The sequence below is a fragment of the Scomber scombrus genome, chromosome 10 (assembly GCF_963691925.1).
Source record: "Scomber scombrus chromosome 10, fScoSco1.1, whole genome shotgun sequence".
Classification (NCBI taxonomy): domain Eukaryota; kingdom Metazoa; phylum Chordata; class Actinopteri; order Scombriformes; family Scombridae; genus Scomber; species Scomber scombrus.
The window spans coordinates 10659499-10723766 of NC_084979.1; the positions used below are offsets into that span (position 1 = coordinate 10659499).

A 64268-nucleotide genomic window follows, 5' to 3' on the forward strand; every position below is an offset into this window, starting at 1 on the left:
TATTACTTACTTGCTGCTTACCTCTCTTGGTGTGTCTTGTGTATATGCATCTTGCTCTGGTGTGTGTGAGCTCCGTATTTATGCAAGGTTATCTCTTATTAGTGGGGGATTCAGATCCCTCTGAAAAATGACTGAGATGACTTTATCTTTAAACACGTGCTCATCTGCACCCCCATATCCCAAAACTGCTGCCTCTGCTGTTGCTGAATTTCAATAATGTTGCATTGCAGTCTGAGTATTCCAGTTTGCAACACTGAATGATCGACTGTTTATGTCTAATTCACAAAACTCCTGAGTCAAATCTCGCCTCGCTGTAACCACAAGACTTTAGGCGTGTTGACACTTATGGAAATGAAGTGAGCTGAGGATAAGGGGATTTGTCACCAATCCCATCTGTCATCTTCCTAAGTGGTCTCAAATCCCAGTTTGCACTGTTGGATTATAGTTCTTCTGAGAGGATGATGAGCTACAGTAGGGCTGGAGCCATTTACAGGTACAGGTTTCACTTTTTACTAGCTGTAACCTACCACTGGAAGCTGGCTCCATTCTCCAAAATAAATAGTTTGGAGAAACCTAAACAGATGTTGCAATGAGTTTTGTTGCAACGCATTACCGTAGTTTGCTTTTAAAGTATAACAGCTTTTCATGGGGAAACTGTAGAGTAAATACAGAGACCTTTTCATGGCATTGTTTGCTGTGCCAGTGATATACAATATGCTCAAGTTTGTCCTAAATTAAATAAATACTTGGCAAACATATAATATTGCCACCAGCTGCACATTTGCCAAACAGTTGCAGCGTTCCTTCACTGCCTGAAAAGTGACACACAGTTTAAACATAGACAGTTGCGTATTTGTTTCTAATTCACCACACTCCTGGGTCAGATCTCACATGGTGCAACTTCTCAGAAGACGACAATATTTCAGACATGTTGTCACTTTAGGAAATGAGGATTTGTAACCAATCCCATCTGTCATCTTCTTAAGTATCTTCAAATCCAAATCTGTTGATCCCTGCTAAATAAATTACTTTTTTTTCTTTTCTTTTTTTCTGTAGTGATCTTAGCATCATCATTTGTCTCGTGTTATTTATTGCTGTTTTTACTGTATGTAGCCACGGCAAGTCACTTTTAATGTGTGCTAGCTGAAGTTTGGATCCCTGTCTGGGTTCACTCTCAAAAGGAATAATTTATTGAGAAATACACTGTCATAACATTTCTTAAAATGTGTACATACTTGGAAATACCGATTTCATGCTGAAAATGCAGATGGTGCACAGACGACCATCGGTCTTTAACAAAGTATTATGTGACAATAAACAGGACACACCGTTTCCACATGTACATTTTGTGGAAAGCTTGATTACATTTAGGAAAGGGAAATTGTGTTAGTGAGAGTGGGTTTATGCTTTTGTTATGGTTATGATATGAAAACTTGAAAACCTCACTCATATATATGCTTTTATACGTCAATTAACAAGTCATTGTTTGCACACCGAGCCAGATTTTACATTTCATCAATGGCAGAAATATGAAGGACACATGGACGGGAAATATCAAACAAATTCTTGACATGGGTGTGTTGAGTGTTAAAGGGATCAGACACATTTCACAACTGTGGTCCTATATTGAGGCACGTGTGGACACAAGTAGCTACAGTTGACTTCAGTTTGCCTACAAAGGCTTGCACTTATTGTTAGCATTCCTCATGGAGACCAAAGGGACAGTTGGGCTACATAGCTGGCCTGTGTGGTAGTAAGGAATCTTGATAATGTTTACAGGAAATGTGAGAACAAATGGAAATATTTTTATGTTTCCCTCTCAGAAGTCTGCGGCTGTGAGGGCTCAAATTGCTGACCTTCCAGTACCAAGATCACCACTTGAACCTTTTGACCCACTCTTCTACCTCTGTCCTTTACATTATCAAGACAGCTCTCTTTTATCTTTTTGCTCTCACACTTCCACAGTGAATGACAGAGAAAACATTGCACCTTGAGAATTGATGTAAGCTGCGCATTTGTACCTGAGAACATATGTGAATGTAACTGTCAGTATGTCTGTGTGTCTTTGAGGTCAGATTATGGTCATGCGTAAGCCGTCATGTTTTTTGGGCCTGTCTACATTACTTCTGGGGTATGAACAAAATAAAAATGCCATGTGAATGCGACTACAGCTTTGTAACTCCTGTAACTCACCAAAATCCTGAATTAGTCATGGAGGTACACATATATGCCCTAACCCTAAAAACAGTCTAAAATATGACTAAAATATGTAATAGACCTCCTCACAGCAGATGTTTTGACTTATTATGGCAGGAAATGTCCAAATAGAACAATTAACATTAACAATGGCTCTGTTCCATGTATTTAAGTGCCCAGTAGCCATACCATTGAACCATTATGCTCAACACCAGATCCTAGAACTGTGTTATTAGAAGTGTTATTAAGGTTATTAATCACATCTGTGTATGTATATTTCAAGATGTCTGCCATGAATACAGAGAGTATATTAAGTTCCTTCTCTGTTGTGAATATTTCAGGTTTTGCTCAACTTCTAAGATAGTGACATGATTGCACCATATCTCTCTTTTTTTATTTTCTTTTTAACTTTAACAGGCAGACAGTGCTATATTTTCCAATGTTTCCCCACCACTGTCTGATCCACCCGAAATCAGAAATATAAGCCACAGTGAGAGCGAACTGGATGACTGAAGTGGTTAATTGGCTAATTAACTCTAAGAAGCCCCAATCAAAGAGCCAATTAGCATGGGACACATGCAGTTTGACATGGCCAATTAGTGGCTGTATTCAAGCTGAACTCGTTAAGCATGAACTTGTTAAGTATGTTAATTAATTAGGCAGGGTGAATGAGGGGAGCAGTGTGGATGACGTGCCACTCCCACTGGTCTCTGATTTTCTCCACTGAGGCCTCTGTGTGTGTGTGTGTGTGTGTTTGTGTGTGTGTGTGTGTGTGTGTGTGTGTGTGTGTGTGTGTGTGTGTGTGTGTTCTTGTATTTCTATACATTACCCTATGGAATTTCTATATTTTTATACGTGCAGAGTATATTATATACTATAGGTCTCTGAGGTTAATACTGTATCCACCCAAACATGGAAAAGGAATCAGTGAGGAAATAATTATTAAGCTTTATTTAAGTTTTATTTGTGTATTCAGGAAATCTCATTGATCTTTTACCTGAGAACAGGTCATACATACACTGGGTCACAGTAAGAATCACAAACTAATCATCAGACACACTACTTAATGGGCGGTTTTTAGATCATTTTATATCTTCCCAGTATTTTTCCACACGTTTTCAATTCTGAAAATTCACGGGCATTAGTGCTCTAACCTTTGTAACCTCACGTGATTTCTTGCTAACAGCTGAGTAAGTGTTTCCATTTGAACCACTTGGAAAAAAATGTACCTGAAGTTGTCCTTTTAAACAATCACAGACATTATGAAGAATAGGTGCTAGTACAACTTTTAAGTCTGTCAGAGGAGCAAGTGTCTCTAACATCAAGCAGTGTTGCAGTTCATTCCAGTAGTGAGGTGCATAGTACCTGAAACCAGTCTTCCCCAGTTCAGAGTTTGTATGAGAAACTTTTAAAGCAAACTTTTAAAGCAAACTTCTAAAGCTGTGAGCTCAACTAAAGTAAATGTAAATAACTCGAAAACTTAGATGGCAAGGCCTTATAAATCAGGACACATGTATGCATGTGCCTTCTAGATGAATTTAGAAAACATCATCAGGGTACTATAAGCGTATCAGTTAGTGAGTCTCTGTAGTACTCAGAAATGTGTGAGTGATTCAGCTCTGATCTGTGTGTGTGTGTGTGTGTGTCTTGTCTTTAGTTCATTGGTTTAAAAATGAGATGGCCAGCTCAGTTCAGCCAGGTCATGTTTGGGGTTCTCCTCTCTGTGCTTGGTACTGAGTGTTTGGGATAAACTCTAGTGGGGTTACTATCGTCTAGGAACAAAAAAGAACGTGTGTGTGTGTGTGAGATTTTTTATTTATTTTTTATTTTTACATCTTTAAGAAATCCGTGCTGACATTTTTATTATCTATAGTGTGCCATGCTTTTTCTTCAAGTTTTCTTTTGATCAAACTTTTTTGTAATTAGTGCTTATCTCTTAATTTGTTCATGTCCATCCTTGCTCAGGTTGAACATCCTTTCAAAGCAAATGTAAAGTGCATTATTATTTTCCTTTTCGGGACATTTCTCTGAAAAGGCTAAAAGACAGTAGGACACTGTGCTCACTGCTTATCATGATACTACAATAACAGGTTTTATTTAACATGAGAGACTTGACAGGTCAATCTGTCACGGACAAGTTACATATTCAACCACTGTATTACCGTTTATGCTAGTTGTTGAGAAAGAATAGGTTTCCAGACATTTACAATATACAGTAAAATGTCACAGATCGTTACCTTAACTGATGTAATTATGTGACGTTCCAAGTGGGACTCCAGTATCTGGCAGGCAGAGAGCAGCGGGATGGCAGAGGAGTGATAAGTTCCGTCAGGAGGGATAGAGAAAGAAGAAATGAAATGATTTATGAGCAGGCAGTATTATTCTTTCCTTCGTTATTCCTCAGGGTCCTGCCTCTCTTTTCCCCTCTCTCCATACATCTCTCTCATCTCTGTCTCTTCTTCCAGCGTCTCTCTATAGCGCACATGTTGTTTGGCTAACCTCATTAACTGTGTCTGGCTTGCAGCTCCGATTCTTGTTGAGGCACACTCTCCAGTGAGTATTCCATTATATCACCCATCAGTCATTACAAAACAGGCATGAGCAATCGAATTACAGAGAAAAGCAATGAAGTATTTGTGACAAGTTGCCAAAGAGAGGAAATAATTATATTATACACTGGATTGTCCTGACCTAAGGCCGTATGGCCTTCAACTAAAAGAAGTGACACACATTCTTAGGAATTAATTGATTGCAGCAATTCAAGTGATTATCGTGCTCTTACAAGTTGTCTAAGATTTTTAGGTGCTTGACCTGGCAGTAATATTTTTGCCACAATCCTGGTTCCCAAAGATTGTCATGACCTTAATAAAACTTTGACACATAAATACATCTTTTGAGAAATAACTAATCATATGTAGCCAGAGCTCATCAAAGTCACAAAAGTCTGAGGAAGTTAAGGCAAAAAACATGGAATATTCTTATTAGCCTACTTAAAGTTATCATTTTAAAGATTTTCATTTAAATAAATGTCTGTTAAGTCAATATCGCTGAATGAGGTAACACAGTGGTTAATGAGGCTATGACCTGCCGATAGAAGCTCTTGGATTTTCAGTATCAGTGGCAACTTTCCCGCTTGCTATGCATTCAAATCATAAGCGGTGCAGTTAGCTTTTACCATCACCCAGTGGTTGATCTGCCAGAAAGGGTAGGCAGACCTAACGCAACAGACTCACTCTTCAATTTGCTTGTGCTAGGTTGACATTTCACATTGATACTTTTTGGATATCTGGAAGTGAGGTCCACTAAAACACATGTGCAATTAATGCCATATGGTGCCACCAAACAAACACCAAACAAAATGGAGATATTTGAGTTTGTCACTTTGAACCACCACATTTAGAGCAGGAAAAACCTGGATTAGTGCTGGATTGGTTCAAGCTAAATAAAGTGTTTTCAATATAAGCATAAATCAAAAGATTTTCAAAGGATTTCCAAAAGCCTTTAATATGCCTTTTTGGCAAGTTTCCACCTAATTTCTCTATTGATGAGACAGCAACTTAACAGTGTGAGGTTAGATTTAAAGACAGCAAGCAACTGAGGCCACTGGCTAGATTACAGTAACTAGATTTGGTAGTTGAAATAAAGATACGTCAGGACCCTTGACCCTGTATCACCTGTAAAGTATGAAAAACAACTACATTTATTACATCAAATTATTCTCTTGTTGACACTACCAGTGGCCATGTGTAAATGAAAATGGTTGAATGTGTTCCACCATGACAGAATACATCACCAGCCCAATTTCCAGTGTCGACACCGGTTGATCATCCATAAAAACAGCATTTATTCATTCAGAATTCACCCCTTGAGTCAAGAATCCTGGCTGATGTAGGACTTTTCACATGTTGGCATGTCCTCTTGTGTGTCTGTCTTGTGGACATCTGTGACCTATAGTCCCAAAATAATAAAGACAATAATTAAAAAGGCTAAAAAGTCATAGGTGGAGATATTTGCTTTACATGTAAGGAAAAACACTCAAAACTAAAATTCAATTCAATTCATATGATATATGTTATTTGTATTCTACAGGCTGTGTGCTATATGGCTACTGTATATGTTGGAGCACTTCCTGGCCAGATTTCTAACTCCAAACCCAAACCAAATAACTATATAAAATGATGGTCTAAAGCTCAGTGATTGTAAACGTGTGATTTGATATTTAAGAAATATTTGGACTTTGATTGGTCTTCCAGGTCAGTAAACGAGGGAAAGAGTTAAATAAAGGTTGCTTGGTTTCTCCACTGAATACTCACCCATATGGGTTTAGTTTGATGTCACATTTGAAGCACAAAACTTTTTCGGCATATGCATCCGTTCTCCATATGACTTACAGTATTGGCTTAATATGATCTAATTTGCCTATAAAACACACCATAATCTAAGTAAAGCCAGTGTGGAAGTCACAGAATCAGAGACTTATTCAACTGGATTACTTATAAGCCGTGAGATCTTTCCATCTTGTGTTGATTTCCCAGACAGATCTCAGTTGCAGGTGTGCTGTGTTTATCCAGCTTTAGACAGAGTGCAGATACAACTGGTTGTCAATGTGAGCAGGTCTTATGGTGTCTGATGTGTTTCCCATCTGAGGGATCGAGTGGATGAGCTGGCTGGAGGCTGCAATAGGGGAAATCCGTGGCAATGAGAAAGGCAAAAATAATTAACCGCAGTGGGTATGAGCTGACTTCACAGTTTAATTTAGACTTATTTTATTTCACTTTATTTAATATCTTTTTTAGTGGAAAAGAAGTGAGAAGGAGGAGATAAAGGTCATGAATATGGAAAGTTGTGCAGTCAGGGCAGAGAAGAAACACGGAGGAAAAAAGATGAAGAAGAGTGCGAAATGAAGGAAAAAATGAGATAGACAAGGAGAAAAGGAATGGAATAATTCATAAAATAAGAGGAGGCAAATGAAGATAAAACACATGAGGAGGTTTAGGGGGGAAAATAACAGAGAGGCAGGAAGAAGGGGAGGAGAAGGGAGGCAATCCCTGTCAGGACTCCTCCAAATGGCATCATGCTGTTGTGGTTGTGGATTGCTGCCAAACTCTGCACGAGTGTGTGTGTGTGTGTGTGTGTGTGTGTGTGTGTGTGTGTGTGTGTGTGTGTGTGTGTGTGTGCTTCCTTGACCAGTGCAAAACTTATTCACAACTTTGCTCTTTAATTTTTTCCTCTAAGCAGTGCTTGGTGAAGTCCCAACCACAAATTTGCAATGCTGAAAGGCACCACCTATTTTACAATCCGTCCTCAAACACATGGCAAGAGAAGCAGTTGCTTGCTGACCGACATGCCGTAGGGTTCACTGTTGTGGCCTGACAGACGTGTCCTATCATGCATCAGTCTTGCATTAGATAATCTACCAGTGTGTTGTTTTTGCTGCAGATACACTCATGAGATGCAAGCAAGAATGAGGGGAAAAACTCCATTAATACACTATCATGCTAACATACTTCATTGTTTATAGAATATTTTACCAGCCAAACCACTTGTTTCTGCTGGCAGACGAAATGTAAACCCTTGAACATCTATAAAAGTGGAAATAAAAAGCCAAATCATTGAACAGCTAATGACAAAAAAAAGAAAACAAAGACCTGAACAGGCACAATAGGCATGTAGCGTAACTTTACATTACATGAAAACTTTGTGGTAAAAGGAAAAACATGGCTTGTTTCTTCTGCATTTAACACAATTTTTCTTTCAAGTACTCTGGCCAAGCTTTGGTAAACCACAGGCAATGTTCTCTCAATATTCTAATACACTCTTAGACCAGCCCATGCTAAGGTTATATGAGGTTGCATGCAACACACACACTCACACACACGCTTACAATCACACGGGTGTAGTGTGTATGCACGCACACTGTTGGTCACTGGAAACTCTAGATTGGTTGAATGATAATGAAAGATGCTGACACACAAATGTACACACTCATTTTATGGTAGAACAACTTTTGGACATACTGTGAGTAGAAAATTGAAAATTACACTCTCCAGGCTTCCAGCAATTATTTATCAAGTGAAATAGCCTTAGACTGGGAAATTAAAAACTCATCTTGTTCATCATGTTTCATTCTCTTTGTGTTTACATACGTCAGGCGGCTTTGAGATGATATCCCACTGGTTGTTATCCAAATAATTCTTAGAAATCTGTATTAAATGTTTTATTTGGGGCAGTTCATCCTGATCACGTACGTTTGAATCTTTCCCGAGATTCATCAGAACCGATTGAGGTTTTGGACAAAAGTAAAGAGGGAAAGTTAATAAGCAAATAGAGAAAAAAAGGAACATTCAAGAAAAGAGAAAATGTTTAGACATCTCCTATAAAAGTGATTTAAATGTAGAGCACAGATGCCAAAGAAGGAAGTGAGGATGAAGAGTGAAGAATATACAGCAAACAAAGGAACAAACTGACACAGAGCTGGATGGAGCGAGAAGGTATCAGAGGGAGAATCCCACTAATGATCAACAGATGTATACGATGAGTCACACAGACTTAAGTTCAGTTTTATACTGAGAACAGTCAATTGTGCACATGCGCACGTGCACACACAGACACACACACACTGGGCAAACTTGCTTTAATAATTACTTTCCTTTGCTACTGGGTTTCCCTAAAATATATTGTTTAAGAAAACATTTAAGTAACCTAACATTTTAGAATACTTAAAGAAGAATAAGAATAAGAATGAATCTGTTTAATAAAGTGCTAATGCATGTGTGTTGTCAAAATTGCTTTTAGTAAACAAGTGTTATTGTTTTTTAATATAAGAATGTTGTTTGCATCAATTAGTGCAAGATTTACATCACCTAGAAGACTGGTTGTCTCTTGTTGTCCAAGCCATAGAAAGTAAACAGTGTGGAAAAAAATAGTAGTACTAAAAGTAGTACAGTAAGTATTAACACAATTTTACTTGTAACTAATAACTAACTAATATCACTTTACAAGCATTACTGATAATCATTATTTTTATATCAACAATGAATCAAATGACCACTAGTGTGTTAAAGTGGTCACTTGTATGAACCCGCAGAGAATTTTCAACTGTTTCCTTCAGTTTTTTAGTAAATTTCAACTCATTATTTTGGTTTTCCGGCCCACAACAATTGTTGTTCACTTCCATCACTCTCCTTGACCATATCCTTCTTGCTCAGCACCACATTGTTAATGGCTCTGTGGTGAACATATTACAGCATTAAGCAGTGTCAGCTAAAAAGTGACATGTCTCTCTGGAGTTAGTGGAGACCAAAAACAGATCTGAAAGGAGAGTAAATATTAGATTTACATTCAGCAGGTGACAAGAACTCCAAATGAATGTTAATGTTACTGTTTTAAGGACAGGTTTGCCCTGTCAACTGAAACGGTGATGATAATATGTCAGTGTTGTGTTTCTACTGCCTCCAAGAGGCCAAATAAATAAGTTAATGCAAATCCAATAACTCTAAATAGATGGCCTTTTCTGGGTTTTAAAGTAGTGCATGGATGCCAGCATTTATTTTACTCAATACACATGGAATGTCTTCAACCAAAAAGTCAGTCTTGATCTAAAATAATGGTCTTGTTGAGACCAGCTTTTTGTCTCAATAAGACATTGTGGGAGATGAGTCCCCATAATGTATATAATGTATATAATCATGTACACACACATAAACTTTGACTTGTGAGGATCCTCTTTGAGAAAAACTTCCCCTAAACCTAAACTGAATCTCACCAATCCTCAAGCTCAATTTCCAGAAATGTCCACACACTCAAAATCCAAAAAGTGAAAAGGACAGGTTGTCACACTCACAAACTTCTAACCACGTCATACTCTCTATCTCTCATGTTATTTCAGTTAAATTGTTTGCCTCATTTTGGATAAGATTTAATGTGACTCAGCCAATATGGCATTTCATACTTAAGTAATAACACATGAAGGTTTTTTTTATTGGAGCGGGTGTGCTGCGGTCGCAGGAGGGAGGCTGCAGGCTGTGTATTTAATGTGTTCGGGAGTAGTCACGTTAGCCAAGCTGGCTGGAGCACTTTGGCGTAAACTGCCTTGTGGTTTCATTTACACAGAGAGAAGGACCTTGCCTATTTATCTACCATATGAGGCATATCGGGACTGCCTGAAGGCATCTTGATTAATCACAGACTCTGGGTGAGACCAGGTGTCCATCTGAGAGTGTGATGGCTGATACATCCTTGTATTAGGGGGACATTTTGAATAAAATGGTATTAGATTGAAAGAGAATCATATATTTAAAGGCTTTAAATGGAACTTCTCTCTACAGAAGAAACAGAAATGAAATAGAAAGGAAAACTTTTGACGTGGATTATCAAGTGTAACAAGGACACTGTTGCTGCTATATAAACATGCTGCTGTTGAGTTTATGAAATGTCATTTTGAATGCTGTGAGCACCACAAACAAAACTCAGCTTTAAAAGAATTTATATTTTGAATTTATATCTAGTTTGATATATTTCTTTACCTCTGATATGGACATATTTAAAGAACAGCACTAAATCAAAGAGAAGATCTCTGGAAACAGTTTAGCTGCAGTTGCTGGGTGAAGAAAAGCTTCTGTACAAGTTCTGAGAGATGGTACAGATAATAAAAACCAGTGACCTACAAGCTCCACATGTTTACAATAGTGAAGGCACAAACCTAAAAGTCATAACAAGTGTGTGATTAATGTTTTTTAAAGGCTAAAAGCAAAGAGGGGACATTGTGTGTGTATGTGTTTGTGACTTAGATGATGTTTATGTTTGTGTGTCCTGTCCTAGTGTGGATGTCCTCTACTTATTAATAAGTACTGGCTTGTGATCAATATCTTGATTTAATTATCTATGTCCAAAAATCTTTAATTCCCATTTCCTTTTCCTTTGTAAAACAGTATATTTATGTTCAGATCCAAGAATATGCTTGTAATATGTTTGCTTTCATGTAGTATATGCCATGTGTAATATCGACATAAGCCACTTGCTGAGAGAGTTAAAAGAAAAATGGAAAAATGACCTTGCGATGCAGCTGTATTTGCAAGATCACAACATCACACTAGTATCCATCTTGTCAGACTTCAAGTTATGCGCTTGTGTCCATTGGTGGTTCAGACCAATCAGTGTCCTATGCGGATTTCTGTGCAATCTCAAGAATTCAGCTTCCTCACAAAGTAAGACTGTGATAGACAGATGGTTCATCCAATCACCTGCCAAGTATATTTTTTGAAAGTAGCTTTGCTTTTCCATGGACGACTTCCCAGATGTTTCTGTGTAACAAATCATCTGGCGCATCAGGTTAGTGACATAAAGGTCTTGTAAATCTCTTTGTCTCTCTTATGCTGCACTACTCTAATTGCCAAACTGAAGATAATGATGATAAAGTTTTTATTAGTGTGTCATACATAAATAGTGGCTTCTTCTTCATGTTTATCAGGATGATAACTCCAAGTAGTTAATCATGTCAAATGCACTTTTCACATTTGTTTAAATTTGTTTCAAATCTTGTGATGGTTTTATTGGTTGGACTTTTTGGTGACACATTTTTGTGGAGCATTATGTCACTTAATATGTTCTGCTTTCCATGAATTTCAAGTGTCCTTTTCATGGGATCAAATCCAAACCCAACAGCATTAGCCTTTCTTTTTTGTTGTTTTGTGTCTTTGTGTCTTATTTGTGTTGTTTGTCAGGTGACAGTTATACTGTTGATCACGTTAGCTCAGCTTTCATAAATGTGGTGCAGAAGTTTGTTCTTTGAAAAAAAAAAAAATTAAACCCATCACATCTTTCATGTAAGACTGCTACTTCAGCTGCTACTTAAAAAAGCATATGTTTTTTTCTTATTTTCCCTTTAACTTTCTATCTCTGAATACTTCAATGTACTCCCTCCCTTTCTTCCTTTCATGCTGCTCAGAGTTTAAACAGCTTTGTTTTTTCCCCTTGACACGTTGGCTCCAAGAGGAGGGGAGGAGTGGAAGGAGGGAGGGAAAAGAGGGGTGGAAGGAGAAGAAGAGCTGAACCAAACAGAGGGGAATGACAGTTTGTTTGGTCAGCACAGCCTATTACTTAGAGCGCTCTAATCTTCCCCCTCTTGGCCGACTACCTGTAACCTCAAACAGGATGGATGGAGGGAGCCTGGAGACAGAGGCTGTGGTGTAGAAAATGATTTCATTATATTTGTGGACTAACTTGTATATTTGACCCAATTTAGCACCAGCATAAATAGAATAAACTACCAGGTTCTGCTTGAAATAGGCATAGCACAATATTTCCATAAATGTTAGTCTTAAAATAGATAGCACGCAGCTACAAATGGGGCAGCATTTACAGCAAATGTTTGACTTTTTTATTATCAAGGATGGAGAGATTCACCAATACATATTTTATCGCTTTTAGAGAAGCTTGACATTACTGTGTGATGCCTTAATGATGCCTCATGTCAGCCAGCTCTGACTGGACATCTTGAATCTATGCACTTGTTTAAAGTAGAACAGGTTTTTCTATTTTTATTTAAAGTTGGCATCAGATGAAAATGAAAGTTTTTGCCATATTTCTTCAAGAATATAGACTCCAGATTTTATTTGAGTACTTTTAGACTGTGTGTGTGTGTGTGTGTGTGTGTGTGCGTGTGTGTGTGTGTGTGTGTGTGTGTGCGCGCGTGCGCGTGTGTGTGTGCGCGCGTGTGTGTGTGTGTGCGTGTGCGCGCGTTCACTGTGATTTTGGGGCTATGTTAATGACAGCTGTTGCCTCTGTGATAACGAGGTGATTTCCCATGTTTCCCCGGCAACCCAAAATCACACCCTGTGTCATCTACTGTTAGTTAATGTGTGTGTGTGTGTGGACATGGCTGACTGACAGGCTGCTTTGTGTCTGGAATAAATGTGGGCTCAATTGTTCCTCAATAGCTTTGCCATTCAGCTGAGTGCTGTTGTTAAAAAGTCTTTGTTCTCTGATCAGGATTTGTTTAAAGGTCTTTAAACTTTAGAGGCATTCAAATCCTTACCATGTTAAACTTTCCTATTTGGGAGCCAAATTAGTGCTGTGACTTGCAAATGTTCCATTGTTCCTATAAGAAGTAGGTTTTTGCCACTTTGCAGGTCAGCAGTGAACATTTCATAGTATACCAGTGGGTTGGTATGTGCTCGGTGAACTAAACTAAACTGAAATTGACCTGAAAGATACCCTTTGGAGTTTTTGACCACTAGAAGGTTTTCCTGCACCACCACAGAGAGCTGCAGTTTGATTCTTGGTAGCGTAACCTTCAGTTTGGTTGTGGATTTGAACAAAACATAATTGTCAGTGAGGGATCATGTTCTTTTTGGTTTTTGGTGCACCGAAAGAGTTGTGGTGGATCTGGGATTGATAGTGCCCAGGTGACAGACAGTCTACAGCAGGAATGTCCAAACTATTCCATGAAGGTTTATGTGGCTGCAGGTTTTCATTCCAACCAAGCGGGAGCTCACCAGGCTTGACTCATTGAATCAACTGATCTCAATCTTCAGGCAGTTGATTGGTGGAATTATGTGTGCTCTTGGTTGGAACAAAAACCTGCAGGCACACAGCCCTTTATGGAATAGTTTGGACATGACTGGTCTACTGTATGTGTAGTGGAGGTTGAACCTATTTGTTTGCAGCCTCCCCAAATACAACAGTAACATTAGCAGTGACGAGAATCTCTATCCAGAAGGAATCACACATTTGTGAGTGTACTACAGTAAACAGAACCAAAACTCTGCAACAAAGATGGTAGAAAACGTGTGTGTGTGTGTGTGTGTGTGTGTGTGTGTGTGTGTGTGTGTGTGTGTGGGCTCTCTGGCTTTCTTCGTATCCTGTCTTTTCCCATCTTATCATTTGAACTTTTTATGTGTGTGAGCTTTCCTCACTGTTTTGCTTCCACTTTTGGCCATAAGAGCTCCAGTTTTCCAGGTGCCTTATGGGTGGCCTCAGTAATCAAAGCTCTAACTTGGCAGTGTCTGTAACTTGTTGTAGCCAGAGCTACCAAAATAATTGAACCCCTAAAGATAATGGTATCATAACTGCTACATGTCTTCTCACCTTCTACTCATCCATCCCTCCTCCTTTCCTCTCATGGCTGTTTATTCATTCATTCATCCCCCTTCATCTTCTCCCCCTGTAACTGTCTTCAATTACTGGTTGATGGTGGGGATTTCTGGCCCGCCAGACACAGACTGCGCCCAGTACACCTAAGGGGGGGCAGGGTTGTGTGTGAGCAGCTGTTTTGACAGTTTAAATCAGTTTAAAGTGAAATTATAATTCTGCCAAAGCTGAAGGTACTTCAACCACTCATGTAATCTGCTGTAGCTGTTATGAACACAGGTTGTGTGTTTGAGCATCTGTGTGTGTGTGTATGTGTGTGTGTGTGTGTGTTACTGCTCTGTTTATCTGGCAGAGAGAAGTAAGCAGCTGCATTTTTTGCATGCCTTGCTTTGGGAAAGTGATTGTAAGTGAAGGTTTAAACAGTCTGTGAGTGTTTACTTGAAGGTTTTGCTGATAGCGTGTTGTGTACAAAGAACCCAAAAAAGGCTATAATTTCTTCTCACCATTGTGATAAATCTCTGATGCTTTCACACGGACACGTTTTGAAACTGAAAGAACTTAAAACTAAATGTTGCACTCCTGAATTTGTCTTAAGCCCGTTCTTAATGTCTAAGTGAAACATTTAAGGAGAATGCAGGATATAAAAAGCTACATGTAGACGCCTTGATTGCAGACCAGAATTATAGAAGTATGTAATGAAGGCAGAGAAGTTAGGGCACAACTAAAGAACCACTGAGAAGCAACGCAACTGTAGCATGATTTTGTAAGTTCAGGCAAACTCATTAGCTAATGTTATTCGTTATTTTTCTCCTAACTTAGTTTCAAACACTGTAACTATCTGCTTCAGTATGAAAGGATTCACAAAAGTAAGTGTAAGGCAGAATTATAAATCAATCATAATTACACAATACTGTACAAAATCAACTTTCAAGTCATTTTGATAAAACAAAATATGTCCAAAACTAGCTTTTTAAATAAAACTAATCACATGATGTGAATCTGAACTACCTGCTGTGCTCACACTGCAGCAAATGGTCAGACTGAAAGTGTGTGTTTGTGTGCATGTATGTAGGTTACATATTTCTACAAGTAAAGTCACCTGTGTGTGTCATGACCACCAATGTTCTTGTAAAAATCTGCTCACTGCTGAGCTTGTCTCAGATTTCCCCTGGGGTCGTATGTGCACACTCACTCACTAATAACTGCACATTCTAGTGTCTCACCAACCCCTTGGGAAGTGTGTACTTCACCACGTGTGTGTCTGTGTGTGTGTGCGTGCGTGTGTGTGTGTGTGTGTGTGTGTGTGTGTGTGTGTGCGTGCGTGCACGTTATTAATCCGCGATGGCGCTGAGTGCAGCCTGTCTAGTTGGATCAGTGCCCATCAGGATCAGGAATCGTTGCATTGGGTTTGCTCACTGCTATCATGTCTCAGGCCTTAGTGAGGCAGCACAGCAGCACTGCAGTGTGTGTGTGTGTGTCATCACATGCCCCCTGTGCCTTATCTGCCTGCTTTTCAGCAAAAATGTCTTTCTTAACTAATGTGTTTCCAAATCCAAAGGTTTTAATGACAGTTTGGATTTTGAGATTTTGTCTTTAAAATCATGAGAGTAAGAAAATGTCTGTCAGTTATTATTACACATTTCAGATTGATTAATCCACTATAGCCACTCTTTTTATTTTTATTCAGTACAACATAAGTCCTAATAATCATGAAAGTGAGTCAGAACATGGACATTGCTTCATTGCTAATGACTGATGTTCCTTGCTTACTTCAACAACTACTAACCTCCTACTAGACATGCTTTAGCTCAGACTGTAATACCTAACTTCCAATAACAATGATGTTTAACAATGGAAATGGCTGCTGAGATGATGTCGTTCCTCATAGTGGCCTAACTTACTCTACCAGAAAAAAAATCATTTTGTGTACAAAGATGCACATCAGTAACATTAGAGACACTAAAGGATATCAAGAAGAGGATATATGTATGTAGTTATATTTGTAAATAAAATGTTGGCGTGATATAGCCAGCCTTTAGCAGCATAGCTAGCTGCTAAGTCACATAACTATGCAATGTACTTAATGAAGTCAAGTAGTTGCAGTTCTAAAAAAGCTTGATAATATATAATACAATAATTTGATAATAGTGCACTTTCTAAGTGATGCATCATTACGCTTTATGTAAGTAAGTGGCCTCCGTGTAGCCTTGTATGTACGGTATGTACCTGGATATGCACAGCTGTGCAGGAACTGATCCATGTGTGGGCCTTTAAAAACAGTCAATTTGAGTGTGCTGCGTGTGTTCAGGCTGAGGTTGAAAGCCTTCGTCTTTTAAGAGGTGATTTCCCTGTTTTTTGTCTTTCATCCACTCTCACTGTGATCTGTACTGAATTCTCTCAGCAATAGCAGCAGTGTATCAACAACTCAGGTTTGATTAAAGTGAAGCTCAGAATTACAGGGTTCGTTGATGTACTGATGCACCTCTGGCTCGAAACCAGCCTGTGCCTGCATATTCTAAGTCTGGGCCATATTTGATAAAAAGGTGATTTTTGTAAAAGACTTTTGGCTATATTGTAAAGATAAGTTAAACAAATAGTACAATAGAGACCTACTTCCATATAACAAATTAAGTAAAACATTAAAACAAAAAATAATGTATTAACAAATATGCGCTGAAAAATTTGGGCTACAATATTAGTTGATATAGTTCTCCCTGCTTTATAGACATCATCAGTTTTCTTTTGCTTTTTGCTAACATCTAGAAACACAACTTCATTAGCCGGTAATCAGCCAACTACATTTAATAGTTGTGGGAACTGCTGCAGCAGTGTGCATTCCACTGCTTATTGCAAGTGTGTGTGTGTGTGTGTGTGTGTGTGCGTGTGTGTGTGCGTGTGTGCGTGCGTGCGTGTGTGCGTGCGTGTGTGTGTGTGTGTGTGTGTGTGTGTGTGTGTGTGTGTGTGTGTGTGCGTGTGTGTGTGTGTTGTGTGTGTGAAAATGTGTCACTAAAACCATGCTTATGTTTGAAGGTGGTCTTATCCACCCGTTGACCCTCGGAGCCAGATGGTGTGTGACCGCTTGTATGTGAGAGTGTGTGTCCCACCTCTGAGCCTCCTGGCACCATAGTCAGTCCCCCCAACCACCCCCCCTCTGACACAACGACACCCCCACCCCCCTTCAGCCTCCATCCTTTCAGTTGGGTGTGATCACATCAAAGTGAAACAGGGAGGATTACAGGTTTCTGTGCCCCAAGGGTTCCCAAGCAAGACCCCTCTCCCACCCTCTAACTGTAACTCTCTCTCTTTTCCGTTGCTGCCACTCTCCACTGGGGCCCCTATAATCCCGGTGGTGTCAGGAGGTCAGGGGACCATGTCATGAACTACCCCTCAGGACACATATAGTACAGTTGGATATGGATAGCTGGCTGAGCTTGAATAGAGACAAGACAAAACTAGAACCATAATTCATGTTTCAACATCTTTTTTATTCTTTTCCCATCCTTTGTGCGGTTTATCACTTAATTTTATGTCTTTCCTTAAGAAGTTTCTTTGTTTCACTCTGCCCTTCTTCCTTTCTGTCATTCATTCGTTCATCTTTTTCTTCTCTCTGCCTCTGTAAGCACATTTTGATTCACCTATTCATTATTCATTTGGAAGTAATGTACAAAATCAAAATGAAATAACAGAAATGAAGCACAATAAGTGGAAAAGTTGGCATATTGGCAAACAGAGGATTAGTTAAAAGCTTATAGAGACTGATTATATTAAAAAAGAAGAAGCATCACATCATTGCTGTCACCCGAAATATGTCATCATAACCACCCCCCCCCCCAAAAAAAAAAACCAAAAACCAACACAAAAAATTACTTTTTATTTAATCCAACTTCATCATACATGTGTGTTCAACTCCTGACACACTGCTGTGGTTGCTATTAAAAGACACATTTACTACATAAACACATACATGCATGCATGCATACACCAGCTGAGATTAACGTGGGCTCCACAGTTACAGTGATGCTAATGATCCACTTAGTGCTGGTATTTGTTTTACGTCAGGTCAGTGTGACACCCACAGAGCCCACACAGCACACAGTAAATGTGGTATTTCATGCTGCTAATTTTACAGGCACGGCATCTAAGCCTGGCTATTTCTGCATGTGTTGAGCAAATGTTTTATAATGCAACACTTGTAATGTTGGCAGGTGTCACAGTACCACAACATTACAGAATTTTGACTATTAGGGTTGGCCTGCTGTAAATACATGCTATTTGAAACCAGTGTCCCTCCCTCGCTTTTGAAAATCCGACTGCATGTGTCCTGCAGAATGCTTAAACCATTCCTAATCAGAGTGGAGCAACCATGTAATATGCCAGTGTAGATTTATCTCAGTTATCCAGTTAAATTGAAAAAGGTGTTACGGAGATAATGCACTGTACAGTAGCACTGAAACAGCCACGGCTAAATACAATGGAAACATGCATACTTGCTTTGCGATGCTTGAATGTCCTGAACAAAGCCAGTTTGGCTAAGAAAGCCTCCTGAATCAGTCCTTCAACCATTTCTTCATCAACTCAAGATTAATCATAATGAAGTCTTCAATAGCAATCAATCAAGGGACAGTCACACATTCACAGCTTCTTAAACTGAACACAGCAGCAGTGTGTGCTCCTTCGCCATACAGTGGAAAATCGAGCTGCAGGAGAGTGACCTTCACAGTCACATACCAGGATGTATCTTGTGATTTTGAAATTACCACTTGGATTCAATGTTTTTGCTCAGGGATTCTCTTCCAACAATAACACATTGCTTCCACAGCACTTGTATTAATAGGTGCTGTTTTTAAAGTCAATATGGTGTAATTAACCTCAATGAAGCATGGCTTTCCAACACTGAAGCACTTGTATTTTGCTTTTATTCTGAGTGCTTTGTTCAAAGTTGCCTTCACCAATGGCTCATTGCTACATTAATATTAGTTTAATATGCTCTCATAGTTGGCATTCCTAATTCTAAATGGCTGAAAAGCTTATTTTGGGGTTTGGTCTTAAGCAACCATAAGCAAATTCCCACTTTAGCACCAGCAGTAGAAGGTAGCTGCTTCTCGACAACTGCCATTGTGTAGCTACACTCAGGTTAGTGTTACTGTAGCTGCTGATTGGATTATAATAGTTTTCCTTGAACATTTTTCATATATCCTCTGGATTATATATGAAGCTCTATAGCAGCTTTTTATAAAATAAACAGTGGTGTCAATGAATGACTGACGTGTGTGTGTGTGTGTGTGTGTGTGTGTGTGTGTGTGTGTGGGTCTTTGGGGGTGCTGGGTTATGACGTTATGCATTATACATACTAAGCGTTATATAACACAGTCAGTACATAATTAAGTTAATCATCTTACAAGACCAACAGTCTTTGGTTCATTTTCTTTTCTTTTAATTACTAAAAAAAAAAAAAAGTAAATCTAAAATTGGCTCATTTTCAGGTTTGTGGATATTTCCTAAAGTCAGGTCAAGTAAACTGCATTTTGGACTTTTTTGCTGTGTCTTTATCAGACTGAAGAAATAAATATAAAGTGAAGAAATGACTTCATCACAGGTAAAAAGGGCACATTCTGCATGTACTCATAAGTAGCATTGCTTAAATAAGTCTTACAGTAATTAGTGCTGTCATGTGAGCTACATTCCTGCTCCTCTGATTACACAACGTAAAGCATGTGACAATAAACAATAGTATCCCAATCAGTTTATGAAAGTTCTTAAAATGGGAATAAACCCAGCACAGCTGACACACTTGTGCTTTATGAAACCGTCTGTTATTTAATGTTTAGGGTTAGTAATTAGTTAGTAATTCTACAGAATGTAAGTCTTATTGTATATTTCTGTATGTATTTTACAAAGTGAGGTGAATATAAAACTGGTATGTATATCTCAAGCTAATCTGCAGGATAAGGTCAATGTCCAAACCTTACTGGGATAGTTACAGACTGACACTCCCATCCACATTGATATTACACAAAACACTGTAAACCATTAAATGGAAACTGTGATTTGGGCTGTGTTCAAGTGTAAAGATCTTTTCTTTTTATGACAACATTCTGGTGAGCTGTTCACGCATAAACTTCAACATGATGAAATGAGTTTAATTTTACTGTATTCTCTGCTATTGGATAAGTGTGCACTGTGAAGCTGAATTATGTTGGAAAATGTAATGAAAATGAATATTAGTTTTTCACTTTTCTCCTTTATATATCACGCCTATTTTTGGAATACCTGAATTGAATGAAAAGTAGACCATAAGACCACAGGGGGAGATTTCAACGTGGGACAAGGCAGCTTAATTGTGGACCCACTGCAATCTAAAGATCATTTCGGTTCATTGACTTTCCATAAAACAAAGATTCACTAAGAATTACTATAAGGAAAGTGAGCCCTCATCTGTTTCAATAGCCTAGAGGCTTCAGCTGAGACAATAGCCTTTGTCAGAATCACAGTAGTCTCTATGCAGCCTGTAGAGACCTCAGACTGGTTTATGACGGACAGGTCAGCAGGGGGCGGGGAGTTGGCTGAAAACAATAGCATAAGCACACACACATACACACACAAACATGCATACACTCACTTACACCAATAGCCTTAATTGTGCACATGCCCATATGCATGACAGTGTTTTAGACACTGAGGGCAAGTGTGCATTGTGTGTTATAGCAACCAAACCTGCACACAACACACACACATATTGCAGTGAACCCCCTAATGTGAGACCCATGACCTCTCTGTATAGGGACCATACCCTGGTGTGAGTGGGTTTCACATGAGTGTGAATTTAAGGGTTGCCAGGCGCAGCACTGCATCTGCCAGTGGAATGAAGTCTAAAAGAGTGGGACGACTGGGGAAGCCACGCACACACACACACACACATGCGCGCGCACACACACACACACACACACACACACACACACACACACACACACACACACACACACACACACACACACCATAGTCCGACTGTGAGTTTAACACTGTCACTAGATGTTGGCCGCACTACAAAACTTTTTTATTTTGGAGTTTGTGACTGCACTGTTCATGGTGTCTGGCATTGAAGATTAAAGCTCTGGGTTCTGGTTACTCTGGTCCCCCCTTTGATGACTGTGCAGAAAGCCAATGTGCACAAATTGAGGATCTGAGCTTGACATTTTTCGAGCTTGTTTATTTGAGATCATTGGAGTGCAAAGTTGAGCTACGAGGACAGAGTTAATTTCACTGTTATACTCTACCCAGTCCTGGTGTTTGATACACAAAGTATATCAATGGACTGTAGAAGAGTGGATTATGCTGCAGGAATTGTTTAATAAGTTGAATGGATGCTTTGATACTTTTTTCCCTCGTGAAAACTTGTCATCAAAGGAGTACATTGTGGCTGACTGTGTTGACGCTAACCACGGCAAATGTTCTCTGTGGAAAACGAGAACAACAAAAATATCTATTCTATAAGTTGAAAAGTTGCTTAACTTTAAGATCTTCACCCCAGCACGTCTTTCAGAATCTGGTATTACACAAAATAGGAACAACCTGTCTCCCTTTATGTGGGGTTTCTTATATTTGTGTGTTCATAGCTGTTGTGAATACCTGACCCATACTTCAACTTTGATATGTGCATAGGATGATGTAAACCCCTCATATGTTACAAATGTATGCCAATTACCCTCTTACTGTACAGTAGCTTATCAGCCTACAAACTGTCCTCACCAGCATACAGCCATTCTCTTGTATCTGGAAATCTTTCTCTCTCTCTGTTTGTCTCTATCTCTCTCTCCCACCACCTCCTGTATGTGTTTGCAGGGATCTTTATCCAAAATACTGTTTTCTCTTCCACAGCTGTTTTAAGTCTTATGAGGCAAATCCAAGTCAAGTCTGATAACAGTTAAATGTTCTCAAGCCGCTTTTTGTTGCCATAATAATAATAATAATAACACTGTGCACCTCACGTGTGTTGGAGGGAGTAGCAGTCATGATATCACAGCTGAAGGTCGATTGACACACAGCAATAATTTAACCTTAGGGCAGCTGACACAGATATACATTTTTATGAACATTGGACATTGCATGTTGGAGATAAGTACTGTATCATTTCCTGTGTCCACTGCTATAAAACATGCACTAAATGTACATTATATTGGGAGAAAAGGTGAAGGAGTTAAAGGTATAATATGTAACTTTTCCGCATTGAAATGTCTAAAAACAGCTGGACCTATGCTATATATTTTGTTGAGTTGTGTACTCACATTATCACACATGTTTCCAACAATGTTAAAATCCAGAGAAATCCATCATTTTTAATCAAGTGAGCAGTCCATGTCGTCATATCCCCATCTCGCATGCGTCAGCATTGTGGTTATCTGCCTGAAGCTGTCATAAATTGATTTTTTATCCAGTTTTAAAACACCAATACACTTTAGATCTATGGCTTTTTTTAACTATAACTTTTAACCAGATGAAGGATTTTAGTAATTTCATGTCTGGATCTTAAGTTATCAGAGAAACAAACTGAGCAAACATAAACATCAGCTCGGTTTGCAGCCCCTCTAGAAATCCTGTGTCTATGAAACAGTGATGGATGAATACTGATTTTAAAGTGAAACTACTTTATTCAGTTATTTTTTAAACCAGATTTTATCACCGGGTCTGTCTGTTCTGGAGAGGAGGAGACCTCTGCTGATAATTCAGCTCCCGGTAAAAACCTTGTGAATGATTAACCCCGAAGGAATTCTTACGGGAAGAAGCTGACTGCTGTGACGGCAATGGTTGTTGTTTAATAAAGAAGACAACTCCCATGATCTCAGGCTACTTCACAACATCATCAAACTCTTTTGTTATTGTTTTAATTGAGAACCTGGTGGCAGAAAATTACATATTAAAGTGTAGGAAGCCTTAAAATTGACCTGAGTCAAAGTCTCTGCTCATGATTGACTGTGAAGAAAAAAAGTTACATCCAGGTACCAATGCAAATATACAGTAGCACACAAACACACACACACATGTACACAGACACACACACACACACACACACACACACACACACACACACACACACACACACACACACACACACACACACACACACACACACACACACACACACACAAACACACACACACACACACACACACACACACACACACACACACACACACACACTGAAAACAGTGCAGTGCATGTCCCTGCCCCTTTCCACTCCCCTCCTTTCACATCCCACCTTTCCCTCCTCTCTGCAATCCCTCCCTCTCCCTCTCTCTCTCTCTCCCCTCTCTTGAATTAAGTCCATTATTCCTGCCTGCTCTCCCTCTGAGCACTTCTACTGCGCTCAGCTCCTGTTAAAACTCTGTGTGTGTGTGAATGTATGTGTGTGCGTGTGTGTGTGTGTGTGTGTGTGTGTGAGAACTCCTCGCGTGTGTGTGTTAAGAAGAGTTTTTTATGTGTGTGTGCATAAGGTTGTGTGTTTTTCTAAGTGGAGCTGGAGTGCAGCCGTTCATCAGTGGAGCTGACTACAGACTGGGGAATACTCAGATCTCGCTGTGCTGCTTTTCAACTTGCGCACCAGCTGCTTTTTTGGAGTTTTTTTAGGATTTGCTGGACTTTTCGCACCAAAGTGGGACTCTGCCGCTGCTCTGTTTCTGCCCAGTAGGCACCATTCCCATCACTGGAATTTTAAAAATCAGCTCTCTCAAATAATTTTTACAAGAATTTCTACGTGTTTCACACATCTTTTTATTTATCCTATCAATATATGGACTGTCAAAGTTTGAAATACAGCATCAGTTGTTTCCACCTGATCCAAGTGGAACTTTTCTGTATATTCACATTGAATTCAGACATGATGGAAGATGGGCGTTTTTCAAGCACATAACAATAACTCAGTGAGTGTGTGTAGGTGTGTAAACAGCACTCTGAGTATATAATATATTATTTTTCTTTTTTATTGCAATGGCAAGACTGTGAGAGGTTAAAAGCAGTACTATAACTATGGAAACGGTCAGTGCTGTCAGAGGCACGTTGGGCTCAGGTGGACGCTGATCCCGATCCGGAATGTGCTGAACTCTTTTGGAATTTGGTTCCCCTGGTAACGGATGGACAGGTGAGTTCATTTTGACTACGGTCCAGTCAGGAGTGTTTAGGGTCACTGCTCTCATCCCTCAAAAGTTTTCATCTGTCATGTCAAGTCATACTCTGGATAATGATGTGGCACAGATTCTTTTGTAGTATTGTACTATTTTGGGTGCAAACTATATTTGACAATATTATACTTTCATCATTTTTGTGGAATGCACTTAATTTTGCATCACTTGGTATTCCAAAAATACGGATTCTGAATTTGCTGGAAAAAAATTCAGTTAGAAATATCTTCAGCTAGCATGATGACAATAAATGATGATAAAAACCATTAAGGTCATATTTCACTAAACCTGCTGTGTTTGTGGTCTGATCTCGTGCAGCAGTGGCTATTCCTGAGCCATTACAAAACCAAATATCTTTTTATAAGTCATGCTGATGACATCGGGGGTGCTGCCTTAGAGAGCTGGCTTCAAACCTGCTCTGCTGTTCCATTTAGGAGAGTAGAGTGAGTTGTCTTCCCTTAGAGAGCCGTTTGGAGTGGCTCCAGTCAGAAGACCCGAGGTAGCTCTGTAAGGTCCTGACTTACTGCTGCTTCTGGGTTTGGCTCAGCCAAATGGCCAGCCACCAGCTACCAGCAGGCTGCCCTCGCCTTTGTGGCTCCGTCATTGTCCCTCTTTTTTTCAGCTTGTTATAACAGACAAGAGGTTTAATCCTCTTATGACCAAAGCAAGGCATCCAATTGATATATTTCTTCCTTGTAATATATCAGATTATCTATGATAACATTAGTCAAATCAACACTCCCCAATCTGGCTGTGCAGCCTGAACTGATAAAAAAAGATAATCATGACTTGTATCAGCTCAAACTTGGCAAAAAGATTTTGTTAACTCCTGTTTAAATTTTCCTTTATTTCTCCCATTCAAACTTTGACTAGTGAGAATGATTTGTGAACAAATCCTAGTCATAGGTTTGCAGGCTGGGAAACTTTCCACTCATGAAACTGTGCCAGATGGCTCGATACCAGCGACCAGCAGAGCGCTGTAGCCTCCCCGGCTCCTTCATTCACTCGGTCCCTTTTAGAACAACCCAGCTCTCTGCCCCGGATCGTCTCGCCTCTTTCTCACTTTGTTTTTCTGATTAAATCCCTTAAAGACTGGTAGTCACTTTTGGCTTATAGCGGCTTTACTTTGTTTGTTGTGTGTGTGTGTGCAAAACTCTCATTTATTCCTGTAACTAGCTTTGTCTCAAGACCCTTTGCTGAAAATAACATTGTATCTCTAAGTTACATACATATATTGTCGATAGAGATTGTTTTCTGAACCAGATGTGACCTTCATATGACTGAGCAAAGAGATAAAATCAGATTCCACTGTTTTTTAAGAGAGGCTTTAAGAGAGTTACTGTAAATACTGTAAATTGCTGTAACTTTCACCGTCACTCTAACCTCTTACTCTCAAAATAACTAATCATATTAATATTGAAATAAGTGTAACAAAACAGTATGAGCATTTACCTTTCTTTTATATTGAAATGAGTCCTCTCTCTACATTGGTGGTCTGTCTTTATCAAGTTTATTTCTTTTCCCAGTTTTCAGTTGAAATGAGGCACTGTTCAGCTCTGCTCGGAAAAAGAGAAATGATCTCATGCTTTAAACCAATAACAATATCACAGCTGTAGTTATGGGGCACTAGAAATCCCACTCTTAACATGCTTGCCACTGCTCCCTCCATACATCAATTGTAAAAACTCTGTAGCGTGTTGACATGCAGCCATGCTCACCTGCATCACCTGCTCTCCCCTTTTTGCCTCTCTCTGTACATGTAAGGCTTTCTGTTGTAATTGAAGCAATCAGACCCGCAAGCCAAGCAGATTTTTATAAGGGCTGAATCAAAACATTTTAAATGTTGCAACTGCAGAAGGATGTTCTTTATGTATTCCAGTCTAGAGATCCGACTTTTCTACATGCTTGCTGCACATACACCAACAAACATGCTCTACTATATTTGTGAAGACACTGACTCATATTCAGCTTTTTATAACCGTAACCTCCATGACGCCAACACCTTTCACTTTTCTTTAAATCAACCCTAAAACCAAGTTGACATCGTGAGGATCAAACCTGTCTTAAGATGGTAGATTAGTCTCCACAATCAGGGTACATCATTCACTTTTTTGTCCACTAGCCATATGGCTGAATGTTCAAATTTTACCGGCCACTCAATAGATCAGCACTGTTTTTTGGCTGGTTGGTGATGCAAATCTACTAGCCACTTGCCTATTTTACCAGCTTTTGGCTGGTGGCTGGCGCTTTTTTGAGCCCTGTCAAAAATGAAAAAAATACTTAGTGAGCACACGCAAAACTTTCTGAGCACTTTTTCTGTTACGCATATCAGATTTTTGCCAAAGCAGTCCATGAACCCTAAATCAAAAAGCAGTTAATTACGAGAATGACAACATTTATGGCATGAAACGTGTGCCAATGCATTTCAGATGTGTTTTATTAACATCGAAATGACACAGTCCTACAAGAATGTATTAATGTAACTGTTTCTTATCTAGTTATATGGATCCAGATGCTAGATACCATTTATAGTAAACGTTATTTCTTTCATTCTGTTGACTGAATTACCAACCTCGCCTCCCCCCGTCTCTCTCTTCTCTCTGCTTGGTCCAACCTGGCTCACCTCAAGTATCCATCCTCCACTTTTTCATCTTTGCTATCTCCATGTCTCTCCCCCCTGTCGTTCCCTTCCTCTCTTCTTTTTCCACATTCAACCACTTTTTTCTCAGCTTAATGTTATTTAATACATTAAAAGTATATAAAAAATATCCCTTAAATCAGCTCAAGTAGACAAAATAAAGTTTTTTTTCCCCAGATATTTTGTGATACATCGGATTTTCCAGTTCTTGCTTTTTAAATTCTCTACGAGTTGCCCTACCCTCGCCCTTCCCAATCCCTCCCCTCCACCCCCATCCTATCCCATAAAAGACAAACTGGTGCGAAAGCCACCAGTCCTGCTGTTTCAGTCATTTTTCTCTGTAAAGCCCTCCCTATTTCTCACCCTCTGCACTTCATTCTTCCTCTTTATCCCTCCATCCATCGCTCCTTCCTTTCATTTTTTCTGTCGCAGGGAGGCTTAGACTTGTTGGTCACAGGCCAGGGGAACTCTTTTCTTCCTGCAGCGGAAACAATTGGCTCCTTTCTCTCTGTCACCTCTCGCCTCGCTCATTTTCTTCTCCATCCCTCCCTCCCTTCCTCCATTGCATTCTCTTTTTCCGTGGGACTGTATGCATATAGGCAGGCTGAAGTACACTTGGTGTTATGTCTAAATATCACTCTGTCCCTCCACTCTTTCCCCCTCCTCCTTTTATCTTTTTTTGCTAACTGTGTCAACTTCTTTATTTCTGTCCCTCCATCACTGTCTTTTCCACCCTTCTCAATTCACTCTCTTCTCTCTTCCCCTTCCTCCTTCTCAAACTTCCAATAATCCTCCTTCACTCCTAAAGTCACACTTTACTTTTGTTCATCCACATCTTTTTTTCCACTACGGTCTCATGATTTCTTTGTCTTCGCCTTTTTCTCCTCATTGCCACTCTCTTCATACTTTCTTCTCTCACTTTGTTCACACTCAATATTTTACCTTCCTTGCTTTCTTCCTGCCTTTCCTATCCCTCCTTGCCCTCCCTGCATGCCTCCTTCTCTCCTCTCTCTCTTGTCAAACTTGCAGTAGTGGAGGGCTACAGGTTAAACTGCTGATATCCATTCATTCATTATTGTGTGCTGTACTGTAGGGTGGCACTCTAACCTTGCTCTGAAAAGCTTGTCTCACCCTGGAGGCGGGCCGCTTTGTCTGCCTGTCTTTATTTAGGCTGGTTTCTGACAGGACGGCTTGCCTCCCACCCCCCCACAACCTCCCACCCCCACCCCACCCCCCAAAGAATCTCTCTCTCTGTTTCACTCTTTATTTTTAATCCATTCCCTCTTGGCATGCCGCTGCTCCGTGTCTATTGAAGCTGAACTGAATGCAAGTGTCAGCGGGCCCAGTGGCTTTTTTATTAAGATGCATTATGGAGCATGCAAGGAGTTTGTGTATTTGTGAGTGTGTGTGTGTGTTTTTGTGTTTGTGTGTTTGCAGATCTAAGTGCTGAGAAGTGGGAGTTTGTAGATGAGTACATAAGCTCCTGCACGCATGCTTAAGTGTGAGCATGTGTATGTGTGTGTGTCCACTTAGGGTTCTGGGATGAGATGAGGATGTGCGATGAACAATGATACTCTCTTCAACTCATGATGGCAGAGTTTGAAGACACACACACAGACATATACACACACACACACAGCTCGGGGAGACTAAGAGGAACAATGGGACCAGCCGTTCCTTTAATAGCAGCCGACAGGAGTGTAAGGGCTTTGCTGCTGCCCCTGTCACTCTCGGGAACTGTGACGTGAAATGTGTGTGTGTGATGTTTCTGTTTGCAAGTCGAAGAGCTGACGAGAGCACTGACGTCCTTCTCCTTGAAATACTGCAGCATCCTTGCATTTCGATGCAGAACCTTGAGCGCACACAAACATGCAGTCTCACCCTCTTTCTATCTCCTGCACTCGCAAACGCAACATTTATTAATGCATTTGGCACCTATCATCACTCCCCTGATTTTGACAAGGAGAGATCTGATGTTTTCTGCTTCACACCAGAGGTTTGACAAACTAGCGCCATAAAAAAATCCCAGACGATTCACACCTTACAACACTTCTTTGTGCGCTTCTGAAACAGTGGCAGTGGATGGCAGGTTGTGTGCTGTTCATGGCTCACATGTGTGCTTTTGTCCATTCATAAGTGTGTGCATGTGTGTGTGTGTGTGTTTACATACTGCAGGGTATATGGGAGTTTATGTTCCTATGCTGTTGTGTTGTGGCCTGGGAGCTGTGAGCTTATGAGAGCTCTCCTGTCTCCATGCTTCAATAGCTCCATTATTCATAAAACTCTGTGCCAACAGCCTGGACGGCTGTGTAGGGTTTGTGCATATATTCTCCTCTTTGTGTATTTCAGTATGCATATGTGTGCCTACTGTGCTTAAGAGTGATAGCCGGAACTTTCAGCAGTGCCTGCGCCAGAAATGTAGAAATTAATGTAAAAAGATTCATGGCGTAAAAAAAGAATGAAGTGATTATTTCAGAACTAGAAAGTCCATAACACGTTCACTCTCCATTCACTAATACAAGTGAAGAAATAATTTTCAACCCTGCAAGACTGGTGAGCAGTCGTTACATGTTGGTCTTGTTTTCATTGCAAGGCCAATAAAGGCCTTTTAACTTTTGCACCTTGACAAAACGTACAAATTCATTCCCTATATTTGTGGATATTGATCACTTACCCGTACATCACAAGCATCTGTTTTTTATTACATTGCTGTCAGATTCAAGAACTTTTCATTTAATTTCATCTCACTTTTCATTTAATAATTTTTAAATGTCACTGCCTCACATAATCTAGAGACTTCAGCTCTTCTCTATGAAGCCATTCTCGTAAGATTCATTGGCGCACTCAGCTTTGTTCTGTCACAAGAAGTCTCAAAATTGGGTCTAGCTCATGTATGTCGGCAAGATTTGGATAAATTTAAGGGCTGCAGACTAATGCACAGTTTGGCTTAGAATCAACTCCAGTTAACAATGATTTGGCTACTTTTGGGCCAGTGCAAGTGTCCCAAATTTATTCTTTTGCTGGACCAATTTTTCCATATGGATTTCCTTAAGCATTTTGAAGCTTCTTATTTGAAAAAGGCCATATAAAAAATGATAATAGGTGTTATTTTATGCCATATATTGCCCCACTTACTGAGAGGGTGAGTCTGCAGTACAGAGCAGAGTTAGCCCCATGTTGGCCATGCAGCTGGTTTTGTTCCAAGACACTAGAGAGGTATTTATGGAGAGGAACAGAAGCAGAATGATAGAGGTCACTGTGAGGAGGGGGAGAAGAAACAAAGATTGAAAGTGAAAAGGGGGTAAAGCAGGCTGTCTGCCTGTAACTGACTGAGTACCCACTGTGAGGTGTAACATAATAAAGGAGACTGTTTCTACTGAAAGACTTTATTGTTACGACAAACCGCAGAGTCCAAAGTACTCAATGAGGTGTGTGTGTGTGCATGCATGCGTGTTCTGTCCTGCACAGACTTTTTACAACATGACATTCACATACATGAAGGCTTACAAACCAGTTACCTCATTCAGGCTCCTGCCATGGCAGAGTTGTGGTTTTCAACAACACACTTACAACTGAAGTGCCAAGTTATTCTGGATTTTTCTGAAACAATAACAGAACTGTCCCTTTAAATTTGGCTCCAATTCTCAAATAACTTCTATAATCCATGAATATGCTCCTAATACTTACAATACAATAAGTCAAACAAGATTATAAATAACATAACATTTTGGAGCTTGGGAAACTTGTAATATCCTTTATCTCCTTACTGTGTAATTCAATATAGACCACAAATCTCATTAGAAAAGACAACTATTTTTTTTTCTTTGTGTAGTTGAACTCACTTACAAGTGACTGGGTGAGAAGCACCGATGCACTCAACCATTCATACATCCATTCATGTCACTGTTGGCTCATTAGGCTTCAGCAATGAAGAGATCTCATCTGGTGACACCGTCTGTCACTGTGAAAAGAGCGAGCGAGTATGAGCAAGAAAGAGAGAGAGAGAGAGAGAGAGAGAGAGAGAGAGAGAGAGAGAGAGAGAGAGAGAGAGAGAGAGAGAGAGAGAGAGAGAGAGAGAGAGGAGAGAGCGAGAGCGGGAGAGGGAGAGGGAGAGAGAGAGAGAGGGAGAGAGAGAAGCCAGTCTGAGTTGGCAGTGTCAAAGACACAGAGAGATTGTGGCTTGGCAGTGGGCATAGCAGCTTCTCTCTATCTCTATCACACACACTCGATTTTCATGTGGTCAGTGAGTGTGTGTTTCGGATAATCCCAGAGTCTTGCTGCAATGTGAAGAGATGTAATGTTGTGTCCATAATGGAGGCTGGCATTAACACAGCCTGACAGGGGCATCAATCTGGCTCTGACTAAATATACCTCAGATACCAGTGTTTGTGTGTGTGTGTGTGTGTGTGTGTGTGTGTGTGTGTGTGTGTGTGTGTGTGTGTGTGTGTGTGTTTGTGTGTGTGTGTGTGTGTGTGTGTGTGTGTGTGTGTGTGTGTGTGTGTTTGTGTGTGTGTGTGTGTGCATACAGGGGCATCCCTGGCAGAAGCACATGTATGCTAGTAGTGTCCTTTTCTAAATCCTCTCCCTGTCTGTCTCTATTTTTAGATCTCTATGCCTTTGTGTGACGTTGTTGTCCCATCTGACGTGAACTTATCGTCCTTCTCCTGAAGAGTGGTGGATCTGCCAAGAGAATCAAGGAGGACATTATAAAGATTACACTGAATATTAACAACTTGAAAGGAAGACCTGAAGAGACTGAAGCTCTGCTAAATTAAAAACAACAAGAGAATCTGTTTTAGGTTTGCAAAGCAAAGCTGATACAGAATACTTGCCAAACAGGACTAAACCCAAACCAAAGTAGTCCAACAGCAGGTGGACTACATTGTCAACACATTACAGATTATAAAAAATAAGCTCCTAATTATTGCCAGGACAGTACTGGAAACTAGGCAAAATCCAGCTCAAAGCCACAATAAATTGACTACACGGAATCACAATTTCAGAGTTGAAAGGAGGGAGTTTGTTTTAAGCGTGCCAAGATGATGACTATGATGATGATGATGGCGGCCATGATGGTGACGTGCAGCTCTCTGTTGCTGCTGGGGTTGGCCGCCGCCCATGCTTCCTCCAACACCATGACCCGCACATCCTCTTCAACTTCATCCTCTTCCTCTTCCTCCTCCTCATCATCCTCCTCACCACGCATGAAGCTTTCGTACAAAGGTAAGAACTAAAGCTTTGAAGAGCCAAGTTGTAGCATATCTGTCAAAAGAAGGCAAATTTGGCCCATGGGTGTGTGCGTCTTTGTCTCCTACAGTACACATAATGTATGTTTTGTATACTATACATTCTGTGGCAGTATTTGTACACATCCACTTTCTCTACTGCATGTGATATTCTGCCATATCCCTTTCAAAGTACACAGTCCTGAACAGTAGCCAGGCGTAATTTGTGGTTACTGTGATTCACAGCCACACTCATGCACAAACAGATGCATACACATGCACAGCTTAAACACACATTGGCAGGGTTTTGTGTTTCATCTCGAGTATTGTAAGTTAGAAGAGGGCAGCTCAATGCCCAACACAACCACATGAACCAGTGATGTGTTCCATCATTGAGAGCTGGCAATTACAGCCTGAACTAACTCACCAAGGACGTGAGGCTCACTGAAGGCCGCCTGCCCAGCTGAGATATGTGCTCCCTTTAATTTAGACTGAAGGTAAGATGTTGCATACAGGATGGAAAGACAGGGGCAGAATATTTTAGTTTTAGTAGACACATGAAGGACTTTAAGAGGTCCTGACAACCTCATGCATCACTGAAATAACTTCAAATTTTATTTAGCCAGCGGGGACGCAGAACACAGCATAAAGCAGCAGTCTGTTTCTGTATTCAGTATTGTGAATGGGTTTGCTCTTATTACTTATGTCTGTTTCAATAGTAATCAGCTAAGTAATAAGCCGGAAAATGTCCAAGTAGGTGATCATTAAAATAAGACTTGACATGGTGATTCAAATCCAAATGGTGAAGTAATGTTAATAACGGTTTTAACTAAACAAGCATACTGCTCAAGGGATAGACAAAGTAAGTCGGTCAGTGAGTCTTTATGTCTGACTGTATGCCTACATAACATGTTAGCATTTGAAATAGTCATGATAAAGGCTGGCACATTATCATTTTAATATATTACAGTCGAAATGAAATGAAAAATGCCTTTTAAACCATTTTAGATCACATCCCGGTCATATTGTGCACCTATTTAATGATACATGCCAAAAACACAACCAAAAAAATGTATTTATTTATATCCTCACATCAAAATCAATGATTTTCTTCCTGTAAAACAAAATATTACAGATTACATAGGCTTGAACCAATTTCAACCAATAATATCATAACATATACCAACCAAGTTTAGTGACACAGAGCTAAGATTTATTACGACACACCCACTTTTCAATGTTAAAATCCAAATCCTCCCAACGTTATGTCCCTCATGTCTATCCTGTTACACTCAGAACTATGTCAAAATATGGGTTAGGCTAGATACTCTCAGTATGCCGTTTAATTTGGACTTTAATTGCTACATGCTAAACGTACGCGTTATAATGCTAATATATTTAATGGCGTATACTAAACGTTAGCATGTTAACTTTTAAAAACTGTCAGTATATAAACTTGGTTCATTAACATGTTAAACGTCAGCATGTTGGCATGGCATAAAAAGTGCATGTAAAGTGTGAGCACATCAACATGCTAACATGCAATGCAGAGGTATTCATATCATAAAGGATAGATGAGAAAATTAAGACAGTTGTATGATTACAAAAATTGATATATTGAGAGTTAAAAATAGTATGCATTGTCAATATATATTACCAACATATTGAGCAGATGTGGGTTTAATCACCTTGAAAGATGCACTTTGATGTGCAGATGTATTGGAGCTTTTAGAAAATCAGTTTTCTAGTCCTTATTAGTACTTGCAAATTGATATGAATGCTATTTACGAATTGATATCTTTCAATCATTATAATATGACAGCTAAGATCATGGAAGATGAACCACATCGGATAATATAAGGCTTAACCTGACAGGCTCTGAGTCAGATGTCCTAAAAAAGGCCCTGGGCATATAAACTATCTGACAGGTTTTACATTTTTATTTATTTATTTTGCCCCATTGGGTTCTTAAAGACCTAAGAATAGTATCCGTGACATAAATCATGGTCTTCCTTAAACATGTTCTAGACAAAAGCTACTTTAAACATGTGACATTTTCAGTTCAATATATTTCTTCTTTGGTCACACATTGATTATCAGGCGTAGCAGTACAGTGGACCTGAGTTATATAACATTTGTTACAAATAGCACATCAAACTAAAACAGGAGCTGTAGACCTAAAGTCCCTGATGTCATGCAGGAAGCTGGAGGGTGGCGTCAGTGTCTTAATTAAACTTATAAAATCACATTAGAACAATGGCAGACTAATAAAGCCGTTTTAACGTCTAAACTAAGAGGGCCTCGGCCTTGTTTTCTAAAGCTCCTGGTTAAAGCCAGGCCAGCAGGGGAGGATGCAGTCCCTTTATTTCTTCAGTTTCTCAAGCCAAGAACACTGTTTTTTTTTCCACTCGCTTGGAGAACTTATTATAGTTTACGTTTACAAATACAAGTTGGATTTTCCTGGGCGCTGTTCCCCCAGAGTTTGCTGTTGCCAGCTGGGAAACAGAAAGGACACTCAATTTTTCCATTTGAGCAATATAGTGTCATTACTGTCAGATGGTTTTGCTCTGCTTGACACTTTCAAAGGAAACCTTGAGACACATCTTTCTACCATTGCTTTGTCCTGAAGAGTTTTTACCTGATGGTTATTTTATCTTGTCTTATCTTGTTGTTTTAATTTAATTTAACCCCCCCTAATTTTTTTTCTCTTATCAACCTCATGACTTGTTACAGTCTTGTGGCTTTCTAACTGATTTGGATCGGAAAGAATTCTGATGACCTGAAGTTGTTTTGGCATTGATTCGTTGATTTCAAAATCTTTCTTAGATATTTGTTTACTTTTTATTCCATTCAAGACTTCACAAAGGAATTAACAAAAATGGCTGTACGCAAAATGGTAATGACTATGGATGCAGTATTTAGTTTTATTTTGCCCAGTTGAACTGTTGACAGCCCAATATGACTTGAAAGAGTTGCATTTAACCAAAATGATTATTTGTCCCAACATGAGAACATATTGTAGAACATTCATTAAAAAGTCAGACTGACGGCCAGAGCCAAAGACATGCAATAACCAGAAGTGGTTTTATGTTGTTAAACTGTGGGATTCAATCAGTATGTAACACATGTAAGAAAACATAGAAAGGTCCCATGCCCTAAAAACCATCTTGTTTTCAGAGTTGCAGCAGTTCCATGGAGTGCGGCGGTTCGAGCTTGAGCGATCCTGCTGCTTCAGCGCTCTGCTGTTGGATGAGGAGAGGGGCCGTCTCTTCGTCGGGGCCAAGAACTTCCTGCTGTCACTCTCATTGGACAACATTGCCAAGCAGGAACACAAGGTTGGTCAGAACCACTTTCAAAGAACTGATCACTCAAATCAGCACAAACTACAGATATGGGGTGTGAGAGGTTTGTCTATCAATACTAGTGACTTTGCTGAGGTTTCAATATGCTTTTTTAGAAAAAACAAAACAAAACACATTGCAGGACATTAAAAGCACATCCAGTAAGACAAAGCAGTGTTATAATTACTGTAACTTTTATGGCAATACACTGTATTATATAACGAAGAGGTGTATCTGCCAGAACTGTGATCTAATTAGCAGCCTTATGTGTTTCTATGATTACTTCATTACTTTAGAGATTATACTGGCAAGGGATGGGAATTAAGAAGTGGTTCTAATTTACATCTACTGCCATATTAGCTCATCCCTAAAATAAATCATTAATGTTATTAAAATCAGGCCATGCACACTTTATGAGTTTATTTTCATGTGGACATGTGTGTCAGGGCCTGTCAGGAAGAGAAATATTGTGTGGACACAAAACATGCCCCTTTGAAAACAACTGAATCATATCCATGTACATATGCGAACACTCACATGTGGCCTCACATGTGTAAGAAGGGAAGAAAGAGAAATGTGGGATTAATAGAGAAAGGTAGAAAAACAAAGAGGTGCACAAGGATGAAAAGAGAACATTTGTCCAAAAAATCATTGTGATTAAAATCTAAAGGACAAAACATTAAGCTTAGCATTAAGCTTTGTGCATTTGTATTGAAACAGCTAACATTTAAAGTTGCAGAAGCACACTTACACACATTACACACTGCCAAAAAACACTGAATGCACTGAAAAACACAGTGACACACACAAAATATAGTTATACAAGCAAAATGCAACCCAGTACAAACATCTGTCCACAGCTGTTTGGAGTAAATTATGTGTTTGGTGCGTTAGATGTGAAGCCTCTGTTGGTTTTATGTACGTATGTAGACGAGTTTGATTTATTGCATGGATATGCAGATTTACCATAGCTTAAGCTCTTTTTCAATGTGGTGGGGTCTTCCTCTTCTACTTTCTAAGGGAGGGAGGGGGTGGGGGGATGAGAGGGGAGGATGAAGAGGTCATTAAGAAGAAGCAGATGGGAAAGGATAAAAGAGTGAGGAAGAGAAAGAAGGGAATGTGTTGAACAGAAGTATGGAGATGTTGAAGTGGAAGGAGGTGAAAACCTTTACCTATCTCAACCTCTTGATGTGTCATTTAAGAGTGTCTTATTCGAGGTCATGCTATTCATTTAGTGACAAACACTTTTGAGGGTTTTAAAAGGGAAATCATTTTTGAACTTATACGGCGAGCAGTAAACCAAACCAGATAATAAGTTCAGATTTCAGTGATGGGATCATCTGAACTTTGCTTACTGTGTTTCAGATCTATTGGCCTGCCCCTGTCGACTGGAGGGAAGAGTGTAACTGGGCTGGCAAAGATATCACTGTAAGTCTCTTCACATTACTTCAATTTACCTTACTCACCCCATTTTCTACAATTCAAGGGAACCTGAACATACTCATCTGAATCCATTTATGACAAATGATATGTTAAGTTAAGACGGTTCCCTAACCTTGATCAACTAAAACAGACTCTGTGTACATGAACAATGACGCAGTATGTAAAATCCTTTTTTTAAATAAGAAAGACTCCTCATCAGGCCCCAGATAGCATAAATTGTGCATGTAGTTCTGGAGGAGCTCCTTGTGGAGGAGGTAACTGTCCACTCTTACTCAACGCAACACAATGCTACCTTTTAATCCACTGGAGTCATGGGAGTCATCACAAGACAGAAACACCACGTTTAAGGAGATATAATAAAAGGTGCAACCCTCCCACTGTTCCTCTGTGCTGGATCTGCCCTGTGGTGAGATCACTTCCTCAAAATGTGTTTGTTTTCAAATTGACTGAGATCTGCTCATTTTGATACTAAGCCGAAGACCTTGCTCTTTTTTCGACAGCAACTTTTAGCAACCTGCAGTTGGCTTCATGCAGTATACTCATTTCTTAAATACCATGTTAATGAGACACTTAAACTCTGTAATAGTGTAAAGGAATTAGATAAACCCATTTACTGCGGCAGAGCTAGATGTCTGGTGGAGAAGCCTGATTTTCTTGGCTATTTATCCATGTCATTGAGTTTCAAACAAGGTTTTTACATGTGTGTCACAAAGACTTCCGACAGGGAACGTATCACATTCTTGAGGTCTAAAGTCTGTGTCTAGAAAGTCAGTTTCACAGCTGAACAGTTAACTGCAGAAACATCTTGTATCACTAATACACTTAAATGACACTACTTTCCATGCCATGGTTCCAAATTAAGGTTTAGGGGGGAAATGTAATTATTGACGTGCTGCATGTAAACATGTGTTAGGTTACATTAGGTTACAGTACATGATTAAACATTATTTGCTGTAACAAGAGAGGGCTATTTAGAGCGACCTGGCCAAGATGAGTGCACAGGGAGTGACTCAACTGACAGCATACACGGCCGCTGCATACACTACATACTGCAGGGATTGAACTCATGACCCACTGTAATGCTCACAGGACAGTTTATTCCAACATAGGCCACCCTGCATCTTTCCTTAGTCTTTTTATTGACTGCCAAAAAGTTTAAAAATCATAAATTTTCTATTTTCACCTACTGTAGAGAAACATTACGTTTCTAAGAATATGCCGTGTAAATACTCCATGTGATGATTATGTGTCTAAATGTGATGGAGTCTGGGCAGAGCAGGCTCTGCTTCACTGACCGTCATGTAGAGGCCACCAAGAGCCTATAGACCACCCAGGGTTACATTACACACAATTAGCTAACTTGACATACAGTATGCATGTGCTACATGTGTGTATAAAACACTGACTTCCCATCAATGTGTGCTGACATGCCACAAACTTTACTATATGCAGTATTTATGTTCATGTGTTTAACAGTGTGTGTACATTTGTTCATGTATGTGTAAGTATCCAATGTGTGTGTGTTCCTTTGTGTGTGTAAAACAAACCCTTCATCAGTGTGATTACACAGCTGTAGCAGACAGACAACGAGCTCCATTCATACAAAACTCAAGGCTCCAGTTTCACCTGACCAGGAGACTGTCTGAGTGTGTGCTCAGATTTCTGTGTGTTTGTATTCTGTGTGTGTTTTAAAAGAGAGAGTAACAGTGGAGACGGGGTGCGGTGGAGAGAATTATTATAATTGTTCCAGAGGAGGAGGAGGAGGAGGAAGGATAGATGGAGAGAGAAAGAGATAAGATAATACAAAAAAAAAGTTGGGGGATTTTGAAGACAAATGTTGCATTGAACTGAGTTTTCCCCTGTTAGTCCTTATTCTCTCCTCTCTGGCCTTTGAAATGTTATTTTTATCCTTTGTTAAACACTCCCCTCTCATTTCTTTAGACTTCTATTTTCTGGGTGAAAACTAACCCACACACTGAGAACTGAGATGACCTCACACCGTTGACCCTAATTACAGGGAAGCGTGTTTCTCTGAAAACAGGGGTCAACATCTCTCTCCCCTTCTGGATCTCTCCTCCCCTACTCTTTGCTCTCTCTCTCTCTCTCTCTCTCTCTCTCTCTCTCTCTCTCTCTCTCTCTCTCTTTCACAGTACTCCCTTCTTCCCGTGTTCTCTCTGTATCTCATTTTTTCTTTGGGATGGTGCCTTGGAAAACACCACAGGGATTTAATACATGGCAGCATCAATTCTAGTTTGGCCAGGCGCTCAGTCAAACATAGTCTAAAGTATTCTTCACTTAACAAATCGTAGGAGTGGACCATGTTTCAGGGGTCTGTAACCAGGCAAAGGACCATGTAATGCTAGACAAGAACTATATTAGAACTATAGTTCTACGTGTTCTACGTGCTTCTCCTGGAAGGCATTCATATTGTTGCACTCAGTTGTACACATGCAAAAATACAGAAATAGTTATGCAACAAATGAAAAACTAGAGCTGGAGAAATAAGTTCAAACCCTGGATCTTTTCTTGTTTCCACACAGCTGGACAGTCATGATGTGAAGTAGCTTCCGATGAAGCAAATGCCAACCATCACTCTGAGTGGATTCGTTATTGGTTGTTTTAGTTGCTTAACCGAAACCATACCTTAACCATAATTTATCTTACTTTAATCATGAACTAATTGCCATATACAGACACTGTAGAAATTATGTTTTTTTTAAAAAAAACATTAACATTGGATGGAACAAAGGGGGTTACTTATTTTAAATAGTTTCATTAGTCATATCAGGAATGATAACTATTGTTTTCAAGTATCTTGGTTGCCACCAGATTTTAAAAAGGAATTCTTTAAGAGAAAAAGTTGCTAAGAATTCAAGCAAAAATGATTAAAACAACGACTAAAAGACAAAACAAAACCTAAAAAAGTTTGTTTTTAAACTCAGCAAGCTTTTGCTGGGTTTCCTCAAAAAACAAGTTCTCCAGTAGAGTACACAAATCATCATTGCAACTCAACATGTAGGCATGTGACGGTCTTAACAGTTGCCCACATAAAGACAAGTAGTAAACACTTCATCGCTCACACACACACAGAGACCACAGAAAAGCCACCTAACATGCACTAACACAAACCCAGACACATGCACATAAACACAGTCAGACAGTGGCAGTAAACAGATGACAGTTCACCCAGACGCTCAGTCTGACTCAGCACTTTGACTGAGGCATTACTGTAGAGCTGAAGACACATTTGAACCTACAGATGTGATGGATGGTATGTTTACGCTGTTAGGTTAGCACCCACTTGGTAATTTTCTCTATCTTCCAAGACCCATTAACAAATCAGCAGTGATTATAAAATGTATAATTCACCTGAAATGATTGAGATGAAAAACAAATCAGCTATGCTGAAGAATAAGGGACAAATCATAAAACCATGAATTATATCTGAAAAATGAAACTATCTGAGCAGCAGAGTGAGGCCTGTAACCAGCACATCACCAGTTAAAATCCATGGACCAACTGGGAAATCATGATTGGTGACAGGAGACAGGATTAAGGTATTTTTGTGCAAATTGCTTAAAATGATCATGTTTACATTTTCTTGTATGTAATTAATCTTTTCATGATAACGTTAGGTTGTGCATATAATGACCATCTTCCTTAAAAATGCAACAGTTATACTAATTTGTTCAAACAGCTGATAAAAACCTTTATTTATGCTCGGTTACAAAGCAGGAAATAGCGTGTCATCCATGTATTTTCTCAATGCGACTGAAGCTGGAATTTTGCTTCTGCAGATTGCAGAGGTATGAGGCCTCGTTAAATCCTGATGGAGTGCCCTTGAGCAAGGAACTTACCCTTTAACTATTGAGTGTAGGGGCTCAGAGCCACTAAATGTGAATGTGAAAATGATGAAAACCACCATGCGCAGTCATTTGAGTTTTGAATTATTGTGCAGCTTAGTGTATTTTGGATTATAAGTGTGTGAGAATTGATTTATGCACACTGCAAACACTCACAAAGGATTTCCATCAATCAGAAATCCCCTCTGCTTCAATGGGCCCTCTGTGATATTATTTTAACTACATTTTGCAGAAGGTCAGAATCTGTAAATCAGCCTGTTCCAGGAGAAATATTTCATCATGCAGACAACAGACAAATGTCAACACTGTTACATTGTCCTGTCCAACAGAAGCGATCAAAGGCATTCCTGTGCTGTTACACTGTGCTGTGTTGTGTGTCTAATGGTTGTCCACTTTGCACCATCACTGTATATTCAGTCTAAGGCTCTCAGCCATTAACTTTATTAAAGTTTCCTGGATTGCTGGGATTCTCACATACATTGATAGATAAATGTGGGAAATGATTTGTTTTATTTTCAAATATCAGCAGATTTCTCATTAAATCGGTCTACATATTATAATAGATTATGCATTTCACAGTATTCTAAGCACTATGTCCATTTAACCATGACTGGATGCTAATGTATTAAAACATGGTGGAGCTATATTTTACAAGAATAATTTTAAGATGTCCAAATGAAAGAAATGCCTTAACTTCAATATTTTTGGGGAAGATGGTGTCATGACATGTTTCTGCAACATTTAGTAAATTGTTCTTTTTGTCTGTATTTGATATAATAACTCAATACATAATATTCCATACTAAAATGCTTGAGTAAAAACCAAGTCTGTGTGAGATAAAGACAGAGATAGGGAGCAGTAGCAGAAGGACAGATAATGGCTGGAATAATAAATGAGTAGATTGGGTTAATCATTTCTAGAGTGGAAAGGATAAAGAGAAAAAGGAAAAAAGGACATCCACGACAGAACAATACAGCTTTATACAAGACATGAAGGCAAGACCTAAAGCTCAGGGTGTGGTGAGGTCACAGCCTGCTTTTTGCTCACTGTTTCAACTAATGAGTCAGCGGTAGGTCAAAGGTTGACCGGTGAACCCTCTAACACACACACACACACACACACACGCACACACACACACACACACACACACACACACACACACACACACACACACGCACACACACGCACACACACACACACACAAACACACACACACACACACACACACACGCACACACACACACACACACACACACACACACACACACACACACACACACACACACACACACACACACACACTAAGGAAATGTGATTGCTGGCATAATTCACCTCCCTCATCCTCCTCCTTCCTTTCTGATCTTTTCAAGGTCTTCCAAGAGTCTTTTCTCCTCTTACCTTTTCCTTTCCGTACCCTCCTGCTCTCTCTCTCTCTTTTGTCACATCAAAGAGTTGACTTTGTCAAACCGCCGCTCCACTGACTGCCCTTTGGCACACACATTCACACACTAAAGGCTTAAAATACAATAGGGGTTAGACTGAGGAGGAGGAGGAGGAGGAGGTTTTGTTTCAGAAACACACTGGGGATTCTGAGAAAAAGATTGATCGAAACTTGGCATGAGTTTGTTTTACAGAATGAATATGCATGTTTGGAAGAGTGTCATTGGAGAGATGTGTGTTTCCAGTGTGTGTATGTTCATTCATAGTGTAAATGTGTGTGTCAGCCTAAGGGTGAAGTTGAAACGTGTGTGTCCCCTTATGTGAAAAGAGGTCTCCTGTGTGTATCAACAGCTAAATCGGCCTGTCAATTGGTTGAACACCTTCTCACGTCCACTCACAGAAACACATCTGTGTTCTCACACCAACTCCCAACCTAACTGCCTGGTGGGTTTTCAAAGGCTGCGAGGCACACCTTTGTTCTAAACCACTGAAGGCTGTGTGTGTGTGTGTGTGTGTGTGTGTGTGTGTGTGTGTGTGCGTGCGTGCGTGCGTATGCTTGTGAAGCCTAATAAGCCACAATTCCGCTTGGGTCATTGCTTTCACAACCTGGCCTGTCTGTCACCTTCCGGTGAAGTTGAGAGTCAGAAGATCCGGAGATGAATAAAGACAACTAATTAAAGAAGAGAGTAAAGGTATAGATAACTACGACGGCGTATAAGGGCCATATATGTAAAAAATAAATAAATACTGACCTGGAGGACGGGGGGTAATTTTTCGAGAGAAAAAAATCAGAATTTCTGATTTTATTTCTGGCAAATTTGTGAGTTTTTTCTGGCAAATTTGTGAGTTTTTTTCTGGCAAATCTTTGAGTTTTTTCTCGCAAATTTGCTAATTTAATCTCAGAAATTCTGCGTTTTTTTCTCGAAAATAACCCCCTTGCTCCAGGTCAGTATTTATTTTACATATATGGCCGTCGTAGATAACAGCATGATGGAGAAACAGACAAAAAAGAAAAATAAATGTACCTTATCATCAGTTCGATTCATTAACTTCAAACACTTCAACATAAATGTAACTTTAAAAATGTTGTTTGCAGCTAGGCATTAAACACAGAAATCATTAAATGCACAATGACAAAAACAACCACTTTTTTTTGGTGATCAAATCTGTATTTGTCAGTATTGGAGGGTAGATTGAATATATCAGGAACATTCTCTATCCTTATGCAAATAATGATACATCTGTAACACAGAGTGAACAGAGACCTTAAAGTCCCCCGGCCTCCCTTCCTTCCCCCGCACTGATGGCTCATAAGAAGGCCCAATAAGAGAATAACTGAAATACATACAAATAAAGAGAAAAAAAGACTTAAACCCTTCAACCATCTTGGATAAAAGTGGAAGATTAAAGTCAAAGCCAAATAGTGTGCAGAACAAGCTCATTTAGGCACTTGGATTAAGTCAAAATAAAGACATGAAGACTAACAAATTAAACTAGAATGAATCATCACACATTGGGCTATCTAGAACATACAAACACACACACACACACACACACGCACACACACACACAGGGGGATGGTTGTGCATTATCCCCGTCAGCTGCTGGCGTTCAGTTTCATGTCTTTAACCTCTCTTACAGTGGCCCCTGAGGGTCAGCCAGTGTTTGTAACTTGATCAACAGACAGATGTTACAGTGGCCTGTCTGGGGAGAAGTAGACAAGAGAGAAAAGAACGGATAGTTAGGTTCGATGTGAGAATTAGTGTGTCTACAGCGGTGTGAATAGAAAGCAAGATCTTAATGAGTAGAATAGATTTGAGGACAATTGATGACCTTTGTAATGACAGTAAAGTGAATACAAATCCAGCATATTACATAGCCTTGTGTGCAACAGCAGGACTCAAGATCAGGACTGAAAGAGAAAGAGAGACTGCATCATTCAGTCTGTACTGTAAATCTTTTCTTCAGAAATCTGACTCCCTAACCTGACTCCCACATGGACAGATGTGTCTGTGGGTCAATAGCCTGGTGCCAAGAGAAGAAGATGAGGCAGAGAGACTTAAAAAAAAAGAAAGAAAGCTTGCTAAAGAAAAAAAAGTGTGCTTATTATTACAAATAGGATTTCCTTTTTTTTGCCAAGCGTTAGATAAGAAGATCAATTATGCTTTAATTTTTCAACATTAAATATGAAGCTAGCCAGCAGCCTACTGAGCTTAGCTAGGCATAAAGCATCTAATTCTTGGAACTGTAGTTTTGAAAAATGTCAAACTATTCCTTAAAAAGGAAGTTAGGTGTGCTTCTTCAGAGGCTCTTGTGTCAAAGTGTGAATTGAAACACTGTACATGTTTTAACTAAGCCAGTATTAAACATGTGCCCACAAATGTGTCTAACAAATGTCAAGAATAATACACAAATCAGGGGTTGAAAATAAACTTGATACCTAAAACTGAATTGGAAAAACAAACATAGGTCCCATTGTGGCCATTTTATGTTTGAGTTTATTATGGTTTAGATATTAATCTTCACCTAAACTAACCATGCAGCCCCGCTATGTCCTACTGTTCATAATTTGACCTGCATGTCAGAACAAATTTCATCTTAACTGATGAACACATGAAATGATAAGAACACCATAAGTGGATGGATATAGTATGTTTGTATTATAAGTCCTTTCTGTTATCTTCTACTGTTTCCATGTCAATCCTCTGCTTACTGCTCAAGTTCAAAGAGATAATTAGCTCACACATTCCTATACACACACATTGTCACCGTTTGTGTGTACAGCCAGGACACAAAGGCTGTCACAACAGTGTGTTGGAGGTGGAGATGAGGACATGACAGTGTTGTCACAGGCAGACAGGGAGAGAGGAGCAAGGAATGTACACCACTAAACCAAAAGAGAGAAAGAGCAGCGGCGCCGGAATGAGTTTTGAAATGGGGGGACATCCAGCTTTGGATGATGTAATAGGCTAGTGAACCTTTTCACGTCAACATCCTTTCAACCTCAGGCTGGGCTACCATTTTTGTAGGACTAAAGTATGGAAGAAATAAGAAATGCATTTGCTCTTCTTATCAGTTACTTCCAGGTCAAAATGGTAGCAACTTTTTTTTTTTTTTTAAGCACCACAAGCAGTCTCCAGCCTGAAGATAGTCCCCCACGGAAAACCCATGTCCACTAGATTGGAAATCATTAAGACACATGCATACAGCTGATTAAACTGCTGCAATAACACTGAACGGACAATGAAAGCACTCAGTTATTAATTTAACACAGATAAGCACATTACCCATTAATGAAACACCACTTAAGTGCAGTACAGGTGAACACCAAGAGCACCTGTTATTTTTTTAAATATCACATAAGCCATAATCAGTTTTTGGAAAACCTGGCATGTTAAATTAAGATTCCTGAAAATCATCCTTTAAATTGCCCTACATAGGTAAACACTGACACTGTCTATTTGTGTGTGTCTTTCAGTCCGACTGTGTGAACTATGTGAAGATCGTGCACCACTTTAACCGCACCCACCTGTACGCCTGTGGAACCGGGGCCTTCCACCCTACTTGTGCCTTCGTCGAGGTGGGACACAGGATTGAGGTGAGCAATACACAAAACAAACCAACACAAACACACATTTTATTTAAGTGCATGATAAGATATGAAGGTATTGAGACACCTAACTAAATATCTGAAACAACACTTTTTTTTTCACTTATCAGTTTTATAGCTGTTACATAAAATTGAGTTACACCATGAAATTACACTTAGGATAAATCGCTTCTTACATTGTTTGTTCTCATCTGCTGAAAGGAAATGTTATTTAAACTCTGAACACACACACACTTGATTCCCTCACATTGCCAAAATCACTAACCTGATGGGATTACAGGATCTATTTCAAATGTGACTTTTACTCCCCTTGTAAATTAAACATATATGCATTACAGTATGGTTCTGACACAAGAAAACTATGTGATCACAATCAATTTGTCCTCTTGTTCCATCAGGACCACGTGTTCAGGATTGACCCCTCTCAGGTGGAGGATGGGAAAGGAAAGAGTCCATACGATCCTCGTCACAATGCTGCATCTGTTCTCGTCGGTAACCAAACCCATTCACTTTGATACTGAATTGTTGTTTTTTACCTAACCCTCCCAAAAATGGGTCTACACTGCCTCAAAAGTGTATTAATGGAAATATATTATTGTTGGGTTCATTTTCCTGCAATTTCATGTCATAATTTTAGCTGATTTTGGAGGATGAGCTCACATGATCAATTAATATCGTTGAGTAATTGAAGAATTCTTTCTCCTAGGTGATGAGCTTTATGCAGGTGTGGCCACAGACTTAATGGGACGAGACTTTACCATCTTTAGAAGCCTGGGGAAACGCCCCTCCATCCGCACCGAACAGCATGACTCACGCTGGCTCAATGGTGAGTGTCTGTGTTTGTGTGTAAGATTAGACATTAGTTCTTTTAATGTTTGAGTTCACTTTATAACTTTTTTTTATCATTTTCAACGAATTTTCCCAATTAAAAGAAAAGCATTGTTGTTCCATGCACACAAAATGACACATCTTGGTATACCGGGTTAAAGTTTGGAGTCATTCGTCCCATAACTCTTGGTTAAAGACCAGGTGAAATGACAGATTCTGTTGTTTTTGTTAAGTCTCCAAAGCTTGCATCTTGTTTAGAGAAACTTTTGGTATAACTGACATTGTTCCTCTTTGTTTCTGTCTACCAGAACCAAAATTTGTTGGCTCCTTTTGGGTCCCGGAAAGTGAAAACCCAGATGATGACAAGGTATTTTTCTTCTTTCGGGAGACTGCAGTTGAGGCCCAGGGGCTGGGAAAGTCCACCTACTCCCGCATCGGACAACTCTGCAGGGTGAGAGATTGTTTCATCATTGAGGTCCAGTTTTTAAATAAGATGGGTGTGAAAAAAGTCACCATCCGGCACCAGTTGAAGGATAACATAATCTTCTGATAAAAAATCCAAATGTAGTAACTGGTGAAAATGTCTGGTGCCCAGTTATGACACTGCTGTTAAACTCTTCCTTCACCCTTAAAAAATACAAATTCCCTTTCTTATACTACTATCCTGTAAACCAACTTTTTATTGCTTGGTCTTGAATCAGAATGACATGGGCGGTCAGCGAAGTCTGGTGAACAAGTGGACGACATTCCTCAAGACCCGTCTGATCTGCTCAGTGCCAGGAGCCGACGGCAGCGACACATACTTTGATGAGCTGCGTGAGTTCACTGTGCACACAGTCAGTAGGACAGATGCTGTATCTGCAACTCCACTTATCTTACAGATGCTGAACTCATTAATGACTAACATTATAATAGGTAAAAGTAGAGGTATTGAAAGTGAAATCCTAACAGGAAACTCAAATGAAAATCTTCACACATGTGCTTCAGAGCTTGAAGAAAGCCTTTTGACTTCACCCTGACTTCAACGGTAAAGTGGCAAAAGTGGTCTGGTTTCTTATTTTTTGTAAATGGTAAAGTACGATAAAGAAATCAGATTTTCAGAAGTTGGAACAAGCAAAACAAAGATTTGAAATTTGGGATGATTTTCCAACCTTACCTCTTTGGATTTTTACCCAGAAACACATTCTGAGGTCGCAAAGGGAGAGGAAATTGAGGAAAGCATAATAAATTAACCAGGATTTCTGACCTCAATTGTAGATTACCATTCAGCCTCACATTCCTGCAGACTTGGAGAAAGCATGAGTAAGAGATTAATTGGTAATAGATTCTGGCCTGATCTGAAGCCAGTGTTTTTGCTGTGGGTTCAAAGTAAGTTGCAGGCTTGACTCTGGTGAGTCTCCATATGACAAAAAAGGAATAATGCGTTTTCATTAGACAGAGTCCAGAAGCAAGACTAAATTTCTACAGCTCAGATTGTGGGCAGAGAAATGTATGATAAATAAGACATAATTTTACTCGAAACACAAAGTGGTTGTTCCACAAATTTCTAGGTGCCAGTTCAGCCAAGCATTTTTCTCATAAATACTCACAGCTAAGAGATAAAACTGCTCCAAATGTTGTGTATGATGATGTAAAATATGACCGTATATAGTAAAAAATGCAGACATGTGTAAGTCATGTTTGTGCCTCTATAACAGTTGGCCTTCTATAAACCTCTCCTGCTACAGTGATTGTCCAATTATACCTTAGCCACTGCTAGGCATGGAAGGCCTGTCAAGCTTTTGATACCTCCAAATTGAAAGAGATAGGATTAAGGATTAAGAGTTGGAGGATAGTGTGTTTTATGTCTTTTTTTAAGAACAAAGGCACATGATTACTAGAACACAATTGTAATGAATGGATTAAACAGTGTGTTTTTCTGCTATGACAAGGCCTAGCTAACTACATTTTGTGGGGCATCAAGTTACATATTAGCTTCACTCTTCAATAGAACATCAGTGTTTAGTATTTCCCCACTGTGTGGAAGCTGGACTTGTATGCTACTACAGTATATGAGAGTGCAGGTAAATGTTACTTTATGTATTTGGGAAAGTTTATTCTCCAGTAACTCCAACCAAATTTATCAGACAGAGAGATTTGTTCTCCAAACAATATGGTTAGTCCTCACTCTAAAAAGCCTTTTATTTCGTAACATTAAAAGGGAAATATATTGATTAAAATATCAACAAAGCAAACATCTAAGCTTTAACTTGTCCAAGAATCACCCAAACAGAATTATGTTAGAATGAAGTAGTTTATTTTAAGACATAAAACAATGACAGTCAAATCAAAACTGTCTTTTAAACTTAAATACATATTTTTTTCAAATGCCACTTTAAAACCCTTTAATTGAGACTTACAGGAATTATATATGAATTATGGAAGAAATACACAATTATCAATTAAAGCAATCAATTAATAACAATGTAACATCTCACAAAGTGGAAACCTGCAGGCATGTGGTTTGCACAGCAGCTGCAGTAGTTAGACTGATCTCTGTAGGTATTTAGGCTATGATCTGTCTTTGCTTATCTCGTGACACTGTGAAAGGTAAACTAAGTGGAAGAATTTGTCCAAATTCTAACCCTACCTTAGGCTACATCTGTCCATCACCTGCACTATGAACAATTATTCTCTTATCTTGACAAAAGGTTTTCTGACCAGCCTTTAGGCCAAATCCTTTGAAAATACCTCCCTGTAAATATATGTTAATCTGAACCAAGACAGACATGAATGTTGCGGAGCCAGACGTAATTCTGTCACTTTGTGACAAGAATCTGGAGACAACTAGCTGAAAAATTTCTACTGAAATACCAACACCATGTTACTTTTTAATAGTAGTGGGAGCAGTAGTAGCATTTTTAATCAGCAGTGTTTTATTCATTCCTTCAGACTTGAAAATGCATTTTGTTTGTGGTGGGTTTCAACTTGACAAGTGTGACAAATATTTTAATGGAACTAAATCTTGTTAAAATAATTTTACAAACCACTGCTTGAGGCCATAGGGGATCTTTCTTCCATGTCATGAACCTCCGTTATAAAAGAAATGTCTCTTTAAAGTAGTTAGACATGGCCATGGGGCTTTGTTTATCTTTCTCTCAACCTTTGACCTCTGGACCACCACCACCTAACCTGAGTGCGTGCATGTCTGTCCTCAGGCGATGTATTCCTGCTGCAGACAAGGGACAGAAAGAATCCTCTGGTCTACACAGTCTTCTCTACTTCCAGGTCAGAGTCCATTTATACTGATATACATGTGTGAGTCTGTGTGCAGAAAAAACAGAGAAAAAGAGAGACGAGTATGTGTGTGTGTTCTATGTGTGTTTTGATGTATCTAACACAGCATTCCCTGTCCCCCAGCAGCAGTGTATTTAAAGGCTCAGCTGTGTGTCTCTACTCCATGAATGACATCCGGAGGGCCTTCCTGGGGCCCTTCGCTCACAAAGAGGGGCCCAACTACCAGTGGGTCCCCTTCCAGGGAAAGGTCCCCTATCCCCGCCCAGGAATGGTATGTCAATAACAGTAAAGACCCATCAATAGAGACGTGTCAGATAGAGTTTATAACCACAGTGCAATGTAATTACATACATTTACACAAGTACAACTCTGAGATAATTGTACCTTACTGGGCATTTCCATATATTATTATACTGTATTATACTACTACATTTCAGGGGGAAATACTGCAATTAAGTAATTACTAATTTACATTTTATTATGATTGTATGGTCAGCTAATAAAATGAATTAATGTCATATATTAAACTGCTCAACAGAATATAAAGTACTTAACATTAACCACAGCTTAAACAGAGTATAAAAAAACATCATCAACATCTTAAAACAGTCTGAGTACTGTGGATTCAAAACCTTTACTTAAACTGGCTATAATAAGTATATGTTTTTATAACAACAGTATAACAATTGAAAATGTGTAATGTCTTAAGGCTTATAGTGTGTGTCAGTGCATTGTTTAGCTGTCTTGCACCGTAACTTAACTGTTTTGGGTCCCTCTTACTGTTAACAGCCACAGCTGGCAACTGTTTTCAGAGAAAAGCTCTAAGTTTCCACTGTACATTATCTGCTTAGCACCAAATGGCAAACAGATAGTTAGTGATGAGCTGGTGACCATATTGGGACACTTAGTAGCTACAAAAACAAAAAAGATATTTCCCCCAGGAGTTGTTATAGAACAAAAACAGAGCTAAAGGAGAGATAATACATTGGATTTGTATATTCCAGGTGGACAGAAACACAACTCCAAATGAATGATAATTTTGCTCTGTAACTGCTGGCTGTGTAAATTAGCAATTGTTTGCTAACAAGTTAGCCATCACAACTGAAAAGGTGATGATATTTCAGTGTTGTTCACAACTTTCTTGTTGCATGGTTAAAACAAATGATTAATTAAGAGTACTTAAGTACTACAGAGTAATCACATCTGTGGTATTGCTACTTTTATGCAAGTCTTTTATGTAAGATCTAACAGCATATTCTCAACCCAATAGGTGATCCTGCTCTCTGTCCAAATGCTCTCTAAAAATACAAACTTATAGCTGTATGAATACATTGATCTCTTGTAATATCTTGTGATATAAGTCTTATAGGCACTTAATACACTTGCAGTATGAAACCTAATTTCATTCAAATCTCTCCACAATCCTCCCAGTCAATGTGTGCTTATTAGGGCTTTTACATTCTGGTAAGCACACAAGCGTAACATCAGCAGGATTTGTTATGCAGAGCTTCAGCAGCTATTGCCACAGCAGAACAATTCCCATTGTATGATTGCAGAATAGGAATTATATTTGGCCTATAGTACCGTAAAATCTCTCTCACGCCATCATCACCTCAGTGGGTTTGTAAAACTAGTGGAACATATCAAATTAAAAGAAAATGATCATGCTTACAAGTGAATTATGCAAAATTGCATTGAAAGCACATCCAGTGTTTAAAATGCATGAATCAGATCAAAAGCAACTATGCTATGTTTATGTAATGTAAGATATGAACTATAATAAGAAAACTATGCTGCAAAATAAAAGGATAGGAAAACATTATAATTCAAGAGGGTGGAGGGGGGGATATACTGTATGTTTTAGTATTTTAGTATCCTGGAATAGTCCACGAGTAGTCCAAAAGTTGAATGCTAATTACAGAAGACTTTGACCTCAGTAAATCTCACATGTGCCTGTGACCCATCACACCATAATCACATCAATCGAGTCTGTTGCTTTGTGTATTTCAGGTCAAATGGAATATTGACAAATCAGACAATTTATTTCAGTTTACATGCAGAGAAAACACAACTCATTATGGAATGTTTAAATGGTAAAGAGTCTCTGAGAGGTGCATGAGCTCATAGTGAGTCCTGCTCCGCAGAGCTAAAAGAAGTCAAAAATGCTGTTACAAAATAACTGCAAGATTGTTTACCTAACATTATTATTGTCTTTTTAGATAAGATAAGCTTTGATTTTGTTTTCCACTTTGGATAAACAAGGTAATTATACTGGGATATGAACTCATCCTTTTTTATTGTCCTCCATTAGTGTCCCAGCAAGACATTCGGCAGCTTTGAGTCTACAAAGGGTTTCCCAGATGATGTGATCCAGTTTGCGCGCCACCATCCTCTTATGTATAACCCGGTCTATCCTATGAGCAGACGTCCCATCTTCGTCAGAACAAATGTGGACTACAGCTTCACACAGATTGCTGTGGACAGAGTCAATGCCGCAGATGGACAGTATGATGTCATGTTTATTGGCACAGGTGAATGATTTGTTTTCAATTCCAAGTTATAATAAGTTAAATTCTTAAAATAACGAATAAGAAAATTATATATGAAAATGTCATTTGGTTGACCGCTTTCAGACAAAGGGACAGTACTAAAGGTGATCAATGTACCCAAGGAGAGCTGGAACAACATGGAGGAACTTCTACTGGAAGAGCTGGAGGTCTTCAAAGTAAGAAATCTTTAAAAAATGAACTCTTGTAGATTTTAACACTTACAATATATAGTATTGTGCAGTACATTAGATGATCATCAACTATTCAATTAATAGTGTGGTCATTAATTTGCTGTTTGTCCTGTGTTCTTCAGGATGCTTCATCTATCATTGACATGCAGATCTCCTCAAAACGGGTAAGTCTATTTTATAGTTACCTGTGACTGATGAAGAAGACAAACATTGTGGCTCTCTTTTTTTAGAGAATTCAGAATTAGTTACTTTCTTTAAATTGATGATTTTCAATGGTCATATTCCAAGACTGAGATCACCACTGAACTTGATAAATATAAATATTTGACTCTAATGGTTGCACAGTGCTGAAATCCTTGTTTTAAAACTTGCTCCTCCATCTTCTGCATCCTGACAGCAACAGCTGTACTTGGGCTCCGACACAGGCATTGCCCAGGTTCCCCTTCATCGCTGCAGTGTGTATGGAAAGGCCTGTGCTGAATGTTGCTTGGCCAGAGACCCATACTGTGCCTGGGATGGAACATCCTGTACACGCTACCTGCCAAACACCAAGAGGTTTGCGACACAGACACTAATGACACACACCAGATGCCTATTCATTACTTTGAACAATCAAACAGGATTAAAGTTCTAATTCCTAGTTGTATAGATATACTGTAGATATTGATTGTGATAAATTCTTATTTAATGTTTATTTTACAGACGTTTCCGTCGCCAGGATGTGAGGAACGGAGACCCGAACACTCTGTGCTCTGGAGGTAAGATCCATTGCTTATTATAAACAATGCATTAATTTGATAATGTCTCACATGTCTCCAATATCGTAATTACAATGCATAATTGCTGCATGACAGTTAAAACAGTTTAGGATGCCAAATTATCTCCTACTCTCTTAAAATATCCCTGTTATTTTTATATGAAGTTTATGTTGTTGCTGTCTTCTGCCAGGAATTTCTGTGGCAAAAGTTTAAAAGGAAGTGGTGGATAGTGATATCTTTTACATTTCCTTCACCAGCAACAGTACATAGTTTAAAATAAACATATTGTGAAGTGTGTTGGTTCTACATGGAGAGGTAGCCACTACGGGTGAACAGACAGAACACATACAGATGATCAAGCAAATAAACTCACGGCTGCAAATCTACTTCACAATTACGAGATCCACAGTTAAAAAAAAACATTTTGGTAGTTTGTTGATGCATCTATTTTTGCTGTGTTGTTTTGACTATTTTTTGGTTCTGAACACTCTGGTTTTGAAATTTCCCTTGCGTGAGCAGTTTTGTTGGTTGACCGCTGTTGAACCACCAAAGAGGAATGTTCAATAAATAAGAACAAAGCCTCACTCCACTCATACTCTGACTCACAAAGACTCCTGGCATCTGACATGTCGTTGTCCCTGTGCCAAAAGACTCCAAAATCCTTTCACCCTTCACCTCTGGTGACCTCTGTCCTCTAAGACCACAATACCAGCATTCTCTCGCTATCTGTCCTTCTGCCACAAAACTGAATCAGGGTAATCGCACAAACTGAAGAGAACTGCTGGATATGATTACCTCATGTGGTATACAAGCCTGGTTGGGCAAAACTAATGAAGATCAGAATAATTTTTCTGATAGGAATAGTATTATCCCTAAGTGCTGGTCAGGGATCAGTTTGGCAATCTTTATACTAGTATTTCCCTGATAATTTATGTATTGCAGGTGGTTAGAAAAAGAAACCAATCTTATTCTGACCCTATTTTAGTCTCAATATGAGTTGAATTTTTTAAAAGTCTTGTAAATCTTATGGACTCCTATGGCTGAGGTTAAAATTGGGTCACTGGTCCTTTGTCATCACTGAACTTCATCACTCATATTGGCAACATGCATGACTAAGCCCTGCCAGGACAATAAAAGTATGTGTTTAATGTTAAACACATCAAACATATCCTGCAGAAGGTTGTCATTATGTGTAATTGCAGTGAACCTCCCCATCAGTAGCCACAGAGAGGCAGTCATCAATCAGTGTCAACTAAGACTCTGTTATACCAACAACTAATGTGTATTACATATGTTCATGTGGTGCCAATACTGAATAAAAACACTTATTTAGTTTAGGGCAAGTGTTTCAAAGTAAGCTGTTTAATTTACTAACTTAAGAAGGTTTCTTAGTCAAGCATTATCAGCTGAATTTGCTTCTGTCCAATCCTATCCTATCCTATCATTTCTTGGTCACTCCTGTCTGGTCTTGCCTTGTCTAGTTTTGTTGTTCCTGTCTTACCTTGTCCAGTCCTTACTGTGCAGAGAACAGTATCTCCACTGGCCTTCTGTGTTGTTTTGTCCTGTCCTGTCCTGTCTTGCCCTATGTTTTTCCTTTTTTTGTCACCCTTTCCTTCTTGCCTGGTCTCAGATAATTATTAGTAAGCACATGTCTTGAGTATACCCATCAAGTGTTTGTCTGTGCTGCCCCCTGCAGACCATCATAAGCACCGTGTTGCAGAGAGGAAACTCTATGGAGTGGAGGGAAGCAGCACTTTCTTGGAATGTATCCCTAAATCCCTTCAGGCCAGAGTCACTTGGACCTTCCAGAAACAACCACAGAACCCACGAGAAGAGGTGAGAAGAATGAAAGAGAGGGAAGTAAGAGCTTGTAAATAAGAGGTCTGAAGAGGCCATAGTATGGTCTAAATCCACTTAAAGTTCACATAGAAGGGTCGGAACTATTTCAGCACTTAACCAACAGGAAAGTTGTAGTAATTTTTGACAGACAGTAACACGAGGGCTAATCATACATTCAGCACAAGCTAAAATGACAACTAGTGCATTTATTTTATCAAGCACAGATCACAGAAATGAACTTGATTTGCTTACATTAGTCATAAGACATATACTTATTGTACAAATGGCAGCAGTATTACATATTTTATTTTTTCCACTTAATCTAATCTTATTCCTATTTCCCAGGTGCGTCTAGATGACCGTGTCCTCCAGACTGACAGAGGCCTTCTGATTCGGCGTGTCCTTAAGAGGGATATTGGAGTCTACCAGTGTCATGCCATGGAGCACGGCTTCACCCAAACCTTGCTAGGCATCACATTGGAAGTTGTACCTTCAACATCCACCTCCATCTCCAATCTACCCTCCGACGCCCCTGTCCGATTTGACCCCCGCAGCGGAAGTGGGCCTCCAATGACCAATCAAAAGCTTTGGTACCGGGACTTCATGCAACTGGTGGACCACCCTAACCTGAGCACCGTTGACCAGATTTGTGAGCAAGTTTGGGCGCGCAAGAACTCCGGCGGCGACCAAGTGGATAAAACCTTCCCTGCAGCGGGGAAGGACGTCACACCTCTGGGTCCTGCTGTCCGCCCAGCTAACAAGAAGTGGAAGCATCTCCAGGAGATAAGGAAGGGGAGAAACCGCCGGACCCACGATGGGAAACCAAGCCCACGGGCTCCACGCAGTGCAGGGGAGTAACAATGTCAAGAAAAAGATGGAGGGAGAAAAGAATGACTGATATAGGGAGAAAGGAGGAGAATCAGCGAAAGAGACAGAGACCAAGAACTCTTGGAGGTGTTCACACATACAGATACACTTACGCACATAAAAACACATACAGACACACACACACACAGCACCTCCTCTATTGTGTATATTTATCTATGGATACCCCCACTATATGGTACCCCATTCCCTGAGTCCTCGTCCCACTGGCCAGCCCCTGCATGTGCTGCCTTACTGCCCAAATTGATTCTGCACGATCCCTTTACACGGTTCCACTAGTGTAGTTGAGTGTACAAGCAGGTACATGTGACCTTCATCTGTGGGCAATAAACTTACACTCACCTGTCATTCCCTTTGCCACTGTATATGGAAGGTGGAAAACCACATTTTTTGTTGGGTATTAAACTTTTCCTATTACATGCCGCTACATTATATGTAGACAGCCTACACTCTGGACTAAACCACTCAAACAAAAACAGCCCCAAAGTTTTGGATGAACTCTCCTCATGCCTTTTCTTACCTGAAGATTTCATACCAGTGCAGAACAATGGTGGACTTGAGTGTTGCGCATAATGGAAACGAATGGAACGCATGACAACTGGAACATACTGGAAAGTAAAGATTTCTAACTGGAAACACTTGTTGACTATATAAGTGCATTTGCACGCGCATGCAGACAGATAATAGACATTATATCTACATAAACAGATTAATTCATCAACTTCCTGTGGTGCTCAGGCACACATATTTTCAGTAACCTCACCTTTCACAGATTTTGTGTGCATACACACAATGCAGTCACAGATGAGGTAGAGGATACCAAAAGCGGGGCAGCCTGTGGAATAGATCAGCATGTTGCAGAACTGATTATGTAGTAGGTTTGTTAGTGGTTTCCTTAGGCACATTGAGGCATGTTGCAGCAAAATGAATCACACAATACAATCTAGTCATGGTTAAAGAGCACTCGTATCTGACCAGATATGATTATGTTGCTTTACTGGTCCAAACCACTACAGAATGAGGAATGACAAACTACTGTCATTCCGTCATGTGAGTGAAAGATGAGATGTTTACAACACACAGACAACGCTGGAGCATGAAGAAATCAACTTCTAAAAGCAAGTAAAAGCCCCGAATAAGATCTGGATTATATATTAAGTTTTAGTTACTTTATATGGCATCTTTCAGCGTGACGATAACATACACGAATACTATAATGAGCATTGACAGTGCATATAGTAAAATAGTTTTAAAATGATCCAAAACCTCATTCTAAAATTCACTATTTATTGGTTTTATTTTTGGCTGTGTTCAATGTTTTTCATTAGCATTAAAGAGAAATTATGAACATGGTGGTTTAAGTGTGAAACATTAAGGAGGATGAGAGGAAATATCATAGTGGACTCCAAGTATGACAACCCATGTTTCTGGGCTAAAGTACAGTATATATTAGCATGATATTTATGAGTGAGACTATGATTTTTTTTTGTATTCTAAGCGATACTTCTACTCCTTGCTCTCTTACACTGTTGTTGCATATGTTGTTTGTGATACATAGATACAGTATATGCAAATGATATTCAAGATGAGCGAGTAACATACTCCTCATTCAGCACGATTAAATGCACAGAGAGGTGTTCTTCTGCGGTACCCACAATGCATCTTCCATCTGACTTGATACACTGTTGTAATCACTTCTCAATGTAGTGTTACAGTCATTAATATCATTGACTTTTGCTGCTTAACAATGTCATCTCTTCCTAATGGACAATTAGTACTATAAAGTCTTCCTTTTCTCTGTCTTTAGTCCAATCTCTTCCTGTGTATTATCTGTAAAGAAACCTTGTTTGTTGGTCGTCTGTGCTAACATGGTGTGTGTAGCCTGCCCCTTAGTGTCCATTGTGTATAAAGACTCTGATGAAGAGTCTACCTGTGGTACGATACTTTAATATATCATAGTCTATCCACATGAAAGAAAGCAACTGGCCTTGTAAGATAAAACATGCATTTATGTTTTACAGTCATAAAATGTCAGTATGATTTGGTACATATATGGTCTAATTTGTGTTGCTGCCACCGATTTCTCAAGCAAAAATATATATCAATAATAGCATTGCAACTTCTAAATTTGGCTTTGTTGCATTCACATCACACATTCACATCACACATTCACATCAATAACAGGAGGCAGCACAAACTAGGCCTGTGAGTGGATTTTAGATGTATGGAATCATTGTCGTTGTTATTTATATACCTTCTTTATAGAGATGTAATTAACTATTTAAACCGGATTGAACTGAACTGACTGACGCCTGTTAAAGGGACACTCTGCAATTTGACAACACATCCAGGAACAGATGATTCACTGCAAAAAGATACAAATCTCATCTGGGTTAAACTGTAGGAAGATGCTGTTAGCGCAGTAACTGCATTTAAATGGCAGAACCAATTGAGTTTAGACGTTAAATTCACTAAATGGAGATAAAACACATTAGTTGTATACTTCTTTTTCTTTGATAAGAGATTATTTACATTGGTAGTGATGTCAAACTTGCCCATGTCTCCTTTTAAGCGAGCTGTTGTTTTGTGCTCTTTTGAAAATGCATGACCAATGTTCGTGGCTAACGCGTTTGACAATGGTGTGGTGGTGAGAAAGAGCAAGAGAAAGAAAGCACAATGTTGAATATTATTATTATTCCTATGTATTTATGTGCAAAGATAAGCTGATATGTTGTGGTGGATTTTTATTTTTCTTATAAATGTAGATTTACATCTGTATCGTTCAAGTTCTGCTGAAAAGGACTCATCCTTGACATTTTTTTGTACATTACAGCCAATGGGGAAACTCTTCCTGAACAAAGTGTCCAATTAGAGTCTTTGATGTTCACACAGCCCTCAAATCAACACTTGTATCCCATGCCATGTGACGCACCCCTGTATGATAGCTCACAAGGAGAGGCTTGTGTGTATGTGTGTGTGTGTGTGTGTGTGTGTGTGTGTGTGTGTGTGTGTGTGTGTGTGTGTGCGCGTGCGTGTGTGTGTGTGTGTGTGTGTGTGTGGGTGTGTGTGTGTGGATTTTGGGGGAAAGCAGAGCTCTGTATATAATGGCAAAGGAAGAGAGGTGTGAGTGTAAGTGAGAGTTCAAAGGTCGGAGGCCAAAGTTAACGTGGTGCACTGTAATACTCCCAGAGGTCTTTGTGAAGCGTCATGTCAGATTGTTTTTGATTAACACAATAAAAAAATATGCAGTTACTTCAAGGCATGCTTGTTCTCTCTCTTAAAAACTTTCATCCTATTATGTTTTTCATGAAAATGGTTGCTTCAATGAGTAAAAGATGTATTATGAAAAAATCTTAAAAGTATATTATTGTGCTGTTCAAACTCTACATTATGTTATTTGTGTTTCGGCCACAAGGTGGCAGTCATGCTTTGAGTTAAAGTTTATGATACATGAGAAATATTAATGAAGTTCTTCTTTTTATGGCCTTTTAAATTCCACAATCTTATAACTGCAACCCCAATATAAAGTGCAGAAGGTACCCTTTAAAGACCATGGAGGATAAAGTGTTGGCAATGCAAACAATAAAAGGTGGAGTTAAGCAATAATCTTAATGAGACAGAAGCAAAAACTTCACCAGGAGAGAAGTTCAACATCTTAAAGCTAAAGACAGCTCAACAAATTAACCCACAGAAAGCTGCCAGTTACAGTCACACTGCTACAGAGACTAGAGCCTGGCTTTTTACCATTTCCGCCTCTGCAACCTACTGTCTGCTCAGATAAGCAGAGTGAGCAAGACGAATACAAAATATTAAAAGAATACACAATAACACAAGAACAATCTAAATAATAATGTTTTAGTAATGCTGGCATAAAAATGTACCTTAAGGTAATGCACACACTTTCATTTTTAGTGTTTTTATTCTGCGTCATGCTTCAGTTCAATGCATAACACATAGTTTGTATTACATGCTATTCATACGATATAGTTTGTTTTACTTGATTTTATTTGAGATGTTTTGTCTTTGCATGTCCAAGTCCTTCATGTTTCCTCCCAAAAATACACAGTCATACAATGCTGGATTATTCCTCTGTAAGAATGAAAACATTGTGTCATGAATGGGTTTAATGAAATGGCGAGAAAAGAAATGCAAAAAAACTCCTTGCAGTATAATGACATACTGTATACAGTACAGCCATTTTGTAAAGGTGTACGCTTATATTTATGGGGTCCTCATGAGTCCCCTTACTCTCTCTCTCTCTCTTTCGCTCTCTTTCGCTCTCTCTCCCTCTCACCCACCATTCCCCTTGTTCCATCTGTATATCAGTGTCTCCATCCTTGACATTAAGACCCACATTCTTCATACTAATATCATCATGACCTGCCTGTCAGCGCTGGGAACACAGATCCAGACAAGAACACACACACACACACACACACACACAAACACACACACACACACACACACATACCACTTATATTCCCCAACATATGAAAAACAGTCACATATGTTTAAGTGTTCAGTGACGCTTACACACACACACACACACACACACACACACACACACACACACACACACACACACACACACACACACACACACACACACACACACACACACACACACACACACACACACACAATGCAGTATGTAGTCACTAGTCATAAACACATAGGAAATTAAATTGAGTCCATATTACTCAAACTGGCATCCCATTAGTCCCCCAGTGTTTTCAATGGACTTCAGTTTTCTGTATACATTTGTGTGTGTGTGTTAAAACGGGTCTGCAGTGGTCCGTGGGGTCCCAATTGAAGGCTCATTTCCGTATGCTGATTTTACTGGGTACCACTTGCCATTCTGTGGTTATGTGTTCTTGGTTTTCTGTCTTTGTGAGGACCATGTTTTAGACCCTGAGGCTGAGGACGTTTTTCAAAAGTGAGGATATTTTGTCAGTTCTCACTTTGTCAAAGGACTGTTTGATGGCCAAGACTTGGCTTAAGTTTAGTTTTAAGTTTAAGGTAAACCAGATGTTCAAAGGTTCACAATTTGCCTGTTGCAGGCAAATGTTGGTAAGCAAAGAATCAGTGCTTGTGCCTCTAAAGACGAGTAATCTCGAGCAGTTTAAAGATGGATTTGGGATTTGCTTAAAAGCCACAGGTATAATTTTATTGTGGCCAAAAACAAGATGCTCCTTTGAGATGGGAAATGAGCCTCTCCAATGAAAACACAACAGGCAACTGGAGATAGGGAAGGGTGAAGTGGACACACACAAACACACAAACACACAAACACACAAACACACGCACGCACGCACGCACGCACGCACGCACGCACGCACACACACACACACACACACACACACACACACACACACACACACACACACACACACACACACACACACACATTGACTTTACCTGATCATCAGTGGAATACATTTTCACCACCTGTAATTCAGTTATGCAATTTATACACCCCTACATCAACATAACAGACAAACAATGTCTTATAGTGTGAGCAGGTTATCAGTTCTGACTGAGATTCTGAAACTCTTGATTTGTCTGCAGTACAAATATGTGTGTGTGTGTGTGTGTGTGTGTGTGTGTGTGTGTGTGTGTGTGTGTGTGTGTGTGTGCGTGTGTGTGTGTGTGTGTGTGTGTGTGTGTGTGTGTGTGTGTGTGTGTGTGTGTGTGCACATTATACTATATACACGGTCGCCCATAAAGTTGGAATAATTTAGTTTTCAGACACATTCCTCTTTTTATTTTCTATTTATACACATCAGTAATCACCTTTGACCAGGTATAATGAGATTGATCAATACAATTTTGAGAATATATACACTTTATATATTAAGAATACATCACATTGTCACAATCATTTCATGGAAAGAGGTGCAAAATATTTTATTCCAACTTTATTGGCGACCGTGTATATACTAATTCTCGTTGTGTGTCCTTATCCAGGTGACTCCCTCTCCCCTTAATTAAAGCAAATAGTCTATATTTCCATATACTGTATAATTATGTGTATGATTACAAGGTCATTATAACTTTGGAACACAGCAGTGACCTCTGTGTGAAACATAATATCACTGAAACCAATTAATGCCACCCACTCATGCCTTCAGCTTGTTTATGTTCAATTTGTTGCAGCAGTAAATGAGGTAAAGAAGGCTTTTTCAGGTCATTCACATGCCATTTAATGCAATATTAAACATAGACTTATATGGAGACAGTCAAATGCTGCACTTCTCAGTGAGGTCATAACAAAACTCAGATTACAAAGATGCTATTTTGACCTAAAAGACGAAAGTTTTGTTTTCTGTTGGTCAAGTAGGGCCGTATATTATAGTGTAACTTGACCCGGGATCATTTTTGGCAGTTTATCAATAATGGCCTTATAGCAGCAAAGAAAGTTATGCGCCAGTATTCAGCATTGTCTAAATGTCAGGTATTATCCACGTGGAAAAAATTAGGTTCACGTCAAAGATAAATTAAAAAAAACTTTGGCCCCAATGTAGTGCTTTTCTGGAAGATGTCCAAAACAGTTCGAATGAGTAAAGTAACTCAACTCAGTTGAATAGTCTAGAGAGGCAATGGGACAGGATTTTTATCATTTTTTGTGTTGTACTGTTTTTTTCATGGTTATAAAAGGTGTATCATCTAATACACAGACCTCTTACACTATGAAATGTTCTCATATAGTGTATATCTTTCCAACAAAGATTTCAAAATGATCATAATGCACAAAAAAGTTGCACATCACATGATAATCTTCATGTAACTCTACTAATTCATCCAAGAAGTAGAACAATGTCTGGTAAAAACTGAATAGTCTTTAACAATGCACAGTACTTCTTCTTGTGTTATAATACAACCTCTCAAATGAGGTCATTTGTATGGTGTAACAGCATCAGTAGAGGATGTCTTAAACAAATAGAGTAAAAAACAAGGGATAATATGCAACAGAAGTTCTGTCTTAGTTTTCAACCCCTTCTTTCTAAAAGGTTGTGCACACACATCACTCACTGATTTAATAACAAGAGAGCATATTTAGAGCATGTTTAAACTGCAGAGAGGCTTCACCTCAATTTGCTGCATGAAGTAAACACAGTTCTTCCACTACAGGCAAGATTTATTTTTGTTGGGTTTCAAATGAGACACAGAAGGATGTGTATCCCTGAGATTGCATCGCTGTCTTGTACAGCAAGTATACTTTATGCTAAAAGTAGATCAGTTTCAGTGAACCATTCAAATGCATAATCACTACATGCTACTGATTCTATTTCTACGGAAGTTATTAACATCTGTTAACACTGAGCTATAGTGTATAGTGTATATTTTCCAAATAAACACAGGGATTGTATTCTTCCAGTAGACTTCTTTTGTTACATGTTAGAGAATTAAGGACACATTAAAGCTGCCGTAATTCAAACCAAATAGGGAACTATTTCAATCAAAACAGCCATATGGCTATACAACTATTTAACTGACTCTCAGTTACTTTATAAATTCTTAATTAAATATCTATCTATCTATCTATCTATCTATCTATCTATCTATCTATCTATCTATCTATCTATCTATCTATCTATCTATCTATCTATCTATCTATCTATCTATCTATCTATCTATCTATCTATCTATCTATCTATCTATCTATCTATCTATCTATCTATCTATCTATCTATCTATCTATCTATCTATCTATCTATCTATCTATCTATCTATCTATCTATCTATCTATCTATCTATCTATCTATCTATCTATCTATCCATCTTTGGGCTTGTTTGTGCATCAACAAAACCTGAAACTAAAGAATATGCAGATGTACAAAAAATATACAGGATTAAATGAATCACTTTAATTGCTAAATGATTTGATATGGCTGGATAGTTTGAAAAATCACATCCTAAGAGT

At 39.2% G+C, this 64268-nt stretch overlaps 1 protein-coding gene across 1 annotated transcript; it reads left to right on the forward strand.

Annotated features, from left to right (window-relative positions):
* The first annotated feature begins 31809 nt into the window (after window positions 1-31809).
* sema3b (sema domain, immunoglobulin domain (Ig), short basic domain, secreted, (semaphorin) 3B) lies at window positions 31810-56941 on the forward strand. The gene is made up of 17 exons (XM_062426837.1): window positions 31810-32319; window positions 35499-35656; window positions 37028-37090; window positions 45887-46006; window positions 46417-46510; window positions 46725-46844; window positions 47155-47297; window positions 47548-47662; window positions 50044-50113; window positions 50249-50393; window positions 52434-52653; window positions 52756-52847; window positions 52985-53026; window positions 53260-53417; window positions 53565-53620; window positions 55317-55456; window positions 55805-56941. The coding sequence occupies exons 1-17, from the start codon at window positions 32136-32138 to the stop codon at window positions 56315-56317; spliced, it is 2433 nt and encodes an 810-aa protein (XP_062282821.1). The 5' UTR covers window positions 31810-32135; the 3' UTR covers window positions 56318-56941.
* Window positions 56942-64268: the final 7327 nt, after the last annotated feature.

Coding starts and splice junctions, on each gene's coding strand:
- sema3b (XM_062426837.1), top strand. CDS start 32,136: ATGATGACTATGATGATGATGATGGCGGCCATGATGGTGACGTGCAGC. Junction 46,007..46,416: donor AGGTGGGACACAGGATTGAG/GTGAGCAATACA, acceptor TTGTTCCATCAG/GACCACGTGTTCAGGATTGA. Junction 47,663..50,043: donor CACATACTTTGATGAGCTGC/GTGAGTTCACTG, acceptor GTCTGTCCTCAG/GCGATGTATTCCTGCTGCAG.